Here is a 70,782-nt window from a genome sequence, read left to right as displayed (position 1 = left end):
TCAATTGCATCAAAGGTCATCAAGGACCATGCATGGGTTATGGCCTGGAGCGTTGCACATCAGGTTTAATTATATTCTACTGACTAGAGCTCAGTCACATGAGCACACCTACCTGCAAGAAGGCTTAGGAAAAATGTAGTTTGTGAAGAGGAAATGGATTTTTCTCTCTCACAATATCTTATCTTCCTGGTTGACCACAGGCTATCCTGTTTGATCCACATGTGGAGATAAAGAGTTTGTAAACAATGGAAAAAGGTAGTTCTGTGGATATCTGGGAACAGGCTCATTCTGGATATAGTGGATGAGCTCTTTAAACTGACATTTGGACAACAGGAATCGGAGACTATAGCTCTTACAAATCTTAAAGGCAATGATGCATCTCATGTCAAAAAACTTTGTTAGCTAAGAAGTAATTTATTAAGGTTGGAGAGGCAACTCTGGAGGAAATGATACTGTTAGGCTGGAATATGTGTCTATGTGCATGCATGTGCCTGTGTCTGTGTGTGAGTGTACATATGAGTGTGTACACATTCATGTAGTTTTAATCTCCAAAAGGATAAAATCACTAGAGATGAAACATACTCAGGTCTGTATGATGCATGTTAATTGCCTTCATTGCTTTTGGGGTTGAGGTCTCCAGAGACAGACAGGCTTCAGAGTCAGGAAGGGATAAAGTAATGGGTAACAGAGATTTGTGGCATGTTCTATTCTCTGAGTAAAACCTGAAAGGGATCCATGTAAAGAAGATACCAAAAGATGTTTTACCAAGGAGCTGACATCTTAGACTTATGGGCTGCATTGGGATAAGTGGGTACGGGCGATGGAACAGTAACTTCTTTCCTATATCCGAAAGTTCATTTTGTTTTATATACTTATATGAAAAAAAAGCATACATTTTCATGATTATTTTTCTTTACAAACACTGTTCCAATTATACAGACCTTATTAGACATGGAATTAAGGAAATATTTTTTGTCAAAGTATCATTTTGTCTTTGCAGGTCATCTGCAAAGGAATTGCATTTCTTTCTTTTTTTAAAAATATGTCTTTATTGATTTCAGAGAGAAGAAAGGAGAGGGAGAAAGAGATAGAAACATCAATGATGAGAGAGTCATTGATCGGCTGCCTCCTGCACGCCCCCTACTAGGGATCAAACCCGCAACCAGGGCTTGTTCCCTGACCTGGAATCGAACCCCGATTGCTTGGATCCTAGGTCAACACTCAACCACTGAGCCATGCCTGGCCGGGCAGGAATTGTATTTCTTAGCTGACAAGAAAATGGGCTATTTTTCTTTAAGAAGTTTTTCTTTGATGATTTAGATGACTCTCTTGTTTATTGTTCCCTTTCACACAGATGACAGCATAGCAAGTCAGCACCCACCATGTGCGGCTTGTAGGAGAGGAAAACTTTGTAAGTAGAATCTAATTTATTTAATGAAATATAATACTCAGATTCAAAAGAGTCAAAAGAAAACAGGGGGACTGGGGAATCAAGTGGGATCTGAGAGACACCCAAAGGCAAGAACAGGAGTGCTGCTACTCTTCAGTACGTTGACCTGTGGGAACAGAAAGGCCCTCAGAGTGGGACTATTGTGCTGGGAGAGGCTCTCTCCTGGAGTCATCCAAGGTGAGAGGACAATCAGAAGAGAGCTTTGGAGTATTACTGTGGTCAAATGGAAAGTAAGATCTCTTTATTTTGTGTCTTTCTCCTCTGCTCCTAGAGTACCATTTAGTTACCTCTGCTGATCTTAAAGACTGAGAAATTAGGTTTCTACGCATCTTTTGAACCCATCCCTGGTATCTTTTTACTTATACACTACCTTAGGTCAGCATTCAATAAACAGTTTTTACTTGGACTATTGAAACCACTTTCTAATAGTTTCCCATTAGTTTCATTACCCTGTAATTGTCTGGCAAATTGTCTTTCAAATGCAGCTTCCATAAACCTTAGATCATTTTACTTTTATACCAGACCAGCTCCAGTTGTTTTTCATTGACTAGCAAATTAAGCCTGAATAGTCAGACTGGCAGTGAGTCCTCTGTTGTGAGGTCCCATCTTTGTACCTTATACCTTACTATTCCTCTACAAGTACTCGAACTTCTGCTCTTTTAGACTTTTCTAAAAACATAATGTCTTTTATTCAAACCCTTTCACATTATTATATGCTATATTATATTCTGCCCCTATCATTGTCCTTGCAAAATACTGTCCTTTACCAAGGTCCATCTCCCTCTCAAAAGTCATTCATTATTTTCTTCAACTGAGTATAATCTTCATGTCTCACATGACAACGACATTTTGTCTTATCCTGTTGTTACTGTGTCAGTGGCAGCACCATGATGTAGATGGAGGGACAATAATTTCCAGTTATATTTTATATCAGCCCAACATGAAGTTGCCACACAAAAAAAACAACCTAAGTAAAAACAGTTTTCTTTCTGGGCAAAGGAGATTCCAAGGTAAATTTCCTTAGATCTCTTTCAATCAGATTTGCCCTCTCAAGCTCCCTCTAGGTAGAAATTATAGAGCTATGAATGCATTGTTTGAAGTTGCTTTGAACTAAAGATATTTGACTTAAGCTCCAAAATAGTAGGGACTCTGCTTTTTAAATTTCTCCTCCAGCCCCGCTATTTCCGAGAACAGTGCCTGGCAGTAATATTTGCAAAAAATTTTTTATTGAATAAATCCAGGAGACAAAGAAGAAAGAACACCTCACCTTCTGAAGGAAAGAGGATTATCACAAACTCAAATTGAGGAAAATAAGCATATATCTCTTCACCAGGGAGAAGAAAAATAGTGTAAATATTTCTGTGGCTCTTACTGTGTCTTTCACTTCCACAGGTGAGACGAATGAGGACTTTGGAGACCACTAACGTCTCTGGGTTTGTGAGTGAGTTCGTCCTCCTGGGCTTTCCCTGTCGCAGAGACACCCAGATCTTCCTCTTTGTGCTCTTCTCCTTCATTTACCTTCTGATCCTCCTGGGGAACACATCCATCATCTGTGCGGTATGGTCAAGCCCCAAACTCCACACACCCATGTACACCCTCCTGGCCAACTTCTCCTTTCTGGAGATCTGCTATGTCAGTTCCGATGTGCCCCAAATGTTGGCCAGCATCATCTCTCAGGCCAAGAGCATCTCCTACGCTGGCTGCCTGCTCCAGTTTTACATCTTCTTCTCCATGTGTGCTGCTGAAGGCTTGTTCCTGTCGGTGATGGCTTTTGATCGATTTCTTGCCATTTGTAGGCCTTTGCACTACCCCGCCATAATGACCCACAGCCTGTGTGCTCGGTTAGTGGCCTTCTGCTGGGCGGGTGGCTTTCTCTGGTTACTGACTCCTTTGATTCTAATATCTCAGGTGCCCTTCTGTGGTCCAAACATCATCGACCACTTTCTCTGTGACCTGGCACCTTTGCTGGCATTGTCCTGTGCTCCAGTACCTGGAATTACTCTGACCTGTGGTATCATTAGCTCTCTCATCATCTTTCTCACTTTTCTGTACATCATTGGCACTTACTGCTGTGTCATCAATGTGGTGCTCCAGGTGCCCTCGGGCTCAGGAAGGCATAAAGCTCTCTCTACTTGTGCCTCCCACCTTGCTGTGGTGTCTTTGTTCTATGGCTCAGTCATGGTGATGTACGTTAGCCCAGGTTCTGGGGACTCCCCTGGTATGCAGAAATTTGTGACCTTGTTCTATGCTTTGGTGACTCCATTCTTTAATCCCCTTATCTACAACTTCCGGAACAAAGATATGAAGGATGCACTAAAGAAAATTCTGAATGTATTATTGTGAGAAATCTCTAAAAGATTCAAAAGTCAAATTTAATATATAATGCATCATTAATATTTAGGAAGATAAATATGGAAAATCATGAGACAAATAGGAAGATTTTTCCCCCTTCTGTTTATTTTATTTTCAAATATTGGAAAGATGATTTTAAAAATTCATTAGACTCATGATTTAAGTCTTAGGAAGTTATTACTCTTATGTTCCAGATATGTTTATACTTAGATAGACTTCTTTATTTTGAAATACAACTTAATAAAATGTTCATATATTTCTCTAAAATTGAGCTTCTACTTTCGCTTTTGGTTTCTATTACATGCTGCTTGATATATTTCAACATCCTCAAATTCTGCCTTTATCAAAGCCAGTTGTTCTTTCCTAGAGCATAGCAAATGTCGAATGTATTGCAAACATACAAATGGTTAACCAACAATCCTTCAGATAACCAGCTTTTAAAACACCCTCAATATCAGGGACTATTTTAAAACATTACTTTAAAAAATATTTGATAATTCCAAGTATAGTTTTGAGAACCAACAAGAATCCTCAGTAGTGTTATGCTGACTTGATTGACTCCCCACATTATGCCAGTGCTATCACTTTAGGACGTGGGTCCAAATCTCCCATATCCAGACACATGAAGGTTAGTTAATATTCAGTATAAGCCAAAGAGCTATAGTAACTTTGTCAGATCACTACTATCCAGACCTAAGGTGCACTTATTTTCATGTAGTTCTCTCTAAAATTCTGGATACATGCCCCTCAGATGTAATTCTCTATTCTTGTTTCCTAGAGTAGTAGTTTAATTTATAGTATTGTACTTCATGAGGAAACCTTGGGCTAAAACTTTATGCTGGGACAACTCAGCACTAATGTTATATTTATTTATTTTTAAAAATCCTCACCTGTGGATACATTTTTATTGATTTTAGAGAGAGAGGAAGAGAGAGAGAGAGAAACATCATGTGCCCTGACCGGGGATCTAACCCACAACCTGAATATGTGCCTTCACCAGGAACTGAACCCACGACCTTTCAGTGTATGGGATGACGCTCCAACCAACTGAGCCACACCCACCAGGGCAGCACTAACTTTGTTTCTAAACCGTAGTCAAACACCTGCAACTTCCTGCTGGATAGTTTTACATAAAGATCCACTTCAGCTCGGCTGGGCGTGGCTCAGCGGTTGAGCGTCAATCTAGGATCCAGGCGATCAGGGTTCGATTCCCTGTCAGGGCACTGCCTTGGTTGCGGGCTCCATCCCCAGTCTGGAGTGTGCAGGGGGCAGCCAATCAATGACTCTCATCATTGATGTTTCTATCTCTCTCTCTCCCTCTCCCTTCCTTTCTCTGAAATCAATAAAGATACATTAAAAAAAAAAAAGATCCACTTCAAATTCAAAAATCGAATCCTAAATTCGTTAATCTTATTTTAAATTAGCTCTAAAAATAATTTAAAAGTTTTTTCTCTTTTTTCTTTTTTTGCTCAATCTCCCCAACCCCCAGCTGTCAACTTGCTTTCTATGAATCTGTCTCTATTTTGTTTGTTAGTTCATTTAATTCATTAGATTCTACATATGAGTAACATCATATGGTACTTGTCTTTCTCTGAATGGCTTATTTCACTTAGCATAATGCTGTCCAGGTCCATCCATGTTGTCACAAAGGGTAAGATTTTCTTTTTTTAACATAATTCATGGACACAGCAACAGTGTGGAGATTGCAGGGAGGGGGGGGGTGGGGGGAGGTGGAAGAGGGTCTAAGGGGGATAAGTGGTGATGGAAGGAGGCTTGACTTGGGGAGTTGAACACACAATACAGTGTACAGATGATGTCTTATAGAATTGTGCACCAGAAACCTGTATAATTTTAACCAGATTCACCCCAACTAATTCAATAAAAGGAAAAAAAGAAAAAAGAAAAACCAAAAAAAGCAACAAAACCTTCCAAAAAGTAAAAAAAACATACACCACCTTAATTAGTTGTAACCATCCTTATTTGCCAATGACTCTGCTGATAACCTGAATTTAAAATCTTAACATTTACAGTCCCTCATTTTCTCATACCCAATCCTAATGTTATTAAATTCTCTGGCATCTTCCCTATGATCTTTTGTCATCTTTACTCATTTTTGTCTAGGTTCTAGCACTGCATTATACCTGTGAAGGCATAATAACTTCATAAACGGCCTCTCTGTCTCTGACGTCTCCCATGTCAAATTTCAGCATCATCTTTTTAAACCAAAGATCCTTTCCATCAGCCCCCAGGCTTATTTCCTCTCTACTTATGCAGATTTATGCGACAAATCACAATTTTATTATTTTTTTTGGTGTATACATGTCATTATAAATTTTTTCGAACCCTTAGAATGTACACCAAGAGTAAACCCAAATGTAAACTCTAGACTCTAGGTGATAATGATGTATCAGTGTAGGTTCATCACTTGTAACAAATGTACCCCTTTGGTGAGGGATGTTGACAATGGGGGAGGCTATACTTGTGTGGAGTCAGGGGCATATGGAAATCTCTGTATAACCAAAACAACTGCTCTAAATAAGAGATTTCATTTATATACTGAAACTCATAGACACAGACAACAGTGTGGTGCTTATCAGAGGGAATGTCTGCAAGCCCTTTTATGTATCTTCTTAAAAGCTGTACTGAGAATTTCCTGTAAGAAGTAATGGTTTCACTGTGGCACACTGTGGACACCTTACCAACGTTTGGTAGTAAGGGAAACACAAATGAAGCAGCACTGTTGAAAACTTGGGAACTGCTAACCATATCTAACTCTGTTTGTGAGATCAATTCAAATATGGCACATATAATACATCTTTTAACAAATAAGACAGTGTGCAGTAGTTAATATTAGCTCTTTTTTTGAGATAAGCTACCAAGTCTGTCATTTCTTCCTTCTTTTAAATACCAGCAAAGATCATGTTTGTTGCAAGAATGTATGTGTGTGTGTGAAATCTCTTATTTAGAGCACTACTCCTATAACACAGAGTCCTCAGTGGGGTCTTTTGCCACCAAGATCAGGATTTAAATCAGGAAAACCTATGAAATAAGAGTATACTTATTTTCTCAAGGGATCATTGAAAGGGATCATTGAAGGGGGCTTTGGAAGGGATGATATATGATGTTTTAAACCAACCAAACAATCTAAAATTTCTATATTTGAAGTTTAACTAACGTGTGTGTAGTAAATGCCTCCACACTCTTTAGTGTGACCATAATTTTACTTATACAGTTGAGCTATCATGGGTGAGACTGCGTGTAAACAGGACAAAAAATGTGATAAGGAAAGGACAAGAATGGAAGAAAGGTGTGTTTCAGTGTTGTTGTATTTGAATGAGAAATATCCCCTCCTTTGTATTTTATTTTTAAAAATAGATCTTGATTTCAGAGAGAGGAAGGGAGAGGGAGAGATAGAAATATTAATATTGAGAGAGTCATTGATTGGCAGCCTCCTGCATGTCCCTACTGGGGATCCAGCCCGAAACCTGGGCATGTGCGCTGACCAGGAATTGAACCGCGACCTCCTGGATCATAGGTCAATGCTCAACCGCTGAGCCACACCAGTCAGGCCAAAGTTATTTTTTATGTAGACATATTTCTCACTCTTTCTTTTCATGTTTATACTTTGATTTTATGTTTAGGCCTAACACTTTGAGATTATATATTTATAACATGTAAGGTGTAGAATTGAAAATGTTTCTATTTGTCAGAAACAATCAACAGTACACTTTATTATTACACATTTTCACCTTTTTTCCAAATCTGCTAAGAAAGATAGATGGCTATAGAATGAATGAACCATAAGCCCCCAGAGGGAAATCATAATTAAAACAATCAGGAAAAGAGTATCTTACACTTATATTAAAGATGTTTTAGATGAGGTTTTGCTTATGTAAATAATTTATCCAGGCAATTGTTTGTCCATTCAGTTCATTTTACTTCTGTGAAATAGAACAAACTCCTCTTTGGTCATGAAACTCCCAGAAATCTAGCCCTTTCAAGTCCAGACAACCTCAAATACTTGATTCTTTCCTAAAGGAATATAATTACAGTTGCACTTAACTTTGATGACTTTCTAAAGACTATAAATGTAGCTCTATAAATTGCATCTTATTTCCTTATTAACTTTCATTATATTTTAGAGAGTTATCTTAAAAAACAAACAAACAAACAAAGCCCACAGATGGCCAATGGTAAAAACAAAATGTTTAATCAAACCAACAGTTGTGATTATATATTTTAAATAAGAGAAGATCTTTAGAGACATTTTGAATAATGAAATATGTCACACTGCAAAAATACTGAAACAAAATATGGTTCTAAAACCTGTCAATTAACACTGAATTTGCAGCATTGAGAGTTAAATCCTGACTTATGCCTGAACCATTGCATTTGGCATCTATTTTAATCTTATTTTAGATATACATTAGTCACTAAATTCCAAATTCTTATTTTGGGTGCTCTCTAATCTACTGAAGTCAGCCCTTCATGTCTCCAGGTTCATTATCTGTGGATTCAACCAACTGAAGATTGAAAATACAGTATTCTGAAAAAAAGTTACATTGTTGCTGACATGTACTGTGTAGTTAGACCTATGGCGGTTGCATCTGTACTGAAGGTGTGCAGGCTTTTTTTCTTGTTCTTATTTCCTAAACAATATAGTATAACAACTATTCACATAGCATTTACATTGTATTAGGTAGTACAGTTATGTACCACTGAACAACAGGATACATTCTGAAAAAATGTCATTAGGCAATTTTGTTGTGCTAACATCATAGAGTGAGTACACTCACATGAACCTATATGGTCTAGCCTACTACACACCTATGCTATATGGTATAGCCTATTGCTCCTAAGCTACAAGCCTATATGACATGTTACTGTACAAAACAACACAAGAGTAAATCAAGTACAAGAGAAAATGATTCAATCAAGAGACGTGGTAAACAGATATATGAGACTGCTACTGGCGTAACACAACCTACTATTTTACAACTAACTTTTTTTATAAGCAGAAAGGGTACACTTTAAGGTAATGATAAAAAGTATAGTATAGTAAATACATAAACCAGTAGCATAGTCATTTAATGTCTTTATCAAGCATTCACTGTAAATTGTATGTGCTATACTTTTATGACTAGCAGTACAGTAGGTTTGTTTACACCAGCATCACCACAAACACATGAGTAATGCATTTTTCTATGACATTGTGCTAGCTATAATGTCACTAGGTAATAGATATTTTTCAGCTCATTGTAGTCTTATGGGACCACTGTCATATATGCAGTCCATTACTAACTGAAATGCTGTTATGTGGCACATGCCTGTATAGGTAACCTAGAGATGATTTAAAGTAGAGGAGAGGATGTGCATAGTTATATGAAAAGGGACTTGAACACCCACAGATTTTGGTATCTGAAGGGGTGGGGTGGGGAAGGTGGGTCCTGGAACCAATTCCCTTTGGATATTCAGCTAGAGCAATTAGGTTGTTTCTTAAAATCCTTAGAGTGAAAACAAGAATTATTCTTTGGAAGTAGAGTGATAAGGTCACATCTGCAAGGTTGAACTTATTTCATAAAGAAATACTTCCTTTTAGTATACTTCCTTTTAAAAAACTCAGTTATAGGAGAAACAAGATGGCAGCAGACTGAGTGGAAGCTACATTGACTCTCTTTGGAGACCAATCTGGACTTACAACTAAAACGTAGAAAAACCAACCCGAAAACCAACTGAAGACTAGCTGGAGAGCACCCACATAACCAAGGGGGAAAAGTGGAGACCGCGTAGAGACTGGTAGGAAGTGCAGACGCGAAAGGGCTGGCTGGATTCCCATAGGCAGCTGCTGAAGGTCCAGAGGGATATCTCAGGGTGGGGGGTTCCCACTGAGAACTTTGGGGCCTAAACCCCAGGCTGGGCTTCCCAGCCAACAGCACCAGAACTGAGAAAGATACCCACATAACATCTGGCTGTGAAAAGCAGCAGGGTTTCTGTCTGGCGGGGAGAGGCAGCTGGAAATGCAGACACCCTCTTAAAGAGCCAACACACAACATTTCGTGTGTAGCTGCTCTCCTTGGGCTCTGGCGAAGGGGGAGCAGAGTGGACTGGAGCTGCATGAGGAGAGTCTGGGGTTGTGGGCTCTGGAGAGTGAGATCAGGGGACACCCATCTGGATTCCTGTGCCAAATTATTCCCCAGACTGTGGAGGACATTTTTCTCGGGTGGAAAATTTTTAGCTTTCGCCTGAGGGGGAAAGCAATTGCCCCACCCTGCTGGAAAACCTCTCTCCTTACCCTGTGGAGTTTCTACAGCCTGAGGCTCATTAAAAGAATCAGATTAATCATCCTGCAGGCAGAGGCAGACCTCAGAGTGTTTTGAGTCTGCCTGATCTGCTTCTGGACCTGGGCCTTGGAAAAGGAGACTTTGGTGTGCATCTTGGTCCTGTCCAAACTCACCCAGCCCCAGCAGAGGAGACCTCAAGCCTAGAGTTGTTGATAGCTTCAAACAGGGTACTTAGGGCCAGTCACAAACAGTGTTGGACATTGGCCTGTACCAGACACCCTCTACAAATACTGAGAGTCCTAGCAGATCTACCTAATACTTAGAAACAAACCCAAAAAGGTAACCAAAATGGGAAGACCAAAAAACAAACCCCAAATGAAAGAATAAGAGAAGTCTCCAGAAAAAGAGCTAAATGAAGTGGAGATAAGCAATCTCTCAGATATAGAGTTCAGAATACTGATTGTAAGGACACTCAACAGCATGAAAAAAGATACGGAAACTATGAAGGAAATTAAGAATGACATAGCAGAAATAAAGAATACATTGGAAGAAATAAACAGCAGATTAGAGGAAGCTGAGGATGAGATCAGCAAGTTAGAAGACAGGGTAGAAAAAAATCACTCAATCAGAGATCCAAAAAGAAAAAACAATGAAAAAACAGAAGGACAGTCTAAGGGAGCTATAGGACAAGATGAAACGTAATGATATTCCCATTATCGGAGTTCCAGAGGAGGTCGAAAGTAAGCAAGGATTAGAGAATCTGTTTGATGAAATAATGGCAGAAAACTTCCCTAACCTACTCAAGAAAAACACATAAGTTCAGGGGGTACAGAGACTCCCAAGCAAGAAGAATCCAAAGAGGCCTACACCCAGACACATCATAATTAAAATGCCAAGAATTCAAGACAGAGAATATTAAAGGCAGCAAGAGAAAAGCAACCTGTTACCTATAAAGGAGCTCCCCCATAAGGCTGTCAGCTGACTTTTCATCAGAAACTATACAGTCCAGAAGGGAACAGCATGAAGTATTCAAGGTAATGCAAAACAAGGATCTGAAACCAAGCCTACTCTATCCAGCAAGATTATCACTAGAGATAGATGGTGAACTAAAGTGCTTCTCAGACAAAAAAAAGGCTAAAGGAGTTTATCACTATAAAACCAGCATTACAGGAAATGTTAAAGGGAGTGCAATAATTAGAAGTAGAAACAGAGAGAATCAGAAACATAAGCATAAAGAAATAAAATGTCAGTAGATAAGTATCTTTCAATAATAACCTTAAATGTAAATGGATTAAATTCCCCAATAAAAAGATATAGAGTGGCTGAATGGATAAGAAAACATGACCCAAATGATCCAAATATATGCTGTCTTGTCTACAAGAGGTCCATCTCAGAACAAAAGACACACACAGGATGAGAGTGAAGGGATGGAAAAAATTTTCCATGCAAATGGAAATAAAAAGCTGGGATAGCAATACTCATATAGGACAAAATAGACTTCAAAATGAACACCATAATGGGAGACAAGAAAAGTCATTACATAATACTAAAGGGATCAATCCAACAAGAGGATATAACCCTGATAACCATATATGCACCGAATATAGGAGCACCTAAATTTATAAAAAAACTTCTGGAAGACTTTAATGCAGAGACCGACAGCAATACAGTCATAGTAGGGGATTTAACACCCCACTGACTTCACTGGATAGGTCTTCCAGACAAAAAATCAACAAGGAAACAGTGACCTTAAATGGCACGCTAGATCAGGTGGATTTAATTGACATTTACAGAACATTCTACCCCAAAGCTGCAGAATATACATTCTTCTCAAGTGCACATGGGACATTCTCAAAGATAGACCAGCATGTTTGGGCACAAAACAAGTCTTTACAAGTTCAAAAAGACTGAAATCATATCAAGCATCTTCTCAGGCCACAATGGCATGAAATTAGAAATCAACCACAATAAAAACACTCAAAAACATTCAAACACATGGAGGCTAAAAAATATGTTTTTAAACAACGAATGGGTTACCAAAGAGATTGAGAAAGAAATAAAAAACTTCCTGGAAACAAGTGAAAATGAACACAAAACAACAACTCTAAATTTATGGGACACAATGAAAGCAGCCCTGAGAGGGAAGTTCATAGCACTACAAGCCTACCTCAAAAAACAAGAAAAACTTCTAATAGACTTTCTAATCCTACAACTTAAAAACTTAGAGAATAACAAGAAAAGCCCAAAGTAGGAGGAAGGAAATAATAAAGATCAGAGCAGAAATAAATGACATAGAGACTAAAAAAAAAATACAAAAGATCAATGAAACCAAGAGCTGGTTCTTTTTTCTTTTTTTAATATAACTTTATTGATTTCATAGAGAAGAAAGGAGAGGGATAGAGAAATAGAAACATCAATGGTGAGAGAGTTATTGATTTTCTGCCTCCTGCATGCCCCCGACTGGGGATCAAGCCCACAACCTGGGCATGTGCCCTGAATGGGAATGGAACCCCGATTGCCTGGATCCTGGGTCGATGATCAACCGCTGAGCCATGCCCAGCTGGGCCATGAGCTGGTTCTTTGAAAAGATAAACAAGACTGATGAACCTTTAGCCAGTTCATCAAGAAACAAAGAGAGAGGACCCAAATAAAATCAGAAACAAAAGAGGTGAAGTAACAACTGACACCACAGAAATACAAAGGATTGTAAGAAAATACTATGAACAACTATATGCCACCAAGCTGGACAACCTGGATGAAATGGACAAGTTCCTAGAAAAACACAACCTTCCAAAACTCAATCAGGAAGAGTCAGAAAACCTGAATAGGCCGATAACTGCTGATGAAGTTGAAGCAGTAATCAAAGGGCTCCCAGCACACAAAAGCCCTGGCCCAGATGGCTTCACAAGGGAGTTTTATCAAACATTCAAAGAAGAATTAGCACCTACCCTCCTCAAAATATTTAAAAAAATCCAAGAGGAAGGAACACTTCCAAGCTCTTTCTATGAGACTAGCATCAGCCTAATTCCAAAACCAGATAAAGACACTACAAAGAAAGAAAATTACAGGCCATTATCCCTGATGAACATAGATGCCAAAATCCTCAGCAAAATACTAGCAGATCAGATCCAGCAATACATTAAAAAGATCATACACCATGACTAAGTGGGATTTATTCCAGGGGTGCCAGGCTGGTACAATATTTTCAAATCAATAAATGTGATACATCACATAAACAATCTGAAAGACAAAAATCACACATGATCATATCAATAGATGCAGAAAAAGCATTTGATAAATCCAACACCCATTTTTGATTAAAACTCTCAGCAAAGTGGGAATAGAGGGATCATACGTCAACATAATGAAGACCATATATGACAAACCTAAAGCCAACAACATACTCAATGGGCAAAAACTGAAACCATTTCCCCTAAGAACAGGAACAAGACAGGGGTATCCACTTTCACCAGTCTTATTCAACATAGTACTGGAATTCCTAGCCACAGTAATCAGACAAGAGGAAAACATAAAAGGCATCCAAATTGGAAAGGAGGAAACAAAACTGTCATTATTTGCAGATGACATGATATTGTATATAGAAAATCCTGAAGACTCCACTAAAATCCTGAAGACTCCACTAGATTTAATAAATGAATTCAGCAAGGTAGCAGGATATAAAATTAACACCCAGAAATCAATGGCATTTTTATACACCAATAATGAACTCTCAGAAAGAGAAACTAAAAAAAAATCCCATTTACCATTGCAACTAAAAAAATAAGATATCTAGGAATAAACTTAACCAAAGATGTAAAAGACCTGTACTTGGAAAACTACAGAACACTGAAAAAAGAAATAGAGGAAGATATAAACAAATAGAAAAATATACCATGTTCATGGATTGAAAGAATTAACATCATTAAAATATCCATATTAGCCAAAGCAATCTATAAATTCAATGCAATCTCTATTAAAATACCAACAGCATATTTCACAGATCTAGAACAAACACTTCGAAAATGTATATGGAACCAAAAAACACTCCAAATAGTCACGGCAATCTTGAGAAAGAAGAACAAAGTTGGAGGGATCACAATATCAGATATCAAATTATACTGCAATGCCACTGTAATCAAAACAGCCTGGTACTGGCACAAGAACAGACATATAGATCAGTGGAACAGAACAGAGAACCCAGAAATTGACCCACGCCATTACAGTCAATTAATATTTGACAAAGGAGGCATGAACATACAACAGAGTAAAGACAGTCTCTTCAATAAATGGTGTTGGGAAAATTGGACATGTACATGCAAAAAATTGAAACTAGACCACCAACTTACACCATACACAAAAGTAAACTCAAAATGGATAAAAGACTTAAATGTAAGACATGAAACCATAAAAATCCTAGAGGAAAACATAGGTAGCAAAATCTCAGACATCTCTCATAGCAATATATTTGCTGATACATATCCCAGGGAAAGAGAAACAAAGGAGAAATAAACAAATGGGACTGCATCAAAATAAAAAGCTGCTGCACAGCAAAAGAAATCATCAACAAAACAAAAATAGAGCCCACTGTATGGGAGAACATATTTATCAACAACACATCTGATAAAGGGTTAATATCCAAAATATATAAGGAACTCATACAACTTAACAAAAGGAAGACAAACAATCCAATTTAAAAGTGTGCAAAGGACCTGAATAGACACTTCTCCAAAGAGGACATACAGATGGCTAAGAGACATATGAAAAAATGCTCAATGTCTCTAATCATCAGAGAGATGCAAATTAAAACCACTATGAGGTACCACTTCACACCTGTCAGAATGGCTCCATCAACAAATCAACGAACTACAAGTGCTGGGGAGGGTGTGGAGAAAAGGGAACCCTAGTGCATTGGTGGTGGGAATGCAGACTGCTGCAGCCACTTTGGAAAGCAGTATGGAGTTTCCTTAAAAGATTAAAAATTGACCTACCATTTGACCCAGTGATCCCACTTTTAGGAATATATCCTAAGAAACCCAAAACACCAATCACAAAGAACTTATGCACCCCTATGTTCATAGTAGTGCAATTTACAGTAGCTAAGATCTGGAAACAGCCCAACTGTCCATCAGTAGATGAGTGGATAAAAAAGCTGTGGGACATTTGCATCATGGAATACTATTCAGCTATAAAAAAGAAGGATCTTTTATTCTTTGGGACAACATGGAGGGAACTGGGAAGTATTATGCTAAGTGAAATAAGCCAGTCAGAGAAAGACAAGTACCACATGATCTCACTCATATGTGGAATCTAATGAAAAAAATTAACTGATGAACAAAATAGACCCAGAGACATAGAATCATGGAACAGACTGAGGGATTTCAGAGGGAAGGTGGGGAGGGGAGAGTGGATGGGGAGAGATTAATCAAAGAACTTACATGTTTATAAGCATAACCCATGGACACAGACACTGGTCTGGGAAAGGCCTTGGGGTGGGGTAGATGTGGGGTGGAGGGGATCAATGGTGGTAAAAAGGGGACAGCTGTAATATTTTCAACAATAAAGATAAAAAAACTTTAAAAAAAAAGAAAGAAAAGAAATTACATATCTAATAAAAAATAAATAAATAAAAATTAAACAATTATATATAAAGAATTCAATTTTCTTTAGAAAATTTTATTTCTTAAGTAAGACTAATCCATATGTAGTGAGTGATATTTAAGATGACAATGGGCTTTACTGTTCCCTAACCAAAACTACTGCATTCTCTAGAAAAAGATCTTGCTTATAACTTATTAAGATAAGCTGTGATGGAACTTACTTTACTCTTACCTCTGATTTATGTTTTATGAACAGGTATTTTAGTCCCAAAGACTTTCCTTAGGGCAGCCTTCATCTCCTTGTTCCTGAGGCTATAAATCAGAGGATTGCACAGGGGTGTTATCACAGAATAAAACAAGGTCACAATTTTCTGCATTTCCACTGAGTGTCCAGATCCAGGACTCACATACATCACAATAACAGAGCCAAAAAACAGGATCACCACAGCCAGATGAGACGCACAGGTGGAGAAAGCCTTGTGTTTGCTCGCTGCTGAGGGCATTCGCAGCACAGCCAGAATCACCAGAGCATAGGAGCAAAGGACAAAGAGAAATGTGCCAACTATGAAAATAGCATTGAATGTAGAGTAAATGAACTGTGTAGTCATGTCTTCTGAACAGGACAGCATCATCAGTGGGACAGGATCACAGATAAAATGGTTGATGGTGTTTGGGCCACAAAAGGGCAACTGTGAAATGAGAACAACTGGGGTTAGGAAGAGCATGAACCCACATGACCATCCAAAGACGATGAGGCCAGTGTATAGCTGTTTAGTCATGATATGTGGGTAATGCAGAGGACGGCAGATGGCCAGGTACCTGTCAAAAGCCATGATGCAAAGGAAGAAGCCCTCATCACACCCTAAAGAGAAGAAGAAGTAGAACTGTGCAAAACAGCTCACAAAGGAGATGGCCTTGCTCGTGGAGAGGAAGTTGGCCAACATGTTAGGGATGGTCGTGGTGACATAACATATTTCCAGGAAAGAGAAATTCCCCAAGAGGATGTACATGGGGATGTGAAGGCGCCGGTCCCACCACACAGCGCAGGCAATGGCTGCGTTCCCCATCAGGGTCAAGGTGTAGGCTACCGAGAACAGCCCGAAGTAGAGGAGCTGCCTTTCTGGGCTCGAGGGAAAGCCCATGAGGATAAAGTGACTCACAGAGTGGGTGGGTTCTCTGCTGGACACATTCATTAGTCTGGAAGACATGGAGATGACATTGGTTACTGCACTTTAATGGAGTGTGCTGGTTCTTCCTGAAAACACCAAATTCTTTACAATTTTTAAAAATATACAATGAGATTTCTGTTAAAGCAACAAAACTGTGATCATCACCATCTGTTCCCAAGAGTATGACTTTGTTTTGATAAGATGCAAATAAGTGAAAACATGGCTTGGGGCAATCATGAAACCAGGTCAGGATACTGGATTACACCAGTACTAAATTTGTAATTTTGAGTATGTTACTTCTATTTATTTTCTCATCTGTTTACCATATAGATTATAGTACATGCAAATCTGTGTATGTAAAATTTCTCTCCAAAGCATTAGACAAAAGTAGTTTATTATAATTACTAATATTGATAATAATACCAAATAAAATACTACTTACATTAAGATATTTCAAAAGGTTCTGTCTCACTGAGACACAGTGAAAGGGCACAAGGAATAGTCCTCTTTGTGCTTGTTAATGGCATTGTAGAGTGATGACCCAAAGGGCTCTCTGGGTCCAGCATAGATGGGATATTATATGACCATACCCAACACATGTTTGGTATACAAGACATGCTTTCTCTCTATCCAGCTGTTGAATTCAGCTCCACACCATGGGGAAGAGCCTTACACTTTGGCACCTAAAATTTGTTGGTTGAAAACTTTGAAAAAGTCTCCTGTGAATGTCAGAACTAAACATGCCACTTGGGGCATCTGATTTAGGGAGAACACTGCTCTGAGTGACCGGACTATTGAATGTGACTAGAGTTCGCCAATGTTAGTCCAAAAAATGTTGTGAAGTAGAGAAAAATTGTTTTGATTTGCGTGCATGGTATTTCCATATTACTTTCATAGCTGCTTTCTATGTTTGGTCTTTTTTCTCTTTTTTCGCATATCTCTGGTACACTTTTATATCCATTCTAAGCATTTTCTTTTGAGCCAACCATGAAACATGAAATGCCTCACTCATTTCTGCTCTCCCCTTGCTCCCAGTTTGTTGTTACTCAGAGCTTTTATACATCTTGTTTCCTCGGAAGCCTACTCTTGGCTTTTATGTTCGGCATCTAAAGTGGAAGAACTGCTGTTTATGTATTCTCGTTGCCCTTGGGGCTATGCAGATTGTATCAAGTCTGAAAGCAACATGGTAGGTCAGTCTGCTTGTTTCCCATAGCAATCACATCATACCAGGTGGCAATGCAGGGCAGGCACCAGAATTTATCAAAGTGTAAGAGGTTTTGTGTGTGTGTGTGTGTGTGTGTGTGTGTGTGTGTATTTTGTCCCAGAAAACATAGATTTCCCCTTGATCTGTTGTGATTGTGGAGTAGATTAAAAAATTTATTTAGGATTTTTTATTGAGAATAATTGTATGATTTTTCTCAGCTGAGGCTGCTGTACAGTATCTGAAAAAGAATAAATGTCATCTTCTCCAGAGACAGCAAGCTATGGAGCTAGTGAATCTTGACCATTTGCTAGGTTTGAAAAATAAAGTGCCTTTAACTTAAGAATATTTAAATTGTACTTAAGTATATATAGTGAGTACAAACTAGACAGAAGCAAAGAGAAAAAAGGCATAATATCAATGTTAATGTAAGAGGCAATTAATAATAGATGTTCCAAAAATACCCCCAGATTATTCTGCTGCTTTTATTGAAGAAAATCTCACTTAGCTGCCACACAGTCTTAGCTGTTATATTCATAACTCATTTGACTGAATTTTTAATTTTTGAATCATTTAATTTTTCTCTTACACTCTGACCTGTGTCCTGATACCTTGTTGTACCCCACTTCAAGCACGCTTAGTTATTTTCACCCATAATTGGACCCTAATAGTGGTATATCAAATTAGTGTCAATACTCACCCTGATTTGGTCTCCTCTTACAGTATTTCTTGGGAGTATATAGTCACAATCCAAAGAAGATCCTATATATGCAAGAAACAGAAAGCACACGGATATCGAATGGTTTTGACATTTAAGGAAAAGTCATTTCACATAAAACTAAGACATGTTAAATTAGTGCTACATGTAATTAAGAGCAATATATGTGTTGGAGAGGTAGGATGTAAGAGTGGTATCAGAGATTTGTCATATTTTCTCTATTGAACTAGTAACAAAATTGATTGTGATATTGATAATAAATCCACCTCCAGAAATTTATCACACACTTTCACACAAAATCCCCAGGCCTCTTTGTAAACAATACTCATTAATATTTAAAAAGGATAAGAAAGCTTTATAAATGTATTTCCCAAGATTCAGAGAAATGAGAAAAATTAATATTTTCAAACTTTTCTGTCTGAATTTGATTTTAACCAGGTATTTACATTTTCAGAGCAAGAAGGAAGCACTTTCTGGCAAATCCATTTATGCAGAAAATTCACTTCTTATAATAGGGAATGCAAAGTTTTAACTCACTCCTTGGATACATGCTGAGAAGAAAAGTCAGAGAGTGGGAATAAAATGTTACCCCACCGAGTGAAAAGCGTGTGAGGGACTTCTGGAGAATTGGATGATCCAGTTTGTAACCTTCCATTACTAGCAAAGAGTAAACTAAAGATTAAAAACTCATATTTATGGTAAAGATGAAAGCCCAGATGAAGGTATTACTTAAACTTATTTCCTTGTCATGCCTTTTGAGATTCAGGACCCTCTCCCCTGATGAGAGAGTTTTTTAATTTTGTTTACTTACAATGAAATCCCAAGCCCTGCTATTCCCCAAGGAATAATGCATTTACAGAACAAGGTTTTTCTCTTCTCTTGTGCTGCTACTAACCAGGCATTGCAAAGGGGCCGTAGCGAATAATTAAATGGTAATAGAGCTGTAATAGCTACAATAAGATGATGTACCATTAGAGTCCCTGTTTCTATTTTGAAGAGAAACAATTATTTACCAATCAATATTCTCAAATTTGTTATTTAGAGACATTTCAGTTGCCATTTTATGATAGCCATTAGAAAAATGACATTTTAAGTGCTAAAACTGGCTGAGGGTTATTCAATAATGTTTATAGAGTACTTAACGGACACCAGGGATATAGCAAGGTAAACAAAATAGAAAAAAAAAATCCTGCTTACCCAGAACAATTCAATTGAAGGTGAGAAACAATTTCAAAAAATGAAATGAATAAATAAATAAGTGAATTATAATTTTTATTATAATTATATATTTTTTAATTTGAGAAAAATGAAGTGCAGGAATGGCATGGAGTGGAAATGGGCAGGACTTGGACTTCTAAATAGGGTTTTACAGAAAGCCTAACAGAGACATTAGCATTTGAGCAGAAGCTTAAAAAAATGAGGGAACAAACCAAGAGGATATCAAGAGGGATTTTAGGCAGAAGGAAGAGATAATGCTAGGAACAGGAAGTAGGAGTGCATTTGTCTCATCAGGAGGAGAACCGGGAGGCTGGTGTGCTGGACTAGTGTAAATGGGGGAGAATGCCCCTGTATGGTACTCAGTCTGTTATCTCCATTTCTTCTTTGTATAACATCTGTACTTCATCATACTCTTCTTTTTTAATTTAAAAAGTATTTTTAGATTTATTGAGATATAATTGACATATAACAATGTGTGAGTTTAAGATGTATTTGATACACATATATAGTGAAATAATTGCCACCATAGCATTAGCTAACGCATCCATCACCTCACAGAATTACCATTTCTCTTTTGTGGTGAGATATTTAAGATGTACTCTTTTAGCAACTTTATATAATACAGTGTTGTTGACAATCACCATAATGTACATTAGATTCTACAAACTTATTAATTTTATAATTGAAAGTTTGTATTTTTGGTAAACATTTCCCCATTTCCCATACCACACACCCACTGTCAACCACACATCTGTTTTCTGTTTCTATTCGTTCAACTTTTTTAGATTCTAAAGACAAGTGATACAACACAATATTTGTCTTTCTCTGTCTGACTTATTTCACTTAACATAATGCCTTCAAGGTCCATCTGTATTGTCACAAATGGCAAGATTTCCTTCTTATGGCTGAATAATATTCTGTTGTATGTATATCCAATATCTTCTTTATCCATTCATCTGTAGATGGACCCTTAAGTTGTTTCCACATCCTGGACATTGTGAGTAATGCTGCAATGAACACAGGATGCATGTATTTTTAGACTCTATTTTGTCTATTTCCACTCTGATCTTTATTATTTCCTTCTTTCTACTCACTTTGGGCTTTGTTTGTTGTTCTTTTTCTAATTTCGTTAGGTGTAAGGTAAGATTATTTATTTGAGATTTTTCTTATATCTTGAAGTAGGTCTGTAATGCTATGAATTTCCCTCTTAGTACTGCTTTTGCTGTGTCTATAGAGTTTGAATCATTGTGTTTTTATTTTCATTTGTTTCAAGGTAACTTTTGATTTCTTCCTTGATCTCATTGCTAAACCCATTCATTGTTTAGTAACATGTTATTTAGCCTCTATGTATTTGTATATTTTTCAATTTTTTTCTTGTAATTGGTTTCTAGTATCTTACCCTTGTGGTTGGAGAAGATGCTTGATATGATTTCAATCTTCTTAAATTTATTGAGACTTTTTTTGTGGTCTAACATGTGGTATATCCTGGGAAATATTGCATTTACACTTGAAAAAATGTATATTCTCCTGCTTTTGGGTGAAATGCTCTAAAAATATTAATTAAACCCACCTGGTGTAGTATGTCATTTAAGGCCACTGTTTCCTTGTTGTGGCCTCTATCCATTGATATCAATGGAGGATTAAAATCCCCTACTGTGACTGTATTACTGTTGATCTCTACTTTTATGCCCACCAATATTTGCTTTATATATTTATGTGCTCCTGGGTTGGGTGCATAAATGTTTACAAGGGTAATGTGCTCTCTTTGGATTGATTCCTTTTATCATTATGTAATGTCCCCTTTTGTCATTTATTATAGTCTTTATTTTAAAGTCTATTTTGTATGATATAAGTTTTTCTACCCCATATATTTTTTTCATTTGCATAAAATATCTTTTTCTATACCTTTACTTTCTGTCTGTGTGTGTCTTTCATTCTGAGGTAAGTCTCTTGTAGACAGTATATGTATGGGTCTTGTTTCCTTATTCATTCAGCCACTCTCTATCTTTTTTCTTTTTTATGAAATTTATTGGGGTAACATTGGTTCACAAAATTATACAGGTTTCAGGTGCACAGTTCTACTACATATCATCTGTATACTGTATTGTGTGTTCACCACCCCAAGTCAAGTCTCCTTCCAGCACCATTTATTCCCCCATACCTTCCTCCACCTTTTCCCACCTCCCTACCCTGGGAATCACCACACTGTTCTCTGTGTCCATGAATTTTTTCTCTTCTTTTTTTTTTGCTCACCCCCTGCACCCCAAACTCCTCATCCCAAGAGCTGTCAATCTGCTCTCTAATCTGTCATTTTTTTAATATTAAAATTGCATATTTGTTATCACAGAATGATTAAATATCTACATTCATAATTAACTTTCCTAAGGAAGATTAAGTATCTTTTTAACACCCCTCTATAGTTTTAAGCAACATTCCAAAATAGTAAGTTTGAATCCAAGTAATAACACATAAGTCCTCAGTTATAGAATAGCTTGATTTCCTTTGGAAAAAAAGAATGCTTTGGGATGGTTTTTCAGTACATGCACCAGAAAAAAAGCAAAGTAAGCCATAAAAACTGATTTTTATATTTGTGGACCAACTTTTTAAGAATTTTACTTATTTTATTTTTTCCATCACCATTTATACCCCATATCCTCCTCCACCTTCTCCCACTCCCTCCTCCCCTAGTAATCACCACACTGTTCTCCATGTCTATGAATTTTTTTCTCTTCTGCTTTTTTCTTTTTTGCTCACTCCCTGCACCCCCTATCCATCCCCTGAAACTCCTGCCCCCACCGCCAAGAGCTGTCAGCCTACTCTCTACCTTATGACTTTTGATTGGAGTATTTAAGCCATTTACACTTAAACTGATTATTGGTAGTTATGTATTCCCATTTTATTCTTTATAATTATGTTCCTCCCCCCTCCTCCCCCCTTCTTAAAGAAGTGCCTTTAGCATTTCTTGTAAAACTGGTTTGGTAGTGATGAACTCCTTTAGCTTCTTCTTGTCTGGGAAGCTCTTTATTTCTCCTTCAGTTTTAAATGATAGCCTTGCTGGGTACAGTAGTCTTGGTTGTAAGTCCTTGCTTTTCATCACTGAATATTTTGTGCCAATTCCTTCTAGCCTGAAATGTTACTGTTGAGAAATCAGCTGACAGTTTATGGGAGCGCCTTGTAGGTAACTATCTTTTTCTTGCTGCTTTTAAGATTCTCCTTTTGTCTATAACCTTTGCCATTCTAATTATGATATTTCTTGGTGTGGTCCTCTTTGGGTTCATTTTATTTGGGATTCTCTGTGCTTCTTGGACTTATGTGTCTTTTTCTTGTGTGTCTTCTTCCTAGTGAAGTTTTAATCATTATTTCTTCTAATACTTTTTCAACTCCTTGCTTTCTCTCATCTTCTGGTACCCCTATGATGCAGATGTTGTTACACTTCATATTGTCACAGAGGTTCCTTAAACTACCCTCATTTTTAAAAATCATGTTTTCTTTTTGCTGCTTTGATTGGGTAGGTGTTTCCTGCTACCTTATCTTCCAAATCACTGATTTGATCCTATGCTTTATCTAACCTGCTGCTGATTCCTACTAGTGTATTTTTTATTTCAGATATTGTATTCTTCATTTCTGACTGGTTCTTTTTTATGGTCTCTATGTCCTTTTTTAATGCTTACTATTTCTTTGTTTAAGTTTTCATTCAGCTCATCCATTTTTCCTCTAAGTTCTTTGAGCATCCTTATAACCATTGTTTTGAATTCTGTATCTGGTAGATTGCTTGCCTCCATTATATTTAGGTTTGGGGTTTTTGTTTTTTTTTTACTTGCTTTAAAATAAATTTTATTTAAGATCTGAAATAAAGTTCCTAAAATATCAACTTCTCCAGAAAACCATGGCTACACAATAATGCATTGCCTCTGTCATGTTAGAACATGCATTAGACTCAAACACAAAAACCATGAGACAAACCACCATCCTTCAACAATTTGAGAAAAGGTAGAATGCCCAAGAAACAACACAGATAGACTTGTAGAGAATGGCCTGTTTTATTTTATTTTATTTTTAAAAAATATATCTTTATTGATTTCAGAGAGAGTAAAGGAGAGGGAGAGAGAGAGATAGAAACATCAATGATGAGCGAGTCATTGATTGAGCCCACAACCTGGCCATGTGCCCTGACTGGGAACTGAACCCCGATCGCCTGGATCCCAGATCCATGCTCAACTGCTGAGCCACACCCAACCGGGCGAGAATGTGCTGTTTTAATTCAAGCACCATTAAAAAACAGAGCACAAGTGCATAGATTTTCTGGTATATACATTAAGTTGAACCTTTGGCACTAAGAATCAGTGCATTTTATCATGTAGCATTAACACATAATTAGAAAATTATGTAGTGTCAAAGGGACAGAACCACCAGTATTCAAGCAATGTGGTTGACTAGGGAAGAAAATGTTCTACTGACTGTCTTTTCTTTGTCTACTTACTGTACACACTAGTAGCAACTTTGAAATGAGAAAAGGAGCTTGTACTCTTTTTTCTTTTCTGTTTAAAAAACCCCCAGAAAAACTGAAATATAAACCCTGTTATTCATTAACAATTTTAAAGAACATCAATTATACAAAAAAAAGACTAAGAACAAAAAGAGTGTTTACAGATAAGACATAATAGTGAGTGGTCAGTAGACCTTCACAGGGCTTTCTGGTGGTACTCAGCCAAGCCACTTTGTAATCACTGACAGCAAACAGAGATGCAGCATTCTTTGCCAGATATTTTAGAAAATTATACAAATAGCCCAACAATAATAAAAGGCTCTTCTCATCAAGGGGCATACATGCCAACATTGCTCTGATTCTTATGAATAATCTCAGTAAGTATGGCACTCAATAAACCTGGGACATTGGTGCATCAGGGTAAGCCAAGATTTCAGCATACTGCAACCTCTCAAATTTATAGAGCAGCTGAGTGCCCAACATCACAAAGTATTCTTTTATTCCCCTGATTACTTCATTCACTGCATATTCCTTATTGTCGACATTTCCCTGTGATTTCTTGCAGCTTGCATACTCTTCCAGAATGACATCTACATTTTTCTTAAGGAGTTGAAACAGCTACTTCTGCTTCATAGGTAAGTACCAGTCCTCAACAAGCCATGCTTTTAATTCTTCAGGAATTTTAACTTTAACTTCCTTCTTATTCTTAAATGCCTCCTTGCTTCTGACAGTGAGGTCAGCCCCTGGCCCTTTTCTTCTGAGGTGGCTGAAAGGCTTCACTGGTACTGCCACCATCTCCCTTTCCAGGAGTCTTCTGTTTGTTCTTTCTTGTCTTCCTCATGGATCCTGAAGGGGGTTCTCTGCAGAGCGACCCCTCCCCCCCATCTGCCTGGGAGGGCTGGTTCCAGATTCTCCTACTGTGGGCCAGCTGTCTTCTTTCCTGATGAGGCCCCTCTCATCTTACTTCTCTGCATATTGCTTCTAGTTGTTTTTTTGAAGTTCTCCAGATTGTTGTCCAAGAGTTTGAGAGCCTTACTTTGTGGAACTCATTCAATCCTATTTTTATTTCAACCAATAATCATTTTCCTTCTTGCTCTTCCAAGAATTCCTAGTGTTTTGCCAGATGGAATCTTATAGATCTTTGGGGATGGTCTGGAAGGATGAGGTGGGAGATACAACCCAGATTCTGTAATCAGGATCAGATCTTCTGATCCTTACTATACAGCAAACTTGCTTTTCTGATAATGGCCCGCAATGAGAATCCAATTCTTTCCAGCAGCTGATGTGTGATCACTGCCTTTCTTCCAACAGCCATCTCTATAGCTCTTTTCCTGGGATTTCTCCTGTTCTTTCATTTGGGGCATATTTCTTTGTTTCCCCATTTTACCTGCCTCTCTGTATTTGATTTTGTACATTAGGTAAATCTGCTATGTCTCCAAGTCTGGGTATGGTAGCCTTACGTAATTGTTTTGTGAAGTTCAGTGGCTCAGTCTCCCTGATCACCTGAACTAGGTGCTCCAGAATGTCTCTTGTGTGGGTTTTGTGAGCCCTCCTGTTGTACTTGAGTTTTGATTACTGTTGGCTCATTTATGGGTGGGGTTGACCCTCTAGCTGGTTGACTATGAAGATTTACCCTGACGACAGTATATGAACCACTGTGTGGGGCTGACCCCATGAAGCAGAATTTACCCCAACATTGTCTGGTGCCTGCTGAAACCTCCCTTTGGGTGTGCCACTTTTGGAGCTACTTGGGTCATGCTCTCATGTGGTCTAAAACCTGCCACTGTGTGTGTTGGTTCTGGGGCTCTTGGGAGGGACTTTGGTATAGGGCAATGTCAGATGCTACCTGTGACCATCCCTGAGCTACCTGTTTGGAGTTACAAAGTGATTCACAGTTTGTGGTTGTCTCTGCTGGGTCTGGGTACATGTGGGAGGGACCAAGCTGTATACCAAGGCTGGCTTCAACCAGTGCCAAGCCCAGGGTCAGGTCAACAAAGGCATCCCAAGGTCTGTATTTGTCAGCTGCCTGTTAGGCTCAGTCACTGATAGAACCTCTGGCGGTAAGTGACTTGTGTGAGGTAGGTCCTCAGTCACCAGGTAAGGGTAAGTAGTGTTCACAAGGTTAATACAGATTCAAACTTGGCACCAGTGCTGGGTCTGAGGCCACTCAGCCAAAGTCTCAGGGTACACCTAGGCCAACCACCACTGGCTGGGGGCCTGGGGACCTTTGAGTGGGGCAGGGTCTCAAAGAGTCATCAGAGTGAGACAAGCAGAGTACATTAGGCTAAAACAGATCAAGATTTTGCTGTGTAGATGAAGGATTCTGCACAAAAACAGTGACACTGGTTGAGCATGTGAGGGAAAAATGACCCCTGCCCTAGAGCCACACAATTAAGTCTCTGTTTATATCTGCCAGAACCTTCCAAGAAAGTCTTCACCATGGACCCAGGTTTGCCACAGCCAACTGACTCCTCAACAGCAGGCAAGCTCAGCAGGGTGGGGCTACAGGGAGTGGAGAGGATAGAGCTACAGCATTCCCCTAGACTGATGCCTTATGGAGGGGAGTTCTCCACCCTGGAAATGCATCTGTGGGCAGTGTGGGAGGACTCAGTACAGGGACCTTGGTGGTTATTTCTCCAACAATCTCTCTAGAGCCACACTACCAGACTTTCCCTGTATGATTCCAGCTCCCTCTGAGCTGCCTTCCCTCCACTGGACCCCTGGGTGAGTGGCTGCAAACCAGATTTTGTTTCTTGGCACTTTAAGAGGGTGCTTGGGTTTCTAGCAGATTCCCATGTCTCTCTGGCAAACAGAACCCCCTGCACATTTTTACAGCTAAATGTTTTGAGGATTCCTCTTCTCAGCTCTGGTGCTTCAAACTGGAGAGCCTGGGTGGAGCTGAAATCCCTTGCTCCTCAGATATCCTACCAAATTCTCAACCACAGCACATGGGTGTCAGGCTAAATCTTTCGTGTCTCCACTCTTCCTACCAATTTTGATGTCGCTTCTGTTAATCCTTAGTTATAAGACGCCTGTTCTGCTAGTCTTCAATTGGTTATTCAGGTTGATTGTTTGATAATTAAGTTGTAATTCTGGTTTGGTCCTGGAAGGAGGTAAGTGTAACTTCCACCTATTCTGCTGCCAACTTGGATTCTCTAAATCAAATTGTTATTAATATCTTGCTGCATTTCCTCCACTTTTTATATTCCTAATCTATTTCTAATGATAATATAACAAAATCTTATTTTTCTTATTTAATAGCACATCTTAAGTCTTTACCCATATGTTGGAACAATCTTTAAAACTATTTATTTTAGTACTGGTAAAACTTTCTATCATGTATACATACTAAGTGGTCTTAATTTATCAATTGGTGGATGTATAATTTATTCACAATTTCAGATTATTCATCAGGGGTGATTTTCTATGAGGAAGTTTAAAGAATTGAAATAGACAAAAGGAAATGCAGGTGATATAAGGAGAACTGGTTTGAGGAGAGACCACAAAACCAAGAAGTGGAAACTTCTGTCACATTTGATTTACTAATATGATGAGTTTATACCATTAGTGTGATTAGGTGGACATGAACGAGGTCCCCAAAACAGCACATGCTGCACTGACACAGAATCTTGTGTTCCACATGAGCTCTAGGCAGCAAATAAATTTTCCAAGAACATTTATAGGAAATACAAAACATATTTGTTTTTGTACATTTTATGTTTGTACTATTTTGTCCTTGAAGGCATGTGTTCAGTAATATACTGATTCTGAACCAGTTTTAGCTGCTGAAGTATCTTTTTTTTTTTTTTCATTTGAAGTAGTGGATTTATTTGAGTAAAAAAAATTTTTTTAAGAGAACACAAATAAATGGGAGGACATACCATGCTCATGGATAGGAAGGATTAATAGTGTTAAAATGTTCATACTACCCAAAGCAATTTACAGATTCAATGCAATTTCTATCAAAATACCAATGTCATTCTTCTCAGAACTAGAGCAAATAATCCTAAAATTTTTATGGAACCACAAGAGACCTGAATAGCCAAAGCAATCTTGAGAAAGGAGAACAAAGTTGGAGGTATCATGCCTCCAACCTCAAACTATACTACAAAGCTATAATAAAACAGTATGGTACAGGCACAAAAATAGACACATTGATCAATGCAACAGAATAGAGAGCCCACAAATAACTCCTCACATATGTGGTCAATTAGTCTATGGCAAGGAGGAAATAATATATGTTGGAGTAACGACAGTATCTCCAACAAATGAGGTTGGAAAAGTTGGACAGATTCATGCAAAAAAATGAAACTAGACCACTCTCTTACACCATATACAAAAACAAACTTAAGTCCATATACATTTAGGACTTAAATGTAAGACCTGAAACCATAAAACTTGTAGAAGAAAACATAGGAAGTAAACCATCTGACATAAGTCTGAGTAATATCTTTTTGGATATTACAAAAGTAAAAGTAAAAACATGTCAACAAATGGGATGAAATCAAACTAAAAAGCTTCTGCACAGCAAAGGAAACCTTCAATAAAACAAAAAAGTTAACCTGCTGGTTGAGAGAATATATTTGCAAATGATGTATTTGATAAGGGGTTGATATCCAAAATATATAAGAAACTTACACAACTCAACAAGAAAAACAACAATCTGATTAAAAAATGGGCAGAGGACTTGAAAAGACATTTCTTTGAAGAAGACACACAGATGGTCAACAAACATATGAAAAGATGCTCGATATCACTATTCATCAGGGAAATGCAAATCACAACCACAATGAGATACCACCTCACACCAGTCAGAATGGCTGTTATAAAAAAGTAAACAGATTTAGCTGCTGAAGTTTCTTAAGTGGCTACTTCAGCTAGCAGAACATGGACTCCAGACCAAGGTCTCATTATGTTGATTCAGCTTTATTTCCTGAAGCAAGATTCCCCTCACTGTGAGGGAAGAATTAGAAATAATGGCAAATCTCAGAGGGGTGGAGGAGGGCGGATGGGTGGAGGAGGAGAGATTAACCAAAGAATTTATATGCATATCTGCACAACCCAAGGACATGGACAATGGTGGGGAGGGGGACTGGGGAGGGGGATTGGAATGGGTCAATGGGGAGAAAAAAGGACATCTGTAATATTTTAAACATAAAAATAAATAAATAAATAAATAAATAATGAATAAGCCTTATTTAACACTGTCAAGTTGAGATGTTTGAGTTAACTTTTTTTATTTTGATAAGAAAAAAATAAGATTACCATGATAAATCTGTAAAACACATCAAGAAGCAGAACAAAATCACCCATAATTTTACTAAAAAATTGCAACTGTGAAATTTTTTGTATATTTCTTTCCTGTGTTTTCTTAATTACAAAATAAGTTTGAAAACAATTGTGTAGATTTTTATTTTGGAAAAATAAAAATTTAACAGCATTATGTTAACATTTTCTCAACTCATCAAATATATTTCAAAACATGATTTTTAATATTTGTATAATAGTCTATAATTTGAATGTATGATAATTCACTTAATTACTCTCCAATTATTGAACATTTGAAGAAGAACTGGAGGAAACAGCAGAAGGAGATGGTGTTGGTCTCAGAGAGGAAGCTGGCTAGCACGTTGGGGACAGTAGACATGACATACTAGATCTCCAGGAATGAAAAATTGGCCTCAGGGTGTACATGGGTGTGTGGAGATGGGCTTCCCACCTCACTAAACAGATGCTGCAAAGGTTTCCAATTAGCATCAGAGCGTAGATCACAGAGAAGAGTGAGAAGAGGAGGATCTGGAGCTCCCAGGTACAAGGGAATCCAAGAAGAACAAATACCCTCACAGCGTCCAAGTGATTATTCCTTCCTGGGTTTTTCATTTTCTTTTCTCCTAAAACTGCAATAATAAGACATTGCTGTGTTACAAATGACTACAGAAGTTTCCTTGTTAAGATGTTCTCTGAATTCCTTTACAATTCAGTTAGCACCACAGTTTTAGATTACTTAAAAGTTTTCAGCATTCTTTGCCGCAATGGGATAGTGGGAGAAAAATGAAAAAACGTGGGGGTGTGGGTGCTTACAGTCTTACCATTGTGATCGCTGTGCCCATCATGGTCCATTAAACACCTGCCTTTGCTTAGTGTCCTCAATACTACATAAAACAAGGAGATGCCATTCAGAGGCTTTTTAACATAATTCAGAAACCTCAACCTGGGCCAAACATAGGGAGGTTTAAACAATTGTACAGTTCAAGCTCTGTGTAAATAGAAAACATTGCAAGAATGGCCACAAAGCAAGTTTGTTTACAATTGTAATCTTCAATGGCATCACACGCATGGTTTCAGATGGGGTTTCTTTCTGTGTAGCATCAGGAATATTGGAACAGTGGTAAGGAAAATGACTTTTAATCAGTGATTGCTTACAGCAAGGTCAATTCCAACAGTCAAGATCTTATTTGGAAAGGTCTCCGTGAAAGGAACTCCACAGTTTGCCTTGTTAATTTCTCTCAGTGTTTAGTGACATATACACAAATCTCTAAAGTGCTGTTCATTCTTAACCTGGTCCTCTTTGCGGTCAAAATTTGTTGCTGAAGAGGAGTAAGCTCTATGTATTGTCACCTTGAATAAGCGTTTTACATGAAATTGGTATGAACGAATGAAAGGTTCAGGCTACAGGCTAACATGATTCTCTTTTTAATGAAATTCTCCTTAACTACAGTGCACAGGCCTCAGGCCTCAGTTGAAAATGATCAGATGTCGATGAAGTACCTCATGACTACTCTATACACATTTTGCCACACAGAGCAAAACAGAACAAAACTAGTGTTACATCATTGAAAGCTCTCTGAGATTTGAATTATATCACTGTCCATGGACTATTCATTCTCATTTCTCTCTCTCTCTTTCTCTCTCTCCATCTCTCTCTCTCTCTATATATATAATCTGAGACTCCTATGTTAGGGTTCCTCCTGATTGACCTGACCTATAAATGCTTTTTTAGGACCTAATCCTTGATGTTTTCCCTTCTCCTACTATATACTCTGTAAGTGATCTGTCCCTTTGACATAAGAACCACCATGTGAGATGAAGTCAAATTTTGTCTCCCTACCTATGAAGTCTCTTCTGCAACCTGGATTTATCCACCCAACTTCTTACTCAGCATCTCCATTCGATATATAACATAACTAAAACATAACGCGCCCAGTCCTAAACTTCTAATTCTTCCCGCTTCAAGCTGGCTGATTCTTACTGCTTTGTCACATCACTAAATGGCACTTCCATTTGCTCAGTTGCTCAGGCCACAAACTTTGGCTATATCCTTACCACCCCTCGCAATACTCTACATCCAAACCATCAACAAATCTGCTAGGCTTAATGTTCAAAACATTCAGAATCTGGACAATTTTTAGCAGTCCCATCAGCTTTCACCTTGGTCGCCAGTACCATGAAAGCCTCAAACTACTGCCAAAGCCTCTTAACTTACCTATTTCCAGATTATTTGCTAAGAGACCTGCATAGTACCTAATCTGATAGTTTAAAAAATCTGATGATGTCAACTACTTGATTTCGATCTTTTAAACACACTGAAAATAAACCCTGAGTTCCTTACCACAGCCTCTGAGGACAAGGAGGTCTTCCTCCCTGCCCTCACTTCCTACCACCCTTCCTTCTCCTGACGCCATGCCAGCTGCCTGACACTTGCCTATGTCAAGTGTGGCTATATCAATGCCTGGAATGCCCCTCTCTCCACCTCAGTAGTATTCACATGCCTTAATTTACTTCGTTCAGATCTCTGGAAAAAATCAGGGACTCAGAGAGGCCTCCCTAGTTTAGCCCATCTTTGCTACTCTGTTTTCCAATCCTGCTTTAGTTTTCTTCAAAGCATACATCACTACATGGCATTGTATCCTATTCTGAGCATGTATTTTCTGTCTCAACCACCTGGAACTAAGAGGAGGACATTATTTTGCTCATTGAATTATTCCCAGAGTCTAGGATAGTGTCCAGTATATTATAGGTGCTCATTAAATATTTGTCGTCTCCGTCAGTGAACATGCCCTGTACATAACCAATTAGGGAAACAATTTGTTGCAGTCAGAGAAAAAAGCTAAAAAAAAAAAAAAAAAAAAAAAAAGAATGCAAAGACTGGAATCTCCAGTTTGCTAAAAAAACAAAAAAGTTTTTAAAGAGCAAGGCAACAAGGACTTTGTTATGGGGATACACCTTCAATCTAAGTAAACAGGAGGATATCATGACAGGAGCCTACTCAAGGCGATGCCATCCAAGCCACCTCTCTCTGAATTGCTTCATCTTTCTTTATGTCCCCTGCACCCCCTCTGCTTTGTGCTCTGTGCTTTCTTATTGTTGCTAAGTTATAATCATACTCTAAGAGTGTGTGTGTGTGTGTACACACTGTTTTTTGCTGTCTTCTCAGTCTGTTTCTATATCTAATTGTCAATATCTTTAAATATTCTCATGGAATGTTTTTATAATCTTCCCCTCTTATTTTTAAATAGGTAGGTGAACTGCTTTAGATTTCTCCCTCTCAAAGAAAATGTGCTTATATATATTCTGTAACTGACATTTCTTTCCCACGTGGTTAGTCAATGCACTTTCGTAGGAAAACGTTCTTCTCTTATGGCCTGGTATTCTCTTTTGCTCCATATTCGGGGTCAGGAAATCTGGTTTATGTCACTCGGACAAGTAATAGGGCATAAAATAAAGCTGGCATTCCACATTTTATTTCCTGGAACATGTGGTTTTGTGGTTCAGTTAACATCTCAGGTTAAGTAAAATACTGTTATTTTTGTTAAATATATTACTTATATATTTATAAATAAAGCACATATAACATTTCTTGAGACCAGTACTGATTCTGGAGACTATGTTATATAATTGAGAATCTAACTAACTTTCAATATCAGGAAGCTATTCTAATTTACTTTTTTTTTCAATCTTAGACTATTTTTGTTTATTTTAAAATTATTTTTCAATTATAGTTGACATACAATATTATATTAGTTCCAGGTGTACAACATAGTGATTAAAGATTTATATATCTTATGAAGTGATCACGCATCTAATGCAGTACATAGTCATCACAATATTCCCTATGCTGTACCTTATATCCCATGACTATTTTTACAACAAGCAATTTGTACTTCTTGATCCCTTTCACCTTTTTAACTCTAATTTATATTTTATTTGGAGAAAATACAACACTTTTAGAGGAAGGTAAAAAAAGACATTACCAAAAAAAAGCTAAGCTATGCCTTACCTGAAGCTGATGTGTGAGAATTATAGAGTCCAATAGACGGCAGATGTGCAAATTTGGGTTTCTCTCCGGGAATGTGCAGCCAGCCTTGGTCTCCTTGTTCTCTCATTTCAGCAGCAGAAGAAAGTGCACAGCAAAACCAACACAACGGTGTTTGCATTCAAGTTTCTTAGAAGGCTTTCAAAAGGGGGTGAATATTGGAAAGTAATACCAAGTATAGCAATTATTTGAAGCATACACAATGGGCATATTGCTTAAACAGCTTGAAAAAGTGGCTGGTTACATGCAGTTGTAAAGGGCACTGGGGTCTTTCCTGATTTGGGAAAGACCAATTACACCCCTGCCTCTAAGGGAGAGTGTGCAGCAAACACATCCTGAGCCGTGGCTGTTCTGTCCCCGGCAGCCCATCTTGGAGGGGTGGTGACCCAGAGCACTCTGTGTGAGCAACAAGCCTTACGCTGAACTCCAGGCCCCATAGGCTTTTTAATAAATGTGTCAAGGCTTGTTTCTGACCCTCCTGGATTACCCAGCTTTCCCAGTGGCCTCAAGTAGAAATAACAATCAGAAAATTTGGCCTGATCTCAGAGAGTGTTTCTTTAACTGAGGTCTAAATTGGTCCAACCTCCAGGGGAAAAGGCAGAGATGCTGAGGCCTGGGTCTAAGCTGAAGAATAAGCTGGCCTTAAGCCTTGGAGCAGAATATAAACTATACAAATATAGAGAAATGAATTAAAAAAGAATATGAACTATAAGCAGGAGTATCGGTACATATTTATAGTAATATATAAATTTCCCACAGAAGAGATGATACTGGATTTAGAAATGAAACGTAAAAGCAAAGGGTTCTACGAAGCCAAAAAATAGGATAGAAGTTATTGCAGAGAATTTACAAAACAATTTAAAGGCTCACTCCATCTATTTGCTTCTTTCCGTGATGCTAAGCATGTAGCAGCCCCAGGTGTGCTGCGGGTAATGTTGGGAATGTTGCATTAAATGACGGTTCCATGAGTACTTGACTGTCCACTGTTGCCTCGCTTGTTTTGTACATTTGTTCTTTTAATCTCATTTCAGCCAGAGAAAAGCAAACCAAACATTTAAATCAACATTTTGCCACAACTAATAGTGTGACTTCAGAATGTGTAAACGGAGGGAACGATCTCATCCTGTTTGATTCTGCAGAGAGCAGGCACACAGGCCTTCGTTGTTCTGGGTCCCGCAGTTTAAGCAGCACAGGGGCCAGCTGCAGGGCGTTTGGAGGAGTGCAGCTCAGAGGAACTGGGATATTTAAATTGCTGAACAAAAAACTCTGCGGGAACAAAGGAAGGGCAACCATTTAAGAGCAACACAATTTGTCCCATTTAACCCCCAAAGTTTGGGATTAAAAGGAATAGTTAGAAGTTATAGGGAAACACATTGTAATTCAATACGGAGAGTAACTGTCTTACAGAGAAACCTATCCAGGGATGGACCAGGCTGCTTCAGAAGACTGCTTTATAGCATGACTTTGTCAGAGACAGGCTGGGACAGTGGGAGAGGGGATGTAAGCACCAGAAGCAAATTTCTTTCAACCCTGAAATTCCATGATATGCATCTAAGATGAGTCAAGAAGAGATGAAAACTATCCAGGTATCTTCAATGAAATAAAAAAGCATAATGGGAAATGTGAAGGTTAATGAGAACTTGGGGTTTCCATCGACACTGACAAAAATGAATCGTATTTTCCAAGGGTCATTAGTTGACAGCAGACAAAAGTGAGGACAGGGAGGAAGGAATTCTGGGTTGTGGCTTGGTCAGCAAAGTTCCAGAGTTATGCCATGGGACACAAATAGTCTGACTCTATTAATTGAAGAAATTGGTATTTTTTCCTGGGGGAAAAAAAAGTGTGAAACGCTTTCACTCATTGAGCCAAAATTTGAGTGGCTCCTTAGTTTGACCTAAGACTGTGAGGGTTGTTTGTGTAGGAGATTTTGGGAAATTTCCCAGCTGAGCGAGGAAAAAAGCTATGACCACGAGGTGGCAGTAGCACACATAAGTTTTATTTGGTGATTGACAGATTTGCATGCAGGGGAAGGTGTTTGCCACATGTTTGCCCTTTCAACTTTGTAGCAAGGTAAGTTGTCATTGGTCAGAGATCATTGAAAGTCAGAGTGCAGAGCTGGACTACTGGATTGGGACTCAGAGGCGCTGGGGCCACATTAAAACTTTATGATATAACAGCTGTACCAGGGTCGCAAATAGCTTAACCTTTATGTGCTCAGGTTCCCCACCAGTGATATAGGATCTCCCCCAGGTAATGCTGTTATTGTGAGAGCCTAATGAGTTAAGAAAGCTCTTTGAATTTTTGAATCTTTGGTGTATTGCAAAGATGGTTTCAATTTAGCTTAAACACAAATACCTCATTGATTCTTGCCTCATTCCACTGAAATAAAGTACTTTTTTTTTTTTTTTACAAATACATTAGGCAGAATCAATATTATGGAAAATGCAGTTGTGATTCTAGAAAACATTTTTATGTATTCTTTTTCAGGGGATGCTTTGTGTTGAGAGGACCAGCGGGTATCAGAACTGTTTATTTAATGAATATCTTGTTTCCAAGTGCTTTCTAATATGTTATCCCATTGGGACTTGGTTTCTTTTTTTTTTTTTTAAATATGTCTATTGATTTCAGAGAGAGGAAGGGAGAGGGAGAGAGATAGAAGCATAAGTGATGAGAGAGTCATCATTGACCGGCTGCCTCCTGCACACCCCTCACTGGGGATTGAACCCACAACCCAGGCACGTGCCCTGACCAGGAATAGAAACGGAGTCTTCTGGATCCTAGGTTGATGCTCAACTGCTGAGCCACGCTGGGCCGGGCAGGATTTGGTTTCTGCGTGTGTCATTTTTAGTGTGGAAAGTGGGCCTGAACTGAGCATTGCCTGTGAGCACTGCCTTTCTTAGCCTGCCCCCCAGTGAGGTGACGGCATCCAGGCCTCTGCTGGGAGTTATTCTGGCTTGGCTGAAGCTCTCTTTCATAGTCCTAATCCTCTCTCTCTTGCCCAGCTTTCCTTAGCCTTTTCCGCAGTTGTTCACAGAAGGCATCCCACTCAACCCCCGCTTGGGACAAATCAAAGTAGTCTTCCTTCTGCAGCCACCGGCTTAGGCGGTGGTAGCTGTGCAGCTGCCTCCGATCAATAGGTTCCAGAAATAAGAGCAGAAGGCAAGCAGTCCCAGGCTTGGCCACCAAGTTGTGGGTGGCAATCCTTAACTCCAGATTGCACCAGGGACTTCCCAGGGCCTGGCAGCTGAGCACACAGAGGGTGGCTCTGCTGCTTTCCATGCTGGTGGCTGTAGCATTTATCCTGTCCTGTCCAACCCCAAAGTCCCTCTCAGGCAGGCACAGCCTCAGACCCCCACCGTCTGGAAGAGGCTTCTCCAGGGCAGGAACCAGTTCTTGGAGCACCCAGGCTTGGTCTTGCTCACAGTAGGATACAAAGACATCATAGTGGAATTGATTTCTGGGGTGCTGCCCACCCCATTTCCACCACCAAGCGTGACACAGGGTCCGGAGGTGGAGAAGCCAGGGCCATTTAGGACAGCTAAGCAGTGCAAGGAAGGTCAGCAGGAGCACCAGAGTGAAGCTGGTTAGGAAGGCCTGGAACTCAGGATCGTGTGAGCAGTGGTCAGAAAGGAAGGAGAGCAGTGGCGTCTTGGAGCGATCAGAGGCATTGGCCTTGCAGATGGATTTCTCCAGCCCATACACAAAGGTGTTTGGGGCCCGTGTTGCCCAAGGCCCCACCCAAGAGCTTTCACACTGGCAGGTGAAGGTGATATCTGAGAAATAAACATATTGAGGCATCTGGGGGATTAGTTCCTGGAGGCTGCTGTCCAGCCCCAGGGCCCATTCAGAATTGAGCAGCAGCAACCGAAGGAGGCCCAAGCCCCTGAAGCTGGAGACGGAGAGGTTCCCGAAGTTCAGATTGCTCAATGCCAGTACCTGTAACTGAGGCAGCTCCTTCAGTAGCATCTCCAGCTTCACTGATACTGGATTATAGAGGAAATCCAAATCCCCCAGCTCCAGCACTCGCAGCCTGGGCATCCCCAAAAGATGCAGATTTTCTGCACCATTATGATCAGACCAGAAGTGCAAGTGCTCCAGGAGAGGAAGCTGTGGGAAGACTCTCTGATGAGAGAAAATGTAGGGGCTGCAGCCTCGCAGAGTAAGGTGACGCAGGGAAGGGAAAAGGAGTGTGGCGTTGTCCGGATTCAGCAACACATAGGTAGCTTGCAAGGTAAGGTTCTCCAAGAATAAGAAGGGCTCTCCACTGAGGACCCTAAATGTTATTAAAGTCTCTGCCTGTAACTCCAAGCTGAGCAGTGATGAAGGCCAGGGAGGATAGATTTCCAGCATCTTAGAAGAACCCAGCTGCAGATGGCTCAGTTTCTGGGGCCCCTGGAGCTGTCTGCCTGAGATATGCTCTAAATGGGTGCCCAGGAGGTTCAGTGAAGTAAGGTCAGGAAGAGAGGAGAGCCAGCCTGGCATCAGCATCTTAATTTGGTTCCAACTCAGGTCTAGGGTCTTCAGCCACCTCAGTCCTTCCAGGCTCTCACTGGATAAGTTGGAGATGTTGTTACCACTCAGCCAGAGCTCCTGGAGCTGAGGTAGAGAGGAAAAGGCCCTGCAGGGCAGAGTGCAGAGCTCATTGTGGGACAGATCTAGCACTCTCAGATTTGAACTGGCTAGCCCTTCCGGGAGCACCAAGGTCGGGCCCAACTTATTCATTGACAGATTGAGCCTCTGAAGCTGGGGCAGGGCACTCAGGAAACTGGGGGGAAGTAACTGAAGGCCATTGGCATGAAGGCTGAGGTGTTCCAGGGAGCGGCAACTCAGAAGATCCCCATCCTCTAGGTTTCGGATTTGGTTCCTTCCAAGGTCAAGTGTACGAAGTGCAAAGTAAGCTGTCACATTCCCAGGCAGTTTTTCTGCACCTGTCCCTACAAGGTAGAGGGAGTCCAAGTGGAGAAGCCCTGAGCCCAGGAGGTCTAATGCACTTAGTGCGGTGCCATCCAATCTCAGGGAATGGAGCTGGAGGCCATGCAGAGCTCGGCCACCCACCTTGTTCAGCTGCAGATTGGCAGACAGATCCAGCACCTCCAGGAAGGGGGACCATGGGCTGGGGCTGGCTGTGGGAGAGGAGCCAGAGACAAGGTTTGGGAAGAGCCTTTGCAATTCCTGCAGCTCTGTCAGACAACTGTCTCTCAGGGTTAGACGACTAAGGTTGATGGGCAACTGGACGTTCTGGCTATAATTCATGCAGTAGCCTTGGAAGGAAAGGGTGTTGAGGAATCTGAGAGGCTCCAGGGCATCTGGAGAGAGAAACAAACTCAGGCAACAGGGAGCATGCTCAAAGGAAAGGTGCTGCAGCTGGTCCAATCCTTGAAATGCTCCAGATGTAATCCTGACGGCACCCAGCCGCAGCCTCAGAAGCTGTAGTGTGGGTAAGTGTCCAAAGGCATCAGCTGGCAGGATGGGAACTGTTCCCTGGAGGCACAGTGCCTCTGTATCCCGGGGCACTGCTCTTAGGGTCTGAGCCAGGTCTTTAACATTGGAGCATGATGCAAAAAGGTGCAGTCCTGGGGCCAAGGGACAGAATGGGATGTAGTAGGAGATGTTAGGCAATAGGGAGCTGTCTCCTATGGTGCAATTGGGAGCAGTCCATGCCCGGCTCATCAAGACAAGGCTCCTCAAGGCCAGCAGTAAGAGAGGGAGGACAGTGAAGGAGAACAGAGGTCTTTCCATCCTTAGTCTTGCTTCTAGGGAAAGAGGGGAAAGAAGAGGAGTGTCAGATCCTACAAAAGCCAACAATTCCAGGCCTGGGCCTTCTGATACTCACAACACAATATGTATGGGACATTTCTGTGATTACAATATAAAGGAGACATTTGGCCAAGCTGGGGACTCAAGTTGTGAGCACTCAAATGTGCCTCCCCACAGAGAGAAAGCCCGTGGAGACAGAAACAGAGACAGAGCAGCAAGCAGAGCCTGTGGCATGTGAGAGATCTCAGCAGAGAAATTGGTGACACTTCCCAATTTGCCTGCTGGGGATGATCAGCTCAGGTTTCTAATTTCTTTGGAGGGGTGCTGTGAGCTATGCCTGGGCTCCTTCCAAGACCAGGCAGCAAATTTACTTATCACAAAGTAGACTGGAGGGGAAACAAATGGTAAGGATACAAACATGATAAGACCTGAACATACACTCTTATTTGATCCTTAATCGTGTGGTATACGTGGGCCAAATATATCCTTATTTTACTCATGAGGCAATTGAATGTGAAAGAAGTTAAGTGACTTGCCTGAGGTCACAGAAGTGCAAGTGGCAGAGCTGTGACTACAGTCCAGGTATTCTGCCTCCAAGTTGGATGGTCTTTGCAAGCAAAATTCCTCAGGTAGGCTTAAAGAAACATGCTAAGTGAATTCTACTGTTCAGTTTATGTTGAGTTAAGGAGGTGAGACTCAAAAGTTAGTTCAAGTAAGATATAAAGTAGAGAAAGTGAGTGGGAGAATGAAGTAGAAAAAAAAAAAAGCAGTAAAAGGTAAAAACAAAGCTGTGATACTTTGTGTTCAGAACATAGTGCAGAGGGAGGAGGTCCCATTGACCCTTTCTCACTGCCGACATATTCCTTTCCAGTAGTAAGGCCTCCAGTTCCCCAGCATGAAATGAGCAGTAATCATATGTCCACAGTCTAGGTCCCTGAAAATATAGAAAGAGGCAGGAGAGCACACTGGTCCATGGTGAAGGGCGCTGTCCTCCTGGCAGGGTTTGGGATGATTCAGTAATTCATGCCTTTGGACAGAGGAGGAGTTGGACACATCCCCTTGAGTTTGCCATGAGGATAACCTGCCTGGGTGATCCCATAAAGCTGCCTTTCTTCAAGTCCTCTTACTTCAGCTACTGGAGCATCATAGCTGCATGTGCCTCAGACTTCAATGAAAAGTTCAGAGGAGGCCCCAAGGGCCTAGGGAATTCATCATCTGGGTGACTCCACCTTGCAAAACTATCAGTCTCATTATGGATGTCACTCAATACACCACAATGCTGCATCGTTCTATTTCAATGGCTACTCTGGAATTTTCCAGGCTGTTTCTTGAGCCCACACTGCAGTCCCTGACTTGTCTAATAGCACGCTCTGTTACTCTTGGACTAGCCTCTCTATCTTAGTATCTAGGGACGTTTTAGGGTCGGGAATAGATCTCAGCCTAAGGAGACACAATGGCCTTGGGGCAGACATCCTAGGGATGCAGAACCATCCTGGGCTGTGGAGTGGGCCTTTGTCCGTAGGAAATCAGCTTTGATGGAACTACTCGAGGCATCACTTAGATTGTCCACAATGATAGTTCCTTGTTTGGCCGGTTTGGTTGTGACAAACTTTAACCCAAATGTTCCCCTAAAGTTCTGTGTAGCTCCTGCCTAGCTTGAGGCCTCCAGGCTCCCCTGAAAAGGATTTCTAAGTACGGATTCTCTAAGTAGAGATTCCCCACTTTTGCTTTCTTCCTTGCTGATGTCACTACTTGCTTTCCCACCTTGTCCACAAAGCTTACCTGGCACGGGCCCAGCAGTGTGTTTACCCCTGAGCAGAGGAAATGGAGGGCAGTCGCCACAGGTTGAGATTTCTCAGGAAGGATTCTGTCTCATCTTCTCCTTCAGGAAAGGCGTAAAAGCCGTTTCCTCTGTGATTCTGTCTTCCCCAGTGGCTGTGCCCTCTCTCACACGTGGGTGTGACACCCCTGCGAACTTGAAGGTGGGCCCAGCCAGGGCAAAGAGGAGAGAGCTTTGTTAAGCTCTTAACTTCTCCCCAAAACAGCACTGTTTTCCCTCCCTCTCTCTCTCTCCTCTCAACAACTTTTTCTATTTTATGATTTCCTCTTTTTCAGCCTGGTTAGGGATTTCAGTTCTCACTATTGTTATCATATCCTCTTAACACCTGAAAGAACAAATTCCTTCTCCATTTCCCAGGAGCATTTTCTTTCTATCTTGTAACAAGAGTGACCCACTATTCCATCACTTTTACCTCTGTCCTCTCAGTGCTTTCAATAGTCTTAAAATTAAGCTCCTTTGCAGAGGGAAGGTTGAAGAGGTACCTGTCATCTTACCAGAGGGACCTGGACCTTCAGACTGAGGTCAGGAGTGCAGGAGAGAAGAAATAAGGAACAGAAAGGTTGATTTCTATCTAAATGGTTGGGTTTTGTTTTCCAGAGGATGTGAGCCATTGAGAAATTTCTGGAAGTCATGAGATCAGAGCCAGGACTGGGTTTAGTAATTTAGTATGCCCCCAAAAGAAAAGGGTCCCCCACATTCCAATTCCTATCGTGCTTGACTTGACTGAAACTCTTTTTGGATATGTAGATTTTTTTTGCCTTTGTTTTTGGAGTAACAATCACATAAGCTTGATTATGGCAACATTAAAATATTTCTCTTATCACTTGTCCCAAGCATTCACTTTTTTTTTTTTTTTAATATCTTTATTGCTTTCAGAGAGAGGAGAGGGAGAGAGAGAGATGGAAACATCAATGATGAGAGAGTCACTGATCGAGCCCACAACCCTGGCATGTGCCCTGACCGGGAACCGAACCGCGATCGCCTGGATCCCAGGTCGACACTCATCGGCTGAGCCACACCCGGCTGGGCAGCATTTGCTTTTTAAAAGTGTCACATGAGTTGCTTTTGTTTGTTGAGGATTGGAGAAACAAACTGATGTTTATTTTTTCATACATTCATGAGTTTTGACTGAAATCTTAGGCTCTCTAGGGCCTCACTGTATTGTCCTTATTAACATTTCTGTCTTTCAAAACTTTTCTGTCTACCAAATCTGTCTCTCTTTTGGTTTATTTGGATATGAAGATTTGTTTCAATATCAACATCCTAAAGAGGTAGCACTGAGAAAAGAGGCTCTTTCTAAAATGTCATCATTATATTTATTTCCTTATTTTATAGCTAATACATGTGTGTCATAGTATGTTAGCTGCATACTTACTCTCTGTTTTATTATTTTCTGACTAATACAACCTCAGTTCTATTCTGGTAACAACGTGCCCAGCTTGAAAAATGAAGTGGCACAGCCTCCGGTGCATGGAGGGGCCATGTGACATACTTCTGTTCCATCGAAAGCTTTTGCTGTCAGAAGCTTCAGTTGCCATCTTCAGATAATAAGGTGATTTTGAGAATGACAATATGTACTAAGAATGGTTTATCAAAAGGCCAGGAGAACCTGAGTCCCTGATGGCACCTTAGAATTGCTTATCTCTGGATTGCCTGTCTCTACGAGTTTACATGGGAGAAAAACACTAAATATTTTTCATTAGCTGCTGTTACTTGGGTTTCTATGATAGGGAGCTACATCTAAGTCCAGTGTCTAATGTACATGACATTTCTGGGTTCCTGGATAGATCTTGAGTTTCCTTTTTGTTTTCATCACTCAAGTGGGTAAAATGTGGATTAACTGAATTATTTAATACAAAATACTATTCATTCTTTCAAGTCTGGATTCTTTTCTCCTTTTACGGTAGAGGGATGATCATTTTTTAAAAAAAGTGGCTCTGTTTTTAAGATGATTTAGAGTATATCTCTTGATAGATAAATGGCTTACATTCTTTAAAAGAGATGCACATTTGAAATAGGTTGTTAAAAAGAAACAAAAGTAAATAAAAGATAGGTGTTCAAAGCATAATAATTCAAACTCTCTTTTAGTGAAAATTTGTTCTTGTACTAGTGGCAAGCTGGGGGCTAGGGGGAGAGATGGAAACATCTAGATAGAAGGTCCCTGGGGAAACTTTTCCTGTTCGTAAGGATTCATTAGAGATTCATTTTATCTCATGATATGTCTCCCTATTTCCTCTCTTTTTCTGTCCCGAGCATCTAGAACAAAACCTGTAAAGCCAGAGTTTGCTGCCAAGAACCGCTCTTTCCTTTAGAGAAAGAGCTGATTCTGAGTGAAATAAAAGCAGTAGGGAGCCAAGTTTACTCCTTTCCACAAAGTGACCACCATGGAAAAGTCTTTTGAGAAGCTATGGAAAGGTGTGTGCTATAAAGCTTACCAAAGACAGTAGCATTATTTTTTCCTAATGCATAAAGTAGAGGGAAAGCTTAGGTAAGTAATATGTCTAAAAGTATTGCTCTAAATGATATATCCTTTCTAAACATTAAGTGATTTTTTTGTTTTGTTAATCTTCACCCAAAGGTATTTTTTTCCATTGATTTTAGAGAGAGTGGGAAGGAGGGAGGGAAGGGGAGAGGGGGTAGAGAAACATGGATGTGAGAGAGACCCATCAATTGGTTGCCTCCAGAACACACCCCGACTAGGGCAGGGATTGAACCTGTAACCCAGGTACCTACGCTTGACTAGGAATTGAACCAGAGACCCTTCTGAGTATGGTCTGATGCTCTAACCACTGAGCAACACTGGTCAGAGCTAAACATTAAGTTTTAAACTCCCCATCCTTTGTGCAATAGATGAAGTATACATGTTTATCATGAAAAAGTGATAAAAACGGAAAAAAGAATCTAAATTACTCATAATACCATCACTCAATATTTAAGTAAGCTTATACGATAATAGTGTTTTATGATATGCCTTTTTCACTCAGTGACATATTTTACCTATTAAATATTTTTCATATAAACCTTCATGTAATTTGTGCAGTTATTGTCTTAAAAAACCCAAAAGTGTATCTGTTACCTGCATTTCTCTTCTATAATATTCGTGTCTGAGATTAATTCAGCTTTTTGGCTTGCCTTGCCATGTAGTTCTGAAAGTAGCTGCACAGGACATGCATGGTTTCCAGGAGAGAAGTTGTGGCACAGCAGAATTCTTAGTGACATTGAAGTCAGCAGAACTGGTTCCTTGTTTATGTGACACTGGACAACTTAGTTGGTTTCTTTGGGTTTCATCTATGAAATAAGTATGAGAAAATCTTCCCTAATTATGTCACAGAATTTGTGAGGATGAACTGAGAGATTGTCAAAATCTTTTGTAAATGATATTCTCACAAAAGAAAGATGTTTATAATATTAACGGAAATCAATTTGCATACACTTTATGTATAAGATCTTATTCTGATTAACCTCACTTATTCATCACAGTGGCAAAAGTATTGTCATTAGCTCTATTTTATAGATTTAAAAATCAAGAAAGGACAAGTAATTTGCATAAGCTCACACAGTTAGTAATAGTACTTAAGTCTGAGACCGGCCTATCTGATTCCAGGGTGTTGGCCCTTCTGCTCTGTGGTAATAGAAGAGTATGGGCCCTGTAGTTTGCCTGCCTGGGATCAAATGCCAGCTCCAAATAAGTAGGTTACTCTTTGTGCCTGTTTCATCCTTAGATACAATAATTCTGACTGAAATTGTTGGGTTGTCATGAGTAATGCATAAAGTAACATATGCATAAAGACTTAGAATGGTGCCTGGCACAAAACAAGCAGCTCACAATGTTAATTATTATTCCTCTCAATGTTGTCATTGTTGCAGTGGTGAATTTGCACATTTAACCTTGCTAAACTAATAAATTCAACTTCTCAGTTTCTTGTAACATTGTTTTCCCATGTGCCCCATGCCCTTATTTTTCCTGAAATCTTGAACATAAATAATGTTTGTTTGATAAATAAATATTGCTTTGTGAGGGAGTTAGTTGCAATTGAGGGAGATTCAATGTTTGGTCAGCTTAACTAGGGTTTGAAGGCAGCTAATAAACACCATGACTCATATTTGAAAGTAAAAAATACTTTCCATTTTCATTTCCTCTGAGGAAACCATTAACCAGTACAATTATTTTAAAATATCGCCTTGCTGTGCCCTTTTGAAAGCTTAAGTGCTCAGAACCAAAAGAGGAACACTATTTTCTTACAGCCATTCCTAATGCTCTCTCTCTCTCTTTGGGATGCATTTGGCTTTGAAAAACTATCATATATAAGTTGTAGTGGTATGTCAAATAATTTAGGAAAGGGTTGTGAACCAATCCTAGTGTTTGGGCTTGTAAAAAGAGGGCCTGCACAAACATACTAACTTAACAACCCAAGGCAGGGAGTGCTGACATTATGGTGGAAATAATTCCGGCTGTGACTACCTATTCTTCAGCCCTTTGCTTAAGTGATTTCAGGAAACTTAAAAGTCATGTATGTGGAGTTAGAAAACATCCTCACCAGTCTCGCTAACTGAGAGATAGATATATGGCAGGACCCTGATAAAATTCACTAAGGAGCTGACACCTTCTCACATCAAAGCCTTTAAAAGCCAGAAAAGGCAAGGGTGTGGTTTCTCCCCAGCAGGGTGCACCCCGCCTACGCTGGATTTTTAGCCCCCTGAGATCTTATCAAACTTCCAACCGACAGAGCTGAAAGATGATAAATTTCTTTGTTTAAGCCACCAACTTGTAATTTGTTGCATTACCGTGGCAACAGAAAAGTAATCGTTACCTAAAATGCAACAAAAAAGTAATCGTTATCTTTGGCTTCGCTCATTGCCCTTGCAAAGCTATTTGTGGGCTTCTCCGAGACCGAGGAGCAGCATGCCTTCCTCCAGAGGACTGGGGTCTGCCACTGTCGGGCACCCGAGGACACTGTTTGCTAGGGACATCCTTAAGCAGGGCCAAGCCTGAGATTCCCACTATGTACAGCAAGGCTGCCGCATTTATGAGGGATTCCCTGTAGCCCTAACTTCTCGAGGATTCTTTCCTTTCCTTTCTCACCCACCCCCGCCCCATACTCACTGGCAAGGCAACCTTCCCTGCAGCTCACCAGGACTGGGGTGGAGAACACACTTAGTCCTATTTTCCACTTGTCCCGAAGATGAAGCTCTTCGTACCTCAGCTTCGGGTGCAGCGTGTCTCCTACAAGGCTCGCCGCCTGGATGGAGACCCTGGGCACGAACTTGGGTCTTCCTTGCAAAGCCTCTGAAATGGAATTTGCTGTGGTTGAGAATGCGCTCGGGGCAAACGAGGCCTGACGCTGCAGTGGCTTGCTCAGCTCTCTGATTCCGAATTACCCGGATTCTCCAACATTGTTATTCCCCTCTCCCTGTTAGCTTCCTGGTGCACTTCATTCGTCTTTTTTTCTGTTGGTAGTAGGTCTAAACAATTTATTTTTTCATTTCTAGTAATTAAGGCAACTCCTGTCATTTCTACTTCTAAAAAAAAATCTTAGTTTGCCAATTTCTCTTCACTTCTATTGTTTTCTCATTAATCCATTGCCTAAAAATGTCTAATCTCTTTAAAATATCTAGTCTATCCATTTATGCCTATTTCCTTTGCTAGATCCCTCGAGTAAGCTATTACTGGTTCTCCATTTTTTTGGAAGGCAGCCAGTTACCTGCTTTCCTGTTTTTCCCTATCTGATTTTTCCAGGGATATTATAAAATATATTTATGAAATAATTTCTGTTTTCTTTTAAAAATCCTTTTAACTTTTTCAAACTCTTCTTAGAATAAAGGACAAACTCTCACTATGACTGCAGGTTCTGACTTCCGGCCACATTTTCAAACTCACCCTCCCTCTTGTTCACTGTATTTCAATCACATGCTATCTAAAGTTGGTCCCCCTCAGTTGCCTCCTATCAAATTCATTCATAGCTGTTATCAAAATCTGTAATTATTTTGTGCACTGCCTGTCTTCCATACTAGAATGCTTACTCAGTGAGATCCTGCTGATGACAATAAATTTATAAATATTAATATAATTGGATATTACATATCAATAAATATTATAAAAAACTTAGCAACTAGACAAAAAAGATGAGAATGCCCTGTTAAAGGATGATATGAGAAGCCCACCTAAAGACAAGGTTAAGATCTTCTTGTTTGGAAAATATGCACTGGATCCAAGAGCAGCCCTTGGATCTAGAAACATCACGAAAAGTGTGTCTTTAAGATACTTTGTGTCTCCTTGACTGGCCTGATCCTAGAGGGTCTATAAATAATCAGAAAAGACAGATGAGGTTGATTTTTAGATTGCTCATGTGTCAGAGATTGTTGGCCACTTATCTGTCTAAAATGTCTTCATCTTTCAAAAGTTAGAAACAGAAAGATCTGTATCTATAATCAAGAGCAATTGCTACTTGGAGACTGGTAAGGCCTGATTATCCTGGGCTGTGTATATTTTAGACAAGAGTCTGAAAGATCTGCCCTATTTCAGTCTTGTCGCCAGGGCAAATCTCTGGCTGCCATCAGCCTCTCTCCGATTAGAGACAGGGATCCTGTCCGTGTGCCCAATGTTTGCAAAGTGTCAACATCACTGTAGAGCAGTGAGTGGACTTGCAGGTGTCTCTTCTCTTACACTGAGGCTCCAAATTCGGGAGTGAATGGCAAATAGAAGGGGGCAGAGCCATCTAGTCTGTACATATTATGTCTGAACAATGGGTAAAAATCCACTTTTAAAAATTAAATAAGTATGCACTCCCAGGAAAGGGCCTCCCTGCATTGTTCAATTTTTATTATTTTCTTTTTCTTTGTGTTCATATTTGTTTTCACCTATGGCTGAATTTGTAAACTGAAGCTGAGAGTTCTCTGTGTCTGTAAATCATAAAATGTTATCCTCCTTGTATGAGAAAAACTCATAAATTAGATTATAAAGCTTCTTTAATTTAATGGAGCTCCAGTTCCAATTGGTTACAGAGAATAATAAATGTTTTCATAAATTTAAATTAAGGGAAATTATTTTTCCAGAGAAAAAAGGAATTGAATATCTAGTAATTTAAATGTTAGCTTATTAAGTAAAAAAAACAAACAAAAACCCCACCAAAAACCTTGTAACTGAAACTGCTAGCTCAGAAGCATTTGTATGTAATAATCCAAGTTCAGGTACTCATAATGAACTTTTGGACAAATCACATTGGTTTGGTCATTTTGGTTTAGAAAGAGCTGCATCTTTTTCTCTATCCTTTTAGAGCAGGTTGGAATGGGACAAACATGGATTTTATCTTTTGTGATATTTTGCTTTGATTTCACATAGAAAAACTGGTTAATCTGAATTTAATAAACTTCTTCTACTGATCAGATGAGCTAGCATTACTTCTGCATATCTGACATTATTAAAAATGTAAAATTCTGTGTTCAGCTAAGCTGAATTTTATTTCTGATAAATGTTTTTGTTATTAACAATAATTGTGTTGATCTGTAATGTTATCTGATACATGCTTTCAAATATCCTTTGTTAACTTTAAGAAGTTGGACTAATACTAAAATGATAATTAATAAAAAACTCTTTAGATACCTAGACAATTTTTAATAAGCTAGAATGCAAAAACATTGATTATCAGGCATAGTTTAAATTTGCCTCCTGTTTTTGTCTATTATAGAATAGCTAACAGATAACAGTTTGATAGGGTGATTAGCTACCTTTAGAGCATGTTAAAGCACATATTTATTTTGGTCTCTTTACAAAACGTAAGCGGGGATGTGTGTGACTATAGGCATTCATAAAATGTGTGCTCATTGCTCATCTACTGAGATGCTTGTATGTGACAGAAATTCTCAAGTATCAATTCCTATTTTCTTCTATGCTGGAGAGGAAATAAAAGTTAGCTTCTGTGTTTGTTTGAGCTGCTGTAACGAAGATACCATAGGTGGGGTAGCATACAAACAACAGACATTACTTTCTAGAGTTCTGGAGGCTGGTAAGTCCAAGATCAAGGTGCCCACAGATGGGTGTCTTGTGAAAACTTGCTTCCTGGTTTATGGATGTTTCTTCGCATGGATGAAGGGGTGGGGGAGCTCTTTGGGGTCCCTTCTAATGACAGCACTATTCCCATTTCTAAGGGATCCACCCTGTGACCTAATCACCTCCTAAAGCCTTCACTTCCAAATGCCATCACACCAGGGGTTAGGTTTCAATATATGAATTTTGAAGAAACACAAGCATTCAATCTATAGCAATTACTTTGGTTAAAAGTTATAATTAATATGAGTGGTTGAAACTCTACTAAGTACATCAGTGGCAAGGAAATACAAATGTTTATGCAAAATAATGAATATGTTTTTGTTTTATGTTTATGTTTTAAGAGCAAAGAAGAGTCATTTGTCTCAAAGTATAAGTGTCTGGTTGTGCCAGGATGTGAAATAAAATGATAAAAGATAAAAGTTGAGATGAAAGAGAAAATTATAGAAGTCTTAAGGAAATTAAATTTTATTTACCTTAAAGTACCTACAAATAATTTTATCTTAGAACAAATTTTATCTTGGGTTAATTTTCTAGCTCTGTTCACTGGAAACTTAATGATGGTAGAATGCCAACTATTTATTCTACTAGGAAATATTTCTTAGGTAAAAATGAGTTAATTGGTAAATTTTTGTCTAGTGATAAGTCAAAGATTTGGGCTTTCCTGAGAGCAAGGACTCCAGTGACTGAACATGTCTCTTTCAGGGATCTTGGAAGCTAATCTGAGTTGTGACAGGAATTGACTCCTATGGGGTCTGATCTTTTAAGCCAAGGTGAATCCTACACACTCACCTGTGTATATCTTATCTTTTTCCCTCTGAGCTGTCACTTTGCAGAAAAAAAGGAAAAGTCCACAACTGGGCTCCCATGACAATTCCTTCTGCAAAAGACAACTGTCTGATACTATTCCGCTGCTTTGCTGTACTTCCTGTCTTTATCCTAAGTGAAATCCAAGTATAAATGTGACCTTTTACTGTAATGCTAATATTGTCTAACAAGTTCACTTAAGGGTCATCTAAGTCTAGGGGATGTAATTTTGCTTAATTTAGTACTTATTTATGGGACCTTGGACATTAATTACATAGTTAGATGTAGTAGAAAACTGCTAAATTGTGTTAATTTTCTTTTTAGTATGGCAGAAAAGATAATCCCAAAGGTTAAGGTTGTATTACACTTTAGGACATTAACTGATTTATATATAACTTAGAAATTTTACTTCAGTGTTCTTTTTTAATACTCTGATCATATAAAGTCACACAAGCCTTTTGAAATTGACTTTCCTATCTTACCATCCCTCATTAAAGAGTTAAATGCAGTTTTTAAAAAAAATATATGTTTTTAGTGATTTGTTTTTCTTTTTAGAGGGAGAGGGAGGGAGAGAGAAAGAGAGAAATATCAATGTGAGAGAGAAACATGGACAGGGAATGGAACTGGCGACCTTTCAGTGCACAGGATGACACTCACCCAATTGAGCCACACTGGCCCAGGCTAAAGTGCAGTTTTGACATGTATTCATCATCTATTTGTTTGAGAATTATGTTTTATAACATTTAAGAAGTATATTTCGACAGCAGCAATTTATAAAAATATTCAATTACTAATGACAAGAGCAGTGTTTTCTGTTTAGGATCCATTCACAGGCACCAATTAGATAAGCTGCTGAGGTGTCACCAGGAGGCTCAGGTGTTGTATTAAGACTCTATAACACCTTCTACAGCTTCCAGGGATAACTTGGTATTTATCATCCAGCCTAGCCCTCTCCAGGATGCATGCTTGAAACAGAAACCAGTAAGAATTGTTTTACTGATGTACAGACTGACATGTGGAAAATTGGTAGCATACATAGTGTCAAATTAATCAATCCAAGGCAGGTAGAAGGGGCGGGTTGTGTTATGCAACAGGTCTGGCTGTTTCAGAGCCTGCAGGGCCTAAGGTCAGCTTTCTAGTAAGAATTGAGATTCAGACAATTCCAACAACAGCAACCTTGGGAATCCCAGGGCTCATTAAGTTGAGCAGTGGCCTAAGGACTATAAAAGCCTCACACAGCCAGAGCCCTAGGGATAAGAGATCTTTCCAATCTGTACAACCAGCCCTCAATTAGGGCCTGACTTATAAGAAAGCAGTCAGGCACAGACTTGGCAACTGATGGGCATCTGGGAACTTCTCATTTTGCTGGCCTGAAACCATGGAGAAGGGGCTGAGGGATGAATAATAGGGGAACATATCCCTTCCTTAAACCCACATAGCTCCTGACATGCAATGATGTAAGTTTCTTAGATATATTTATTCAAAGATCCACTCTTGTTCCTCTTTCTGCTTCTGAAACTACTTTTATACCCCCTGTGGTCTGTATTTTTTTTCTGTATACACTCTGACATTCATCATTTTTAAATTTAAGAAATCATCAGAGTTTTCTTGTCCTAGGTTTATACTCTCCGAAGCATTCACAGAACAGTGAAATTCCTATAGCAGCAGGGAATCCTAGTACTGGTGGTACTTTCGAAGGTGGTTACAAGGTTTGGATATGATAGCATCAACTTTATATAACAGAAGGCGCTGGATTCATGAAATATTGTCTTAAGACTACCTAATTCTACAACAGTCCTTCTTAGATCTTATTTTCCATTTCTTAAATTATTTCGGTTCCTTTTTGTTAAGTCTTCACTTCCCCCACATGCAATTAAAAATGCAATAATTCAGGCACAGCCAAAAATGTTTAGAGCAGGAGGATTACGCCCTTCTCAATGGGGAGTACCAGGGTGAGTACCGTCTCCAGTGAATGATGTCTATTTCTTGGTGTTTCAGAAGAAATTAGAAAACACATCAGGTACCTTCAAAAGGAGTTCACAGGGCACTTAAAGTGACTGCTTACCATCATTGTTTCGAAGTTTCTTTTTCTGAGAATGTTTTTAGTTCAAAACAGGCAAAAATAAACAGGCAAACTAGCAAAATATGCTCTATTTGAAGAAAACCCTAACAACTTCCGTGAGGAAAACTTCACTCCCATTCTTACTATATTCTGCAGAGATCTCTCTGGTTCCCTGCTTGTAAACACTAGAGAATAGCTGCTCAGCCACCCACAAAGAGTCCTTGGTTGGGTAAAGAGCTTGACTTTGTTTTCCCCCCTTCATGCTGCATGTGGGTCTTTCATTTTCTTGCTCTGTAAGCAGGTGAAGAGGACAGTCACATACGTGGTGTGAGAGAGAAATCCAGAAGTTCCTTGGGCCCCCAAATCTCCCTTCTGCTTGCTTATCTTGAAATAATGTATACAGAGAAATTTCTTGGTGCTAAGAATTTTTCTTTTTGAAATTCATGTACTTTTCTGCATTGTCTATGTAAATCCTTGACACCTAGTTTGAATAACTATCAGATAACTTTCTCTGACTGATGTGAGAGAACCAAGTGCAACATTGAATAGGTAACTGGGACAGAGGGCAGAAAAATACAAATTTTGTCTCAATATTTTGTCTGGAGCTAGTTCTGTATCAAAAACATCCTAATCTGGACAGACAGCATCTGCTAGTTCTTAAGCACTTCAATGGAAAAAATGTACCCAAGTGTTTCCCAAGTTTTCATTTGAAATTCAAGATATTCCCACCCCATGTTGGGGGTGAATGCAGGTGTGGGGCAGGAGTAATGGGTAAGCAATACCTTAGTGTGTTCTTTATTTCTCTTAAGTGGACTTATGGGGGTTGAAAAGTCCAAAAGCAGTGCCATTCTCATTTCCCTTACCGTCCTTTCCTACACCAGGGGTCATAGTGCCCCTCTTTTGCACATGCCTCAATGATATGGATCACCGCCCTTGGTCTCTTATTTTGGTAATTAGTGTGTTCCAGCAACTGTCCTACTCATCCTAAGTTAGATGCTTCCCTAAACTTTAAAGGCAAAGATTTCATTTTTTCTTATGCAATCTCTACCAGCTTCCTAACTTTTTCACCCGGGATAATAAATAAAGACAAAGTGAGCTTCTTTTGGATCCTTCCTAAATAATTTGTTTTGTAATATGCTCATTTATAATAACTACTAAACTTTGTACAATATAGCGATTCACAGCACAAAGTATTTTTCCTTCAGTTTGACAATTTATTATGCAGCAAGCGCTGTGGCATGAGTACAAAGACAAATAAATAGTTCCTCATTTTGAGGGACCTAGTCATTTTTTGGGTAAGTGTGTGTTGCTCAAAGGCAGACTACATTTGATTCTCCAAGCAACTTTGGGAGACATTATTCCTGTATTAGACTGAGTAATCAAAGAATAAAACTTGGGCTTAATACCTTGCCTGAGGTCACTCCGTTGGTGAGTCAGAGGAGGGCATTGGATCCAGATACTTCATCCCAGAACTTCTGTCCTTAAAGAATATAATTCTGTTTATTAAAAAAAGAGAGAGATGATTTTCATGCTTTCTTCACCTCATGCGCAGGCCATTGTCTCCCTTCCTAGTTTGTTGTAAATGCAACTGAAAAGCATCACAGGAATAAAGGGTTGGAAGAGAGGCAAAGTGGTCCTTGTTCTGTTTATACAGAAATGTACATTTCCTACCTCACAGGACTTGCTTAAGTTTTTGTAGTCTTGGAAATATGATTTACAAGCACCAGAATCAAAATCCAATGCTTTTTCCCCTTTTGTCTAACTTAAATCTCTCTTGTTCCAATTTAATTCTTCTAGGTCACTTGGTATTCTTGACTTAATGAAAAAAAACAATTCAAAGGTGACAGAATTTGTTCTTCTGGGCCTATCATCCTCATGGGAGCTACAGCTGTTTCTCTTCTTAATATTTTTGTTGTTTTATGTGGCTACTGTCCTGGGAAACCTCTTGATAGTGGTAACAGTGCGAGCTGACGCTCACCTACACCAATCTCCTATGTACTATTTTTTGGGCTATCTGTCCTTCATTGACCTATGCCTGAGCTGTGTGACTGTGCCCAAGATGTTAGGAGATTTCCTACATCAGGGCAAGGCCATCTCTTTTTCCGGATGCCTGGCTCAGATCTACTTCCTGCACTTTCTAGGAGCCACTGAGATGTTTCTGCTGACAGCCATGGCCTATGATAGGTATGTTGCCATATGCAATCCTTTGCACTACCTCACAGTCATGAACCGCCAGCTGTGCTTCCAGCTGGTTTTTGCCTGCTGGTGTGGGGGTTTCATCCACTCTATCACACAGGTCACACTGGTCATCCAGCTGCCCTTCTGTGGCCCCAATGAACTGGACAACTTCTACTGTGATGTCCCGCAGGTCATCAAGCTAGCCTGCGTGGACACATACGTGGTAGAGGTTCTGATGGTCTCAAACAGTGGTCTGCTGTCTCTTGTCTGCTTCTTGGTCTTGCTCTTCTCTTACATTGTCATCCTCATCACCCTGAGAACCCGCTTCCGCCAGGGCCAGGGCCAGGGCCAGGGCCAGCGCAAGGCCCTCTCTACCTGTGCTTCCCACTTGACAGTAGTCAGCCTGATCTTCATGCCATGTGTATTCATCTACCTGAAGCCGTTCTGCAGCTTCTCTGTGGACAAGGTGTTCTCCGTCTTTTACACAGTGATCACACCTATGCTGAACCCCATCATCTACACACTCAGAAACGCTGATATGAAGACAGCCATGAAGAAGCTGAGCAAAAGGCATGTGGCATCCTGCTGCTATGTTGAAGGATGAGCAGGAAGAGGTGATTTAGAAACAATACTCTCAGGACACTCTTAACTCATCCTGCACCTGACTACATGCATGAAAATCAATTTGGTGACTTCGGTAGAAAGCAGAAACCAGCATAAAAATTATTGCTCTTGATTATTGCATTGCTCTTGGTTATGTTGGGAGGATAGGTGACTGTCTCAGGTGTTAAATGTTAAGCAGGGACTAGAGGAGTGCGAACTACCCCACAAATAACAATAGTAACCTATCGAGTCAAAAGGGAGCCTTGAAAGATCAACTCTTCTATCCTTTGTCTATTAGTAGTCTTTCTTTATTTAATTCACTTTATTTTTAAACTCTATTCAAATGAAAGAAGATATCACATCTCTTTTTTTGTCCTGTTCCTCCCTGGTTTAAGAATTCCCAGTGTCAGGAAGTTCCTTCTGATGTGTCATCAGAGTCTTTTCAGAAGCAGTGACTTCCTTTAGTCCTGTCTCTAAAGAAGCCTGAAAACATCACTAATCTCCCTGTATAGTACTGTTCACCCAGGAATTGTGCCAAATTTTAGAAATGCAGCTGAACAACTCACAAAGTTTATGCGTGAAGGAAAGGGAGTCTGGGAGTATTGGGTGATGTTGGCTTTTTAGTATTCTGCTTTACAGGCTGCCCTAGAAGACAGCCATTTCACCTCAAGGTTTTCTTTGAATGGAATTATAGTGAGCGAAAGTTGATAAGCTGGCTCTTCAACTGAATAGAATGTTTAAGAGCTACAAACTCAAAAAAAAAAAGAAAGAAAGAAATGAGCTGTGACCTGGTCCCTACCCTTGAGGTTCTCATAGTTGTTAACTCTGAGCTGCAAAAGTGCTTTGAGGAGTAGATAATATTATTCGACTTCACCTTTACAAATGAACTCAGATTCGTTGAGGTCACTTAGAAAAAATGTAATCAACCAAGAAAGCTAGTAACTTTATATAATTAAGATTAAGCTAATATTTTTTCTCCCTAGAAAGAGTATTTATCCTGAGTACATGGACTAATTACTTAATTTCGACTGTATCTGTATAGGAGCTCCAAGACTAAGACTTTCCTAAAAGAGTTCCTTTAAACATTTGAATTTAAGATTATCTATTTATTTATTTTTTATTTTTTTAAAGATTTTATTTATTTTATTTTATTATTATTATTTTTTAATACATCTTTATTGATTTCAGAGAGAGGAAGGGAGAGGGAGAGAGACAGATGGAAACATCAATGATGAGAGAGTCATCATTATCGGCTGCCCTTTGCACACCCCCAACTGAGGATCGAGCCCGCAACCCGGGCATGTGTCCTGACCAGGAATTGAACCACAATCTCCTGGATCCTAGGCCCATGCTCAAACGTTGAGCCATGCCCGGTCGGGCAAGATTATCTGTTTCTGACACAAGGCTCTTTGCAACTTTATGGCTATAGAAAGGTATTTATTTACTAAATAATAATATAATGATGGACTTTTAGGAAGATTTTTATATTTGTTTGCTTTATTCCTAATCATTTGTTTTTGGAAAGACTTTTCTGATTGCTTAGCTGAAAAACATTCCTCAGGGGAAAATAATGTCTAAAATTCCACCTAATACTAGGATTTAACTATGTAATTTGCAATACCCTTCAACATGTAAGAGCTTTCTTTACCCTGGAATAAAGAATGGACTTTCATTTTTGTGCTGGGAGTTAGTGACTTTATGTTTAGGAAACCATATGTATGCATGTATGTACACATGTATGTGTGCATGTATGCATGCATGTGTGTGCATGTATTTATGCATGCATGTATATACATATGTATGTATTGTTACAGAGGACTCTTCATAGACCAGGAACAAGGCTACCACTTGGGTGATTTCTTAAGAGGATGAGTGAGGGTGAGCATGGCATCCCTGGCATGGGGCACTCGCTCCTCTTGTACTCCACAGAGTTTCCACAGAGATCCATGGCCTACAGAGAATATCCAGAAGAGCAGACAGGAGGAAGCTGCCAGACAGAAGGTAGCTTGTGTGTTGACAGGAAGGTTGAAATGATGCTGTGAGTCAGTCAGGCTCATTGCAGGAACAGGTTTTCTTTTTGTATCAGTTCTTTATATATTTTGTACATTAACCCCTTGTTGGTGCTGTTGTTTGCACATATCTTCTCCCATTCGATTGGTTTCCTTTTTGTTTTGTTGGTGGTTTCCTTTGCTGTGAAGAAGCCTTTTAGTTTGATGTAGTCCCATTCATTTTTTTTTTTTTTTTTGCCTTGTTACTACACAAAACTGACCTCAACAAATTTAATAAGATTGAAAGCATACCAAGCATATGCTCCAACCACAAGTCTTTGAAATTAGAAATCAGCTGCAAAAAGGAAGTAAAAACCCCACAAATATGTGGAGATTAAACAACATGCTACTAAAAAAATGACTGGGTCAAAGAAGAAATAAAAGATATATAGAGACGAATGAGAATGACAATACAACATACAAAAACTTCTGGGATGCAGCTAAAGCAGTAATAAGAGGGAAGTTTATATCATTACAGGCCTATCTCAGGAAACAAGAAAAACCTCAAGTAAATACTATAACATCACATCTTAAAGAGCTAGAAAAAGAGGAACAAAAGCAATCCAAAGTTAGCAGAAGAAAGGACATCATAAAAATTAGAGCAGAAACTTTCCAAAAGACAAAGAGCCAAGGGAAGAAGGAAGGCAGCAAATGGTTAGCACGACTCCACTGTGTAATCAGGTCTTTGAAAAGACAATTGATTGTAAATTGAAAATCTGCGCTAAAATGACCTGCTAGAGGCAGTCCTCTCAGCCATTTGCCATAGAGTAAAAAACTCAAGTACAAACTTTCACAACTTTTTTCTTCTGTAGTGACCTTTACATGAATTAAACTACCCCACCTGACATCTGTTGAGAAGATAAATACCTCTGGTCAATAACTAATGGGTTCATCCTGGTTTCAGTTCTAGTGCTAACCCATTAATAGAGAAAGGCAACAATTCCAGAAAAGAAACTGTAAGGATGACACTTTTTTTGGTTATTGTTCTTAATTCATTTTATCATTAATATAGTTTAAAGGTAAAGAAGGTCCCCTGGACCTGCCACAATGCTAGATTAAAGAAAAAGGCTCAAAATATGGCAAAGATTGCTACAGCTACCCAAACACGAGTCCCTCTAACTTTCAAGTTATAGACACCAGTTCTGCTCCTGTTAGCTACCTTGGTAAAGACACTCTATATATGTGTGAAATCTATATGTTGCCTGTCTATTTGTGAGCCTTCAAATGATGTCACACTTGCTAATTCATGAATTCTTTATCTTGGCATTTATGCTCCAACAAAATGATGGCTGTTTAAATGTACTACAAATGAATGTTGCCAGCCAACTGTATGGCAGATGTTAGTTACTCCCAGAACAACGGTTAAAAGACCAAAGCAGCACATCAAACAAATAAAAATGTACTGTATTGAGTTGCATTTCACAGGCAGCATCCTCTATCATCCAGCCACAGGCTTTGCGCTATGGTGATGATGGAGGGGCAGTGTCACTGAGTGTAATGGCCCATCAGAAATCTGCTTGTCAAAGTAAGTAAGATGAAAAGAGATGCAACTGAGTGTATTCCACCTGGAGTGGAAACAGGGAACTGTCTATAAACATTTATAAAATCCTAAAAAAAATTAGAGCAGAATTGAATGCAACAGAGAACAAGAAGACCATCATTGTAAAATTTCAGCAATTAAAAAAAATGGGGGGATAGTTTTAAATTTACAGAAAATTGCAAGGACAGAACAGAGAGTTTCTTCATACCTCACTCCATTTCCCCTATTGTTGACGTCTTATACTGCTCTCCTACACTTGTCACAATTAATGAACCAATACTGATACCTTATGATCAGCTAAACTCCATATTTTATTTATATTTCAACAGCTTTTCCTTACTAAATAGGCTTACCCAAATTATCTGGTTTTATTATCATGATAGTTATTTATTGTCCTTATGCTCTTTATGTTCCTAAGAAGCATTTTGTAATTATTCCATGAACAAATGCAGGCACCTGGTGAGCTTCTTTTACTTAAAGGAAATGACAAAATATATAACATCAATACAGTGCAGTCTGGTTCCTATGTCTTAAGCAAATGGCTGTTTAACTTCCTATCCCTACCCATCTCTTCCTTTTCTTTCTTCAAGTCTATAGTTTCTTATCTGCAAGTTCTTCCTTACCCTAGACTGTGTTACAAATATTATCATGGAAATCTCTAGGAGTATGGGTGTGCGTGGGGATAAGAAAGTCTAGGAAAATACCTACAGGTCTCCATATTGACTTAGTTACAGTGCCTCTCTAAACCTTGGGCCCAGTTCTAGCGACTAAGCTTGTTCTGAGACCAAGTCTCAACCCTAGTCCCCACTTAGTGCCCCAGCCATGTCCCATGATATGAACCTCTGAACTATCTGCAGTTTCCCCATACCTTCCTGCCTCTGAACATGTTGCTTCCTCTGTTGGTTACCCATTTTTCACCTTCAATATCAGATTAAAGGTATTAACTTCTAGGAAATCATTTCTGATTCTGTCCTTGTAAAGTTTAGACTGCCCCATTATTCAGTGGTCTGTGTATCGAGAGTATTCAGCACAGTGCCCAGCCAAGAATAAATGCTCATTAAAAAAAAAATTGAGATAGAACATTGTGCAAGTTTAAGGTATACAATGTGTTGATTTGATACATTTATATATTGCAATATAATCACCACCATAGCTTTAACTAACACTTGCATTGTGTCACATAATTATCATTTCATTTTTGTGGTGAGAGCATTTAAGATCTAGTTTCTTAGCAAGATTGAAATATAGAATACAGTATTGTTGGCTATAACCACTGTGCTGCTCATTAGATCTCCAGAACTTACTCATCTTCTGGTTGCAAGTTGGTACCCTTTTAACAGGGCCCCAATTCTCCTTTCCCCTGGTCCGCGGTAACCAACATTCCACCCCTGATTCTACAAGTTTGGCCTTTTCAGATTCCACATATAAATGATATCACACATTATTCCTCTTTCTCTATCTGGATAAATGTTTTTTAAGTGAAGAAAGGAAAGAAATAAAAAGGAAGGAAGGAAGGAAGGAAGGAAGGAAGGAAGGAAGGAAGGAAGGAAGGAAGGAAGGAAGGAAGGAAGGAAAAAATGAAACAAGATAAAGAGGGGAGAGGAAGAGAGAGTCCTGTGACACAGTCCTTCATCTCAAAAGGAATTTGAGTGGAGAACCCAGTAAAACCAGGACTGCCACAGTTAGCCATTTCCTTGTACAAACAGCCCCTTTATTTATAACCTGGAGAGTCATAGAATAATAAACTGTTGACAACAATAAAAAGCACTTTATGCTGCAACATAATTTTTTTGCCTCAGAAAATCAGTAACGAGCTGAATGTTATTTGGGTTACTATATTTTTCCTATTATATGGTTGTGCCATTCAAACGCACAGGGCTTTAGGCTTGACCTGAAAGTTCACGCTATAATTTAGTGATATGTTTTATACTTGATTTTGGAAGTATCATCCTCACCTCCAGCAAGCTCCCTTGACCTAAATACCTTAGAAACTCATTCATGTAATAGGACTGAGGCAGTATCTTCACAGTGCCACTAAATTAAACATTTTGCTTGCTTACTAGAGCTTTTAGCAAATTTTAAAATAAAGTATTTTAATAGTTTTACAAACCAGTATTTTGTTGTTGGGTTAGTGGTTCAGTGTAGTGATACTGAGAATCACTCTCTCCCCTTCCCTGAATAAATTGTGCAAAACAGTAGAAATGGCCTCAATATTTATTAAGTAGTTACTTACCAAGTAGCCTTTAATATACAAGGAGTTGTTTAGTGGTAATTGCACTTGTACTGTTTCTGCCTAACAGTTCTCTCCAGCTGCGACCCAATCACTGGCCCAACAGTTCCCTCAGGGTTGCGATGAGGCATAGAGGTTGTTTACGGTTTCTGTCTCTTGGAAGCAGGAACATGAAAAGAAATTCTTGCAGACCAAGATCAGAAGCCATGGTTTGGTGATAAACTCATAAAATCCTGAGAGGTTGGAGAGAGAGAGACTCAGGGCCTCTTCTTAGGCTATAAGTGTAATCCTTTTGTGAAATGTGGCACATACATAAAAGAAGCATCCCTATACATATCTCAATTTATTTAGTATGAATATCTGGTTATAGATCACATTTCTATCTCAGAAAGGTTTACTGATCCCTGAAGATCTCAGGTTGTCCACATCTACGGAGTGGGAGTGGGACCATGCTCGAGAAGACCCCTGGAGTAAGTTTTCCAATTGGAATAGCAAGTTAACACCTTATCTATCACCTATATATCGATATATATGTCTGTCTATCTATATCATCTATTATCTTTCTACTTAATCATTCTATCTATCTTTCTTTTATTTAAGGGGATGTATATTTTATGGGTTCTGGAATCAGAATACAACAATCCAGATAGCAGCCCCTTCACCGACTGTTATATTGGTTCATTTACTAAATCTCTTCAAACTTTGGTGCTCTTTACAAGAGATAAAAATTATAATGTTGCTGTGAGGATAGATGAGGTAATGTGCTAATAGTTTAGCATACAACCTTCATATAGTGAAGTGCATAATAAATGTTAATTATTAATAGTATCTCTGCAATGAAAATGGGCAGATACTGTAGTTCATTATCTCAGGAATAAAATTATGTATGAATTTTTAATATTTTCTATTAGTTGTTTATAAAATTTTTATATAATAGCTGACTAGATCAAATTATAAATTCTACATACTAGAGAGACCTTACTTCTTAGATTCAAATTAGAAAGCAAAATACTTCATAAATACAAAATAAGTTATATTGAGGATCTCATTTTATTTCTGCAACAGCTCTGTGAGATAAATTATTTTATCATCCATTCTATAGATGAGAAAACTGAGATTCAGAAAAAAATAAACAGATTCAGCCAAAGGCACCAGTTGCCGAGGGTGCTCAGACTTAACTCACTCAGCCTCCGGGCAGTGCTTTTCCTATTGTCTGTGCAGAAAAGAGGGCTACCTAGTAAAGATGAAGAATCGCTGGTAATTTGCATGATTCAGAAGAGCCACCTTTATTCTGAGGAACTTCTTTAGATCTCGTCTCATAATTTATCTTTTCAATAATTCTTTCCTGATTGTTTTTATCCAATAGTTCCCTTTGTATGCCTTAGGCATTCGTGTATATAGTTTATAAAACAGTATCTGACACTTATTTTGTAAATGCCATTTATAACATTATCTGTACAAAAAATTTTATTCCTATGATTGCAAGGATGGAGAATTATCTGGGGCCTTTTCCAGGCAAAAGGATTAAGGATGGTAGAAACTTCAATAATTTTAAAACTTTACAACTCTTTAGAGCAACATAGGAAAAAGCATTTCTCTTTATAGTCTGACCACTCCTCATGTATTCCTTATGGGCAAGCAAACTTGAATTTTTACAGGCAGGTCAAGGCTTAGGACTCAAACTGCTCCAGTGTTCATTACTAAGCATAGGTTGCTATAAGCAGGAGGCCATTGTATATGTTGTCCTTAGTCACTAAAAATGATTCAATTTTTAATTGTATTGAAACTTCCAACCTAATTTAGAAAGGAAATGGAGTCTTTTTCACTTAATTAAGTAGAATGTTATTCTTTTAAAGTTGATTTGTATATATTATATCAAAAAGATGCTAGGAATCTTAGACATCAGAACTCAGGTTCTGACTTCTTGCTTTTATCTCCAGCTTCAGAAATTAATTAATCCATTTAATAATTAATTTAAGTTTTTCATCCCAAAGAGAGTTTCTGATATGAGAAAGAGAGAGGAAGGAGGGAGGAAGAAAGAGAGAGAGATGATTTTAAAAACTCCATTAAGTCCAAGAGAAAAAAATTCATAGTCTCTAGATTCTTGTTTGGGAGAAAGAAACTATAGATCTAAATGTAACAGATAATCAAATATAAGTCAATAGTGTGGTAAGAAAATTAATGAGAGAAATATCCTTTAACTATATTCAAGAAATATGAGTAATTTTTTTCTCCTATACTTAGCACTACTTAAATATTTCTACAAAACTGTTCCTATTAGGCCTTACCACCCTTACAATGATTTATAAACATTTATTTATTTTTGCAGAGAGCCAGAGCCACTCTGTCCTATCTGGGTCCCCATCGAAGTGGCCAACAATGTCACTGAGTTTATATTCCTAGGACTTTCCCAGGATCCTGGAACAAAACTGATGTCCTTTGCCCAGTTCCTCCTCTTCTGCATCGCACCCTGGTGGGCAGCCTCCTCATCCCGCTTACTGTCCTCTCTGTTTCCCGGCTCCACACACGCATGTATCTCTTCCTCACTAACCTGTCTTTTGTGGACATGGCCTGTCCCTCAGCCTCGGCGCCCAAGATGATCTCAGACTTTGTTTGTGACAAAAAGACTATTTCCTACTGGGGCTGAGTAACTCAGATGTTAACCTTCCCCTTTTTTGGCTGTGCGGAGATTTTCGTTTTGACCCTCATGGCTTTGGACCGCTGCGCTGCCACCTGCCAGCCTCTCTGCTACACCCCCACCGTGAGGGCCAGGGCTTGCGTCCTGCTGGCACCCCAGTCCTGGTGAGGGGCCCTGGGCCATTCCTCTGTGCAGACCCCCTGACCTTCCAGCTGCCCTTCTGCCATGCTCAGGCCATTGCCCACTATTTTTGTGATTCCCAGCCAATCCTAAAACTTGCCTGTGCTGACACAAGCCTGGCAAATATGCTGGTGGTCGCCAATAGTGGTGTCAGTTTCCTGGGGTCCCTCCTCCCTCTGGCCTCCTACACAGTCCCTCTGTTCAGCCCGCACGGAGCCGGCGCGAGGCTCTCTGCCTGCGGGCCTCACTTGACCGCAGTGACTTTCTTCTCTGTCCCTTGTATCTTTATTTCTCTCTGCCCACCCACTGCTTTCCCTCTGGATAAGGCTGTACCTGTGCTTTGCACCACCAGCACCCCGTGCGAAGCCCACTCATCTGTGCGCTGAGCAATGGGACTGTAAGTGCCATGAAACTGCTGTGGCGTCGCGGGGCCTCCTGGAGGGAAAAGCAGCCTGGATAGGTTGTCAGAGCTGCAGAGTCAGAGAACTAGCTGCTACCTTCAATCGTCCATTTCATGAAGCAGTTCTAGGGCCTGCCACGTGTTAAAACCTGGTTAGATTTTAAAAAAATAATTCAGCATTATTTTCTTATTAATTAATGTTTATTCTCACTAGAATTTGGAATACATTATTTATAAGTCTTAATAACACTTTCAATTTTTTCATTATCATGACTATAATTTATGGCCCTAATATGCCCCAGACTCTGTTCTGGGCATGTGACATATGCTTTCTCGATTTTTAAAAAAAATATATCTTTATTGATTTCAGAGGAAAGGAGAGGGAGAGAGAGAGATAGAAACATCAATGATGAGAGAGTCATTGATCGGCTGCCCCCTGCACGCCCCCGACTGGGGATCGAGCCTGCAACCTGGGCATGTGCCCTGACCGGGAATCGAACCCCGATCACCTGGATCCTAGGTCGATGCTCACCTGCTGAGCCATGCCAGGCTGGGCTAGATTTTATTTCATAACAATTCTATATGCTCTTAACATCTCTAACTTTTAAATAAGAAAACCTATGTTCCCAGAGGTAGGAACTTGCCCAAGGAAATGGAGTTAGGAAACCTTCTAAATAAAAATACAGTTGGAAAGAAACTCAGATTTTTCTACCATTTTTGTGATAATCTGGTGGATTTATGGATAATCTGAAATTTTCATTATTTGTGTATCTTTATGTGCATTTAATAAAAAGCTGAAGGAAACTGAATTGACATTTTCAACCATTTAAAACAGAATGCAAGCTAAACTTTTTGAAAATATTTGTGTTTAACCAAATTCTCTAAAAAAAACCTCATTTGTTCAGATTTTCACTGTGAGGCCATTCAAAACAAATTACACTTCAGCCCTCTCTGAGTCTCCATCTGCAACTTCAGCAGTTTATGGAGAATACCTGATAGACTTTAATGAATCGCTGAGAGTGCCATTTTTTTAAAATTACAAGGTAATTCTCATCCTCACCTCATAAACATCAAGTATGGTTACTGAGAATATAATAAGGTGATAATTTTCGGAAGATAAATTTCTGAAAGATTTGAGATGGAGATCAGGCTGATAGAAAATTAAGATAGAACCTAATGTTATCATAGAATATTTCTAGATGATATACATCTATATATTTCTAGATGAGAGACACAGACAAGCATTTGTAGATTCATAGGTAGGAGAGTCAATTATAGGTTGATTTAGGGCAATAAGACTGTTCCTCTCTTGTTCATTGTACCCTGTGCCCAGTACATGTCTCACGTGTAGTAGAAAATGATCAAGCACATGTAGAAGACACTGAATGAAAGATGTACGAAGGAGTTATTACTTAAGGCCTTTATTACAAACATGTATAAACTGTTCAAGCAATTTATGTAGTATTAATATTAGATTTGGAAAGATTTCCATTTTCCTAAGGATCCATCATCTCTAAGGGATACAGTCCTTTGGGACAGTAGAACTGGAAATGCCCATCATGCTATAGAGGGCATATCACACATCATAATATTTCCCGCTCCTAATCCAAGGAAATTAGCCATTTACCTTGTTCTGGGTAATCAAGTGTTGTGTTTCTATGCACCTTGGATGAAGTACACATCAACTTTTAAATTATCCCCTCAGGGTTTTGATTCCTAGCTGGATGGACCTGGCCTCCTGAGAAATGATTTTCTTAGTCACAATCCATGGTGCTAGTTAGCTCATTGTTAGTTAAGTCAGGGAAGAAACTGATATATACCAAAAGGTAGAACATAAAGCTCTCTGTATGGCCTGGGGGGGGGGGGGAGGCACCTTCTACCGCCTCTATTGTCCCTGACTACTCAAAGACTGGTACCAGCAATTGGTAGGTGGAAGAATGATATAACAATATTTACATCAACCATTCTAGTTTTGGGACAATGGGATGAATATAATGGTGGGAATAACTCTATAAAATACTCGGAGAATTGTGGTAAGAAGCAAAAAGCCTTCAGTATGGAAAGGTGTTAGAAAAACGTAGTGATTGTATAGAGCAGATCTTAGCTGTGGAGTTGATCAAGAAACTATTTCTTTTTTTTGCTTGATCCCTGCAGCTAAACTATTTAAACCCAAGGCTGAAAGGGGCATTGAAAAGATGCCCTTGGTCATCTCATACTTACAGGATAAATCATTCTTAAATAATCTCAAACAGAGAAGGTTGTTCTGATTTATGAGTCTTCAGAGTGTCAAATCATTGAATTCACTTTCCAAAATTTTCAATCCTGTTACTCCTGAGATGAAGTCAGGAAAAACCCAATTTCTGATGGTTTTTCAGGATGCCCACTGTGAAGAAAATGGGGGAGATAGTGCAGGAGATGTTTTGTTTTGAAGGGATTGGAGTTGGTAGTAGCAATAACTTTGGAACTGAATGAGAAAGAAAAAGAAACTTAAAAGCAAAGAGAGTCCTGTTTGAAATTTATATGGGTAGAATAGGTATTTTATAAAGAGGATTCCAGGAAACAAAATTAGGAATCATGAAGCATCATCAGAAAACACCAAATGAATTATAAAACAATTAGATTTGGAAGGATTTGACAATTTTTCCTTCTAAGTCCTTAATTAATGTATTTATTCACTTGAAAATCCATTTTATCATCCATCCATCCATCCATCCATCCATCCATCCATCCATCCATCCATCCACCCATCCAATAAATGCATATTAAGAATCCTAGTGTGCCAGGAGCTATCTTAGGCACTAGATAGACATATAAATGAGACATGTTTCATGACCTCAAGGGGCTTAGAGCTTCCATTATATTTTGGCCAAAATATAAACTGAAAAATTGCAATGCAATGAGTAAAGTTTTTATTGGAAATGTGAACAAAGTACTACTATGGGAGCCCATATTTCTATGGTGCTCATTAAAAATTATTCATACAAATTTTTAGCCATTTGGAAAAATGTCCTCCTGAGACTAGCTGGAGGATTCAATAATAGTGATTTTATCAACACTCACATAGGACTATAGTCTACAGAAAATAAGAGGAGATGGTAGTGTTTAAGAGTCAGATGTTCTTCTTTAGTTGTTGGACTGCAGGAAGGTCTCAGGGTCTCAGGTGAGAAACTGGGGCAGTAGGGGACATGAAGGGGACTTAGGGGAGTGACTATTTACAAGTTGGTATGGAAATACTTCAAAATTTAAGAGCTGGTACTTCCACACAGGTGTGAACTACCTGAATATTAGCCCTGAGCATCAAAAGTTAAAGCAAGTCCAAAAAGCTTGGGAGCCAATTCCCAGATAAAGGTCAACAGCAGACCCCAGACATTGAACTGACAAGTGACCATAGAATCAGAGATACTAAAACCCATAAAAATAGTTCCTGTGGCAGCAGACTCCATCAGGTTGAGGCAGGACATTAGGAAGGTCTGGCTAGGAGGAGTGTGGGCCAGTAAATCCTGACCAAAAAGAAAATATGAAAGAACAATAAAAGTCAGAAGTTGTTGACTTCTTCCCTACCCTATTTCTTAGACTTGCTCTTACTCATCCAGATCTGAGGGGACAGAGTGGGGATAAAGAAGTATAAACAGAGATTAAAGGGTAATATTTTGGAAATCGTATATTAGGATGATAATATACTATTAAACTTACTATTTTTCAAGGGAATATAACATCATCAACAACAACAATAACACCAATAATAATTTAAGTCAGTGTAATTTATGTATCCAGGCACTTTTCTGAGCTTTACATGCATTAGCTCATTAATCATTACAATAATACCAATGAGGTGGGTACTATTATTATCTCCACTGCACCAAGGGATCATATTGAGGCAGAGAAAAGTAAGCGAATTGCTCAAGGTCAAACAGCTAGTAAGTGGTGAGCTGTGTTAGAACCAAGGCACTCAAGCTTCATATCTAAGTCTATTATGAGAGAAATGCTCAACCAGCAAATGATCCTCAAAACTCTCATATTGAGACCAGCCCTTCTCTGATCCTAATGCTTTCTTCTTGCTCAGTTTACTGTGGGCAACAAAGTATATAGCAAATCAAGAAAATGACTACATCTTGGTATTTTCTGCTACTTGTTTATTTATGAGAATCAAGGTTTCTGGTTTCCATATACCCATTTATACTGTGAAGATATTTTTGTATACTACCTCTTCACTAACTTACAGGATAAGATAGGTGAGCTTGAAATATTAAGAACAGAAAAAAATCAAGTTATTTTTATGTGTTGTGTAGATCCACATGGCGATTATATCACTGCCTCTTCACATCGTCACCCATATTATTTTTAATTTACATTTTTGGCACCTCTACTCTCAATACACTTATATTTTCATAGAATCCTAGTATTATAGAGCTAGAGTGTTCCCCTAAATTCTAGGAAAATCTCCTCTGTTATTGAAGGAAACTGCTGGAGAGGCAGGTTGAATGACCTTCCCAATGTGACACAGACTTTGGTGGCTGAGCTATGCTGAGCATCCAAGCCCCTCGATTCTTGCTCAATGCTCTTTATAACTGCCTCTCAGTCTGGAGTATAGGTCAGATAAGTTCACTACACTTCCTAAAATTCAATTCTATGTGAAAAATTTGGAGAAGTTTAAAAATATATTATGTATGTGCATATATGCAAAATTTATAGAGTTGCAAAGGTAAAACAAAAGCCTTCAAATAATAACTTTATGTGATTTCTTATCCACTGTTATAAAAATATTTTTTGAATGATTTGTCCTAACATGGATCTTACTGAGGTAGAATACTCTCTAAAAATAGACTTCACATATCTCTATTTTCTAAAAATTTAGTACCTTCCTATGGTACTTACCTTCACACTCCCTCCCTCCCTGAAATAGTAAAATGTTAAATGACTCGAGATACTGGAATGCTTTTACAGTATTGCCCCCCTTCATCAACACACCTCTTCTTTTCTTCCATTTTTCTGCTTTTCCAGTCTCAGTTTAATCCTTCTACCTGAAGTTATTGAAGTCTGAAAGCCTTTTTTTCTGTTGTGAGGTATTTTTGGGTTTTCAAGAGGGGCTAGAATGAGTGACTTTTACTCAGGGAGATGTGGGCTTTTCGGTCACATCATCTAAGGAAAAAAATAGATAATGGTTACGAATGATAGCTGTTTTTAAAAAAAATAAAATAAACTTCTTGCATGAATGTAACCCAGTATCTCTTGAGTCACTTAACCTTTTACTATTTCAGGATCTCTGTGGTAGCCTCCTTAAATTTCTCAAATTAGCAAGGTAACTATTCATGTGATTACCCAGAGCTTGACTAGATACATGGATGGACATCGCATTGTTAGTAAGGAAGGATTTCTGCACAGAGCTTGTTTTTCCAACAAAGCTTTTGTTCCCTTGAGGAGAGTTCATAGTTCACTCACCTATGGGAATGGCCTCTCTACTCTTAGGTATCTCCATAGTCATCCCCTAGATACTACATCCCTGCAGATTAAGGACAGAATGGGAATTCACTAGATGTTGTGAAAAGAGGAACAGGCTTTTTTAGATTCCACGAATAAGTGAAATCATGCAGTGTCTGGCTTATTTCACTTAGCATAACATCCAGGTTCAACCATGTTGTTGCAAATGTCAGGATCTCCATCTATCATCTATCTCTATCTATCATCTATCTATCTATCTGTCATCTATCTATCTATCATCATCTATCATCATCTATCTATATCTATTTACCTATCATCTATCATCTATCTCTATCTATCATCTATCTATCTATCTGTCATCTATCTATCATCATCTATCTATATCTGTTTACCTATCATCTATCATCTATCTATATCTATCTATCTATCTATCTATCTATCTATCTATCTATCTATCTATCTCTATCTATCTCTATCTATCTATCATCTATCTATCTATCTATCTATCTATCTATCTATCTATCTATCTATCATCTATCTATCATCTATCTATCTATCTATCTATCTATCATCTATCTATCATCTATCTATCTATATCTATTTATCAATCAATCAATCTATCTATCTATCATCTATCTATCTATCATCTATCTCTCAATCTCACAATTTTTTATACATTTAAGAGAGAATGGTGTTTATTGGGTGAGAGAAAGGTAGGGGAAATAGGGATATGTTGGTCAAAGGTACGAATAGCAGTTATGTATGATGAATTAATAAGTTTAGAGATCCAATGTACAGAATTATGACTAAGTTAATACCATATTAAATATGGAAAATTTGCTATGAGAATGGATTTCAGATGCTTTCATTATAGAAAAAAGTGATAAGTATATGAAGAGATGTTAATTAGCTTGACGGTAGTAGTCATTTCACTATGTATATGTATAGCAAATCATTGTGTTACACACCTGGAATATGTACAATTTTTAATTTTTAAAAAACAGTAAAAAAAGAGAGAGGGGAGTAGGCTTGCATCCAGAAACATGGGAGGTATAGGTGGGTGAATGTAGGATGAACTAAAACCCTCTCGACTGATACAGAGGCTTTAAGAGTCAGCACTCATAGGCACAGAGGGTTGCCGCAGGGAAGCGGTGGGAGGGTTGGGAGTAAAGGGTAAAGGGGGTTAAATATCTGGTGAAGGAAGATGATTTGACTTTGGGTGGTGGGCACA

General features: G+C 39.0%; 4 protein-coding genes and 2 pseudogenes across 4 annotated transcripts; 3 read left to right on the top strand and 3 right to left on the bottom strand.

The window, feature by feature from the left end:
* The first annotated feature begins 2,851 nt into the window (after positions 1-2,851).
* On the top strand, positions 2,852-3,793 carry LOC107527000 (olfactory receptor 11G2-like). Its single transcript, XM_016199627.2, has one exon. It carries the CDS (start codon positions 2,852-2,854, stop codon positions 3,791-3,793), a length of 942 nt encoding a protein of 313 aa, XP_016055113.2.
* A 12,126-nt stretch (positions 3,794-15,919) lies between these two features.
* On the bottom strand, positions 15,920-16,888 carry LOC107526999 (olfactory receptor 11G2-like). Its single transcript, XM_016199626.2, has one exon. The coding sequence runs from the start codon at positions 16,886-16,888 to the stop codon at positions 15,920-15,922; it is 969 nt and encodes a 322-aa protein (XP_016055112.2).
* Positions 16,889-24,668: 7,780 nt separating this feature from the next.
* Positions 24,669-25,533, bottom strand: LOC107527035 (mortality factor 4-like protein 2; annotated as a pseudogene).
* An 11,231-nt stretch (positions 25,534-36,764) lies between these two features.
* On the bottom strand, positions 36,765-39,524 carry LOC107527034 (toll-like receptor 11). The gene has a single exon (XM_016199650.2). It carries the CDS (start codon positions 39,522-39,524, stop codon positions 36,765-36,767), a length of 2,760 nt encoding a protein of 919 aa, XP_016055136.2.
* Positions 39,525-54,072: 14,548 nt separating this feature from the next.
* On the top strand, positions 54,073-55,077 carry OR4K14 (olfactory receptor family 4 subfamily K member 14). Its single transcript, XM_016199624.2, has one exon. The coding sequence runs from the start codon at positions 54,115-54,117 to the stop codon at positions 55,075-55,077; it is 963 nt and encodes a 320-aa protein (XP_016055110.2). The 5' UTR covers positions 54,073-54,114.
* Positions 55,078-56,960: 1,883 nt separating this feature from the next.
* Positions 56,961-64,172, top strand: LOC148094168 (olfactory receptor 4S2-like; annotated as a pseudogene).
* Positions 64,173-70,782: the final 6,610 nt, after the last annotated feature.

This window comes from Miniopterus natalensis, chromosome 1, assembly GCF_054644295.1.
Source record: "Miniopterus natalensis isolate mMinNat1 chromosome 1, mMinNat1.hap1, whole genome shotgun sequence".
NCBI lineage: Eukaryota > Metazoa > Chordata > Mammalia > Chiroptera > Miniopteridae > Miniopterus > Miniopterus natalensis.
The sequence above is the reverse complement of the archived record's forward strand: the minus strand, read 5'-3'. Positions and strand labels throughout refer to the sequence as shown.

Coding starts and splice junctions, on each gene's coding strand:
- LOC107527000 (XM_016199627.2), top strand. CDS start 2,852: ATGAGGACTTTGGAGACCACTAACGTCTCTGGGTTTGTGAGTGAGTTC.
- LOC107526999 (XM_016199626.2), bottom strand. CDS start 16,888: ATGTCTTCCAGACTAATGAATGTGTCCAGCAGAGAACCCACCCACTCT.
- LOC107527034 (XM_016199650.2), bottom strand. CDS start 39,524: ATGGAAAGACCTCTGTTCTCCTTCACTGTCCTCCCTCTCTTACTGCTG.
- OR4K14 (XM_016199624.2), top strand. CDS start 54,115: ATGAAAAAAAACAATTCAAAGGTGACAGAATTTGTTCTTCTGGGCCTA.